Here is a 72,089-nt window from a genome sequence, read left to right as displayed (position 1 = left end):
GCAAAGTAGCAGCCTGTAAATTTCCCACTGCTGGGCTAAAGGCCTTCTCTCCCACTAAGGAGAGGGTTTGGAACATTTTTCACCACGCTGCTCCAATGCGGGTTGGTGGAATGCACATGTGGCAGAATTTCGATGAAATTAGACACATGCAGGTTTCCTCACGATGTTTTCCTTCACCGCCGAGCACGAGATGAATTATAAACACAAATTAAGCACATATATATAGTGGTGCTTGCCTGGGTTTGAACCCGAAATCATCGGTTAAGATGCACGTGTTCTAACCACTGGGCCATCTCGGCTCAACGACAAGTAAGCATTTTATATAAATACAGACTGTTTAAAAAAATAATAGTTAAAAGAAGGATTATAAATTAGGATCTTATTGCTTAAGCCTTTATTTGATTTTAATTAACAGTTATTCTATTATAAGTGAAACACAATTTGTACGTATTTAAATATCAAATCTGATACATACACACATTTATTAGCGTAACTTTATTAAAAAGTCAATTAATACAATGCAATACAATGAAAATAACTTACTTTTAAGCTGCTTATCTGAAGTCATAGGTTGTAGTTTTTTACCTGAAACAACGTTAAAAAGCTTTACCATTTATTCACTCTTTTTATGACGTAAAATACCGTTGAGATTTTGTTGAGAAATTTTTATTAGTAAGTAATTAAGTAATTCCCTTACAAATATAGAAGGCGGCACTTTAAAAGGTTTAAGAACAAAGAGGTTGCGTGCTATAATAAACCCTTCATTGGTTGAAATTACAGTTTTTAAATTTCTAATCTTACACTTTTTAAATTTTATTTAGAAACGATTTGTCTCAGCTTACGCTAACTTGTTGATAAAGTGATGTAATTTAATACCAATAATTAAATTGATATTAAATACCTTACATGGAGTGAAGTGTTTGTGCAAGTTGAAATAGAAAACAAATAAGTACCTACGTACTTACTTATTGTGTGCTTCAAAGAAATATACCTAATGTGTTATGTGAGATGTGTAGTGAAATGCTTATCTTTTAAATTAGTAGTTTTTAAATAGGTAAGTTATGACAACATTGTTTAATTATAATAATGATAGCCTTTACATAAAAAACCATTTAGTTAGATTTTTTTCAATATAATTCATTATTAAACTTGCTGTTTACCTATAAACTTATTTATTTGAAATAAAATGAAAATCTGATTGTAAAAATAAATATTAAAAAATATAAAAATAATTAGTTAAAACCTCAAACAAAATATAATGTAATATTAAATTGATGTTATTAACTGTGTTAAAGCACCATCTATTGATAATACACCAATTTACATAGTTAAATTTTAGTTCGATTCCTAACGCTTATGCTGCCATCTATGAGCATGCGCGCAAAACTATAGTGAATTTAAATGCAACGCAAGTTTCTTGTCGCAATCGTGATTTTAGTGTTTGACGCTAGATGCTGCTGTTAACTAAAACTGTATAAATTGTGCAGCTTACAAAATAAAACGATGAAGTATTTGTAATATGACGTATTTATGAAGATTATTAAAATCTACCGTTTACGAATGTTTAAACTTATTTTAAAAATTTTAAAATACTATATGTTGAGTTTTAAAATTATTTCTCATTACGAAACTTTATAAGTTTATAGTAACTCTTATTTGTCAGTATGTACTCAAACTTAGATTATTGCTCACTAAAATATATATGTATAACCTACCTACTTATTATTTATGAGTCCACTCGCTTAGCAAACATTTTTAAGGTTTTTTTAATTATTTGTTTTTCTCTTTTGATATCATTATATTTTCCTTATTCGTGATTTTATATCAATACGTTTTAAATGGTAGTACCGAAAATTTTGTTAGGAAACATGCATGTTTAATTTTAATGAAATCCTACTTAATTCATTCACCATTCATCTTTGGAATCGAATTGGAGCAGCGTGGTTGAAAAAACTCTAAATCATTTCCTCAGGAGAAAAGGAGGCCTCAGCTGAATGAATGAAAGGCTGTTACAGTGCTTTTAAAATAGATAATATGATTTATTTAGGTTATTAAAAAAACCCTGCATAGCTAAGATATATAACACGATCGATTAAGTAGTTAGGTACTTTCATTTGAATCTAACATTCTTTTAAACCCGACCAATATTTTTATTTTTCACATTACACATAGTGTAAAATATATTTACGGACATGTCATTTAGAAAAAACATTTCCATTAACAGGTACAAAAAATTAATGATTTTTTGTTTAAGTAGTACCTTTTCAGAATGTAAGTAATACAGTCGGTGCGGTCCTCCATTACAGTACTCTTAATGCCGAAAGTAACGAGTTCGAATCCCACCCGAACCGGTTCTTTTTATTGATAGTAAGTAATTGGTAACTATTATAGGTATATATATATTATATATCCTGTTATAATAGGCCGGTAAACACTTTAGTCTGAAACTGGTTTACAATGACGATCTTTAAAATTAAGCTTATAAAAATATGTGAATGTAACTTTTTAATCGGTTTACCTACTAGGGTACTTAGTACTATGTATGTAAACTGTAGTTGAAATATTTAAACAATTTTCTGTGTTATATCTAAAAATATCATAGGTACTTAAATTAGTCAATCGTTTAAATAAGAATGAAATAATAAATAAACCGGAAAAATCTATAAATAAAATTTTAAGTAGTAATCATATTACTTTTATGAGCTGTATAATATTGATTTTTTATCTCGTTTTATGTGATTACGACCGCAGTCATTGATAATAATAATGCGAACCTAATAGATGTCCCGTCCCGTTGTTTATATTTCAGCTATAAAATAGTTACGACGTGTTGAATAATCGTTTTCACTCAGAGTGACCATAAATTTGTGTATTTTTAAAGTCACGCCGTTTGGAGTCAATAAAAATTTAACGATTGTGAGGGTGCTCGAATTAAATTGTTACGTAATTTACTGTACTTTGTTTGTTCCTTTCGAAAAAAATTTTTAGATCTTTGAGGCGGATGTAGACTTGTTAATGCGTGCACTGAAACACGATATGACGATGACGGCGATTAATATTTAATTAAATATATTATGCAAAGTCAATAGTCCTATTGCATTTTATTCAAGACTCATCACTATTTCGCAAAAATGTATCTTTAACGAAAATTCGTTTTATGTGCTCAGAAAGAGAACAAAGGAATATTGAAACCTAGACTAGGTATAGGTTATACAAATTCCAAGTGCGTCTATTTTTCGTGTCTGGGCTAGCTAATTAGTTCGTAGCTCTTAACGTAATTAACTAAATTACGTATAATAAAAATGTAAAGATCCATCCAAACACTGATAAGTATAACCTTTTCAGGTTTTTTTTATTAATGATTTAAGACATATTTTTTTTGAAAATAATCTTTGTTTTTTTTCACTTAGCGCTTGACAAATCAAATGTAAGTTTGCCAGGTTCTGCGGTTAATCAAAATGGACGCATCTAGGATGCAAGATGTGTACCGAATGGTTACAGTTACCACATAAATACGCAATTCGGCTCGTGACCATAAACAGACAAATGTCGAGAAGTTATTCGTAACGCAAAGCAATCTATCTTGGGGCCTCGCAATATCGGTTTCTGAACGATTAACAGAGGGCGTGCGTGCCCTTCGGGTTTATGGCATACTTTTACGACGTCGTAAAACTCGGCTATAGGCTATAATCTTTTTCTACTGAAGCCTCCGCCCTCCGCGCATAGATGGCGCTTAGAACAAAACTAGAATCAATGTCACAACTAAATGTTAAAGTTTTATTGTGTGTTTCGCTAATGCGGTGTGAAATTAATAGGCAATAATGCTTTTATGGGCGCTTGTGACGGTTTATAGGCCCATAAAGCGTTGGCAGGTGATTGAAGGCCGTATTTGTTTAGACTCTTCCATATGTCTTTTATTATTTTATAATTGACCTCTCGTAGGACGGTAGGTAGGTTCCAAGTCGAATTCTATGCAATCGATTTTTGTAGTACCTTCTGAAGGATACATGACAATTTTAGAGGCTTTGTTTTAACGAGTTGTCATAAGATTTAGGTTATAAGTAAGTACTTATTAACAATTCCTCATCTATAAGTTTAATTTTATTTCAACAAAGAATCTGTTATTAACTTATGTCAAACAATTAACAGACCAAGAAACTATTACAACGTAAAAAAATGTAAATAACTTCAGTTTATTGTAATTCGTTAAACTCTTTCAACATTTTAGTTTATAAGTCACGACCATATAATAAGAGCGTTTAATATAAAATTTGGTTAGAAAACTGAAGGTTTCTCAGTATCTTCTCTCGAAATATGAGTGTTGAAGTATATATTGAGACACGTGGGCTGTTCGCAAGCACTTGAAGCCAGAATGTCCCGCACTATCCCGAGTCGCATAAATTTAAGTAAGCGTGAGCTAAAGTGCCATTACAATATATTTTAACCAGCGCCGTATCACGCCAGTAATTTGCAACTTACAACTTTACTCGTCTAGACTAAAACTATTCTGATATTGCCCTCAATTACATTAACTTCACGAAGCCTCTCAGTCCAACTTATGTGAATTTTCCAAGTCTGAGAGAGATAGACGCATGATGCGATAGCAGGGTGGGCCGCTGAAATTCCGCTGATTTTCCATGCAATTGAATAGAATACGTTACGGTGTGTTGGCGTCACAATAGGATTTTTATGGGGGCACTACTCATTTTTGCGGTTAAAATTATCATTACAAAAGTTAAGATTTTTGATTCCAAATCATAAAAACTTTTAATGTAAATTTTATCAATACTATTATATTCCTACACAAAGAAATTCATAATGGTATAAGAACATTTACTATTGGTTTTGATTTTGAAATGACTTTAGGAGTAGAAAAAACACAACACAGTTACAATTTATAACGTATTTGATGACACTAAAGTTATAAACATTAATATGGTTTATAATAATAGTTGAGGAAATCCAAACTACGATCTAAATATTAGATGTTTTGTTAACAACTTAACATACTACCTACCTACTTACTTATTTAGTTAAATAGCATAATCTTATATCATTGTCTATATTATAGATAATAATCTACCTGAAGAGATATCCTTCAGATAAGTAGGGATAATAAAATTAACCCTCCACAATAACTAAAGGAAAAAAGAAACGAAAGTAAACATTTATCAATATTAAAAGGGCACTTGATAACGCAGCAAAAATATATAGAAAGCTCTCGAGAGTGGAAACCTTGCCGAATTCTCGGTAATGGCGTCTAAAACGAGCTCCGGAGCCATAAACCGACGAAATTTGCATTATCGCGTTATTAATACCGGAGCTATACAAAAACTCGCGCCGTTGTTGCTCGCAAATGTAGATTTCCCTTCGAAAAGCCTCAGGAAAATTACCGTAAATGTGCTGTGTAGTTCGCGTGGTGAGCCGGAGAAATTACAGCCGTCTCTTGAACGATAAACATACATGGATCAGAAAACTGAAGTGATTACTGTGAATAAAATATCTATTATCCTTGGTTAGGTCAAAACCATTTGTTGATTGAATAAAAATAACATACTTATATTTTAGTTTCATCTTTAAAGTAGGTAATTGCTATTAATGTGAATCTCAATTGAGTTTGAAGTACATTCATAAAATTTACTGATATTTCATTTTTTTGTTCCTAATACTAGTAGGTATCTATAGTTATTTTGTTTATCTGCAAATATTTTCATCTAGAAATAAGGTAACATTAAACACATTTCCAACATCTAAAGAGAAGCCTTTGTATACATTCAATTTCATTAACGCCTCAAAATTAGTATTCAAAATGGGAGCTCACGTAGATACAAATACCTAATGCCTACGCAAATACGTTCTATAGCTAAGCAAAGAACCGTCCGAATTCACCATTATTTTAACACCCTTATCAAAAAACAAGGCACATTACAAAATGGCCGCGTTTTCACGAGTTTGCACGAGAAAACGCTCGTGAGCCCGCCTGGAAAATTATAACAAAAGGCATCTAACGCTATCTTTGTAATTATAGTAAATCACCTTGCTACAGGCGAGATAAGACCATTTCCATTCTACCTTCAAAAGTCGTATAAGTCCGTTCCACAAAGCGACTTATTACCTTCCGGTTTCGTTCGATAGAATTTTCACCTGTCTTAAAACTTAAATGTCTTATGTCACAAAGTCTGTGAAGCAAAAATGAGACTTAATAACAAAGCGTTAGATTCTCTTTTCTGTGCTTTGGTAGAAGCTTTTTGCCATTTCGATCTAAGTTTTCAAACTCGTTCGATGAGCGGACCCTCGTTTGTACAATCGTCTCAGAAAGTCATTTCTATATGAATAGTTTTTATAGTATCTACCTCTATTGATAAATAATTACGAATATAATTTTTAATAAATCAAAATTATAAAAACAACCAAACAACCATCATGGTTGATAAAATTGTCAATAATATAAGGTACTTTTTAAATTGTTGCGTATGCATCAAGGATGTACGCTTGTTTTTCGTGATATTTTTTTCATTATGAAATGTAAAAATAGCGTATTTCTATAATTACGAATATGAATCGAGATTAACTAAGAAATAATATCAAATATTGGAGTTTAGTAACGTGAGACTGCTCATAGATTTTATCAGATTAATCTATAGGTATGAATATCAAAAAGGGTACTGAAGATTAGTCCAAGTATTGGGTATAATATTTTCCTATTAACTGTCCGAACATTCTATAAGTTCAAATATATATTCTGTGGTGCACCAAAAGGGCACACATCCAACTATACCTGAATTACGCTAGAACCCTACCCACACACAGAGAGAGCAGCGACCAACGTAACAAGAGCCGCCTCTTCTCCCCTCGACATTTAAAACGCAGGTAAACAAAGAGAAAAAATACAGTCGTTCGTAGCTCAACGAATTTTGTTATTTCGGAGTTACGGATGAAGATTTTCTGCTCTGTTTACGTGATTTTTCTTTACTCGACTGTAAAGTTAGTTACGTCATGAGAAAATTTATCTTATTTTTGTTTCTTTAAATATTTATCATAGATTTCCTTAATTTGAGTTGAAATAATAATAATTATAGTTACACTTTATAGATATCAAGTTAGTTTAGTATGCTGGAATAGGATAAGACTCTTGATTTTTATTCTACTAAAAGTATTAATTATGACGTGAAGATAAGACGTAGAGAAGGTTGCGATGCGTTGTAATTACTATAATTGAAAATTGTGACGTAGGTAAAAATGAAGGTATTTATTTATCATGGTATTATATAAGAGTGTAGCAAGGTTATTCATCATTTTTTTCCGACAAGATTTGTCGTACAGTTAGACTTTGACAGCATTTATTACAGTTGTATAATATAATCAATATTATTCTAAATAAACATAATTTGAGTATAGAAGGACTCATAATTAAAAATAAAATATTCAGACTAAGTACAATGTCTCGACAGTTAGTTCGTAGCCTGCTAGTAGAGCTTTGAGAAAGCCTCATAGCTAGTATATTTATCCACCCATTTATCTCTTCAGCAGCAACAAAACTTAGTATTGTTGTGTTTTAGATTTAGGGTATCCCAAAATAGTTCCCAAAATTTAGGGCCTAAGGGCGATATAAGTTGAAATATATCGGTTTTGTTCGCTAAAGATCACCATTGTCATAAACAGCAAACATATAATTTGACTGCAAGCCTATCAATATAATAACATATTTTAAATAAAAATTAATTACACTCATTAAATTCATTAATGGTCATGTAAATGATTAAATCCTGTCTCAAAAGATTTTTTTTTTTAAACCGTAACACTTATAAAGTTTTGATTCCAAAACAGTTTTCTCCTTATAAACTATTTGCTTGTCAGTTGAATCTGTAGTTTACAAATATTAGAATCAGGAAATAGAACGCTTCTAAAGTTATAACCTAATCGAATCTCATTCTCAAGCAAATAAGTGTGAATAAATATATTATAACTAAATATACAAACGAGTGTATACTATCTATTAATAATAGTCATTATATATGTAAGACAATATCCTGAGTTTTGACTGACTAAATATGAACGCATAGCCAAATCTTTAATAATAATTAATAATAAAAAAAAATTGTCTGCCAGCATTTAAAAATAGGATAACTGATTAATTTCAAAAAAATCAAATCAACAGCGCATTGTTTCCGAATTATTATTTGTTAAGTGAAGGATGCTTAATGTTTTATAAATGTAATATTCGTATGTTTCGGTTACAAAATTAATGAATAAGTTGATTTCTATCTAAAGTCATATATGTACGTGTCCCAGAATCGGCATTTCCCTTTGCATAAGATCTTTGTTTTGCGATGCGTACCAAGAAATATTGTTAAGAAATTTAAATTTTTATGTTTAGCTATGCTATCCTGCCAATCTGTTATTTCATTCGGAACAACGTCAAAAAGTGTATTTGTTTATTATACTGCTTTCGAAGCCGCGGTTTGTTTTTGTTAAATTAAAATAATCTTTGTTCCTTAAAACTAAATTCAATGCTGAAAGGGCTTAAGCGTCAAAGAGTCAACGTAGTTTTCAGGTTCTTTGTCTGTAACGCGTTGAACGTTTGTACAAGTTTACTTGCCATCGACTCGTAAGCTGATCGCAATAAGGGTAAGCAGAACAATAGACCGGGCCGTAACTTGCGTTGGATAGTTAAGCGTACGAATAACTGCCGATATTGCAGCTCCCGCTCTACGATCTGTTACGTAACACCAGCAGATTAAATTGGGAAGAATTTATGCTGCTATTAGCGCTTTTTTTGCAGCGAACGATTTTGAAACTGAAATGGCTTTTTCCAAATTTAAACTTAACTACACAGAGGAGCACTGTTATTTTTTATGGATATAGTATAACTATACTTAATAGGTATTTACGAGGATTACACGAGCTCGTTAGGAATTGGAATCCTCTCTTCATTGATATTAGAATATTTGACTTTACAAATTTAAGGCCAATAAACCGTCATTGCTATTAAAATTAGCTAATCTAACATACGATATTTGCAGTTATTCTTGCCGTTTACATCGTGGAATTAAGTCCGTGAGAAATACTTTCTCCCGTGCCTATATAATATAAATAAGACTTAATATAATTTTCGCTTATTCTCATGTGTGATTTTTCAACGGTAAATAGATGCGGAAAGCAGCTACTCTTGGAAGCATACGTAATAATATTAATACGTATCCACAGCCAAACTTTTACTACGACTTTAAGAGAGTTCGTTACCATTTTAGCTTTGCAGTCCATTGCGTGCTTTCAAGGGAAGGATTGCAAAAACTGCATTCATTTGGATTTATGGATACAGCTAGCGTCATTAGGGTCGGTTTTTGTTATATTTGTAGTAGTAGGTAGGTTTGCTCACCGAGCCGGGTTCTATCTGCAAAATCAATGTGGCCATTAGCAACTTTTCGCGCAGTCGCAAAACGTTGAAAGACTACCAGTTTGGAGGAACTTTGCTTTTGAACGCCATTTCCTATGTAGATGTGGCGATTTACATAAAAAATTTACTAAAGTTATAACTTTACCGTATGTTTCTTTACATTATTTTATCCAGTCTAGGTGAAGGTATATCTTATGTTTATTATGAAGAAATATTATTAACATAATCATTGATTATTGTACGTTGGGTAAAGACATAGTACCGGTTTTGAGGCAAACATAATATATACAAATTATAATAAACGGTTGAACAAGATTCATAATTTTATTAATAATTTGAATAGAAAGCGATGTATAATTTTATTATACATATGTACAAAGAAAAGTTGCATCTTAAATGGCAATAATTATTGAAATCAAGTGTTGTGAGATTATTTGTTAAGCATTTTAAATTATATTGCAAATAGGTACGTTCCGTTCACTTTTGCGTCGCCCTTGGAGGTGAAGTATACGCTATACTAGTTACAATACGCCAATCGATACTGCAGTCCCGGTTCTCTGTGTCGTATATAATATAAGCTTTATATATGTTAGCTGGATTATCTTACTTTATGTTAAGCAATTATGTAGTTAATTGAATTGTTAGTTTTGTTAAATGACTTAGTACTATCGTTGTGTTTTATAACATATTTCAATATTTAAGATAAAAATAATTTGTAGTGGTGTTTCTGTTAAAATTGTTGTTAGAAATTTTAATTTTTTATCGATCTGTTTGTGCATATATATGCACTGTCATGGATTTTTTGCTGCGGATTTATTAATAAAATTGTATGATGTTTAATAATTATATTTCGCGAATCGAAAGGAAATTTACATGTTTTGTAGAATCGCCTATTATTCTGAATTTATTATAGCATCACAATTTATATTTAATAAAATTAATAGGTAATAGTTTAAAATACTTCATATACCTACTTACTTCTTGTTCTACGTATGCTGAAGGGGAATTGACTTATAAAATATATATTACATACAATCTTACAAAAACCTACCACTTCTAATTTAGAAATAGAAGGAATAATGCTAACATGATATTTAATAAATTGTTTCATAATAATAAATATATAATCTGTCTTTATATTAGATAGCGGAAGAATAGAAAGTTGACGATATAACAAGCGACTAACTTTATGATTATGTTAATGTTAAGATGACAGAAACAATAAACAGAGATATTACGTTTCCGATCATATTTTTATCCGAAAGGTCATAACTCATAACATCGTATAACTGTTTAAATACATTTCGATACTCACAGGTTTTTATAAACAGCGTGCAATCGTTCATTTATTTCATGTAATATTCATCAAATTATTACATATTATATAAATTTTTTGTACACAAGTACTATATTCCCATGATATTAAAGAGTTTTGTAAAGGTCTGATCCATAAATAATATTTTCACACAGTTATAAAATTACAAAGTGTTCGGCGTCATCTAAGCCTGTCTTTTTGTAGTTATGACCTTTTACGATAGTAAATTATAAGGAATGTACTAAGTTATTATGAAGCCAAGCTTAGGTACATCGGCTGTACAGTTTTACGATACTCTGAAACGATCGTGTAATGCTTCACTGTAGTATACGTACCTAAGTTAATTTCCTTTGAGTTATAACGAGAAATCTAAATTTAATACTATGTAACTATGAAGATGAAAGATACTCTTATGTGCTTCAATTTTATTTTGGCAAAAAGATGAGTAGATAATACCTTGAAAATATTTCAAAAGCTGATATCTTCCGCTGATGCTCACAAGTGACAATTGAGTAGTAGTAAATTTAGTATATATACTAATTGGAACACTTTTTTGACATTATTTAACAGATTATTTTTGAGTGTCGTTCGTGACATTGGCGTGAAATAATCGGTGCCTTGCGAGCACAACTGAAAGCTACAAAACTAAGAATTGAGTTGATGCTTCCTAAATATTATATTTCAATAACACAATAAAATTGGCATGTTATTTTTTATGTTGCTATCTTCATTAACCCTACATACAAGATGGGATACAATCTTTACATTATCAATTTAGTTTCCATTTTCGGTTGATGATCGCTTAGCTTAGCAATAGAAACGATATATCAATGTTCGAAATTCTAAAACAAAGTATACAATGACAAATTTACCAAAACCTAGTAAGCTATAAATTTATGTTATAGTGACCACACTCAATGAATTGAATAAAAAATATCGAACACGTAGCTATATTTTTTTTAATGTTAAACGACTAATTAAAAAACTAAAACATCTTCTATAACAATATGAAGTTGGTCAACTTTGAGAAAATTTACTTACTGCTTCTAAGATGTGAATAGTTACAGTATTATAAATAGTTTATAAAAGAGGTTCAGGACCTCTTTTATAAACTATTTATTGCATTTGTTTGGTCAATTTACTTTACACATAAAACTTACAAACTTTTAAGTTACGTTGAATCATTTTAGTACCTAACTGGACATATATTTTTATTTCTTTTTTACTAAAAATGGCACCTTCTTTTACAGACACGGCATTGCAAGACGCACAAATCACTCTTTCTTTTGTCGATGCCTGCCGATTATTATACAGCCGATATGTTACATCCCTATGCCTGTAATTTAACTAACACCTTTCAAACAGAAACATAGCTGCACAGATTATTATTAGAGAGTAGAGACGAAGATTACGTTTGATGGTAGACATTCGTCAACCAATAAGCAATTACATTGTTTCTATATTTAATAAAGATCTTGACTTTACTTTAAGCAGTAGGTATATAAAGCTGGCTGTAATATTATGTGCAATTATAATTGGAATGAATCAAATCAAATCCGAATATACTTTATTTAAGTAAGCAAGTATTTTAAGTGGAGCTACCTCCGGTTCGGAAAGTAGGTTCTACTGAGAAGAACCGGCAAGAAACTCAGTAGTTAGGTACTCTTTTTTTCTTTTTTATTTATTGATAAATTCAGGTAAGAGCAGAAATGCGTACGTTGCAATGTATTATATGTTGATAGAATCTAGGTATCTATCAATAAAGGCAAGTCAGTAGAAACTTGTTTTACTGCAGGCTGGCGCTTATATTGAGATTATTAATCTACGTAACGTCGGTTGACTTAGCCTTATGCCTCGGACGTCATCTCCGGCACGGAGCTACATAAAATATGAGAAATGATTATTATTCGTCTCAGCTTTAACGTAATAAGCCGAGTTTTGCTAATTCTAACAGAAATATGTCTTTTTTTTCTTTTTTGGGTGTTTTTTCGTGTCAATATTATTTTTTTAAGATATTGCTTCGGTATACGAACTTTTTTGAACAATCTTGTTGCTTGACAACTATTTGAAACATTTAATTACTGCTCCTGAAATGTAAATAAAAAAATTTTAAAGTAGATAATTTCATAGGGTTATCATTTCGATTATTTATTTTTTATGTTTTTAATTCATTATTCAGATCCTAATAACCCTATCGAAAGTTAAAATGGTGAAACGAAACAATTTCGCCGATTGAATAGAAACAAAACCGAAATAAAATAAAAGAATGGAGTTTCCTATCGTATCCGGTATAGTTTGCAAGCGGATCGCAGTCGCCATGTTCAATTCAGCTTGGCTCCTATTACGTACATAGATACTATAAATTATATACATTTGAAATTCGAATCGATCTAAGCGTTGCACATTAACGAACTTTACAACTGTAATAACATTTTGAAACTGCATTAAATGTAGAACTGAACATACTTATAACGGCTTTTAGGTAAAATATTTCAAATTGAATGAAAATTCGATTCGAAATTCGAAATTTTCATGGATAGAAATTTGAAAGAATACATTATTAAAGTAGATTTAACGTCGAAGATATAATATCTGTTTTTTAATTATAAATATAGATTAAATTCTCATCGGTAATGGCAATAGCAGTTTTATTGTTTTGTTCCAATACGTATTAAGAGATTTTGGTGCAGAGAGGGAGCGTCAGAGCATGAAATTGGCTCAGTCTATGCCATTTCGACGCACTGCAGCTTAATCGTGAGCGCAAATAGGATTAAAGCTATCATTCTGTTCATAAATTAACGGACTTAGCGTGGTTTCGCTCATACAATAGGTATTTTTTATAGTAATTAAATGGATTCGTATCGATATCTATTTCAGACGAATTTAATTTTAAAATTGCTAAAAACGTGCATTAAAAAATGAAATTTATATTATAAATGCGAAAGTTTGTGATGATGGATGTATTTATGTATGTTTATTACTCTTTAAATAAAAACTACAAGATGGATTTGGATGAAAATTTTCAGTAATATAGGATGCACAGCAGAATAACAATTTAAACTACAATTTTATGTACATATGAAGTACCCGTGCGAAGCCGGGGCGGGTTGCTAGTCAGAATGTAAAGTTAAAAGTTAGATTTTGCTGAGGTTTAAGCTTCTATTGACCAATGAATTGAGTCTTTACGCACGCAAGATTAGAATACCTAATATTCATTTTTTTAGTTATTTCAAATAAAAAATTATTTTGTGTTCATTATTGATAAGAATATCCTGAAAAGTAATCTTATATTTTTATTGTTATTTTGGACTCACTTCTCCCATTGCGAACCTAGCAAAAGAAGGTAAATAATTACTTAATTAATCAATCCGACACGACGACCTTAGTGTGACATATTTTAATCTTATTTGACTTTTAGTTTTGCATTTGACTAATTTATTATATTATTTATAAATAATGAATATTAATAAATATAGAATTCTAATGGCATAAATCAATCCTTTGCCTTAAATATATCTTTGTATTGAATATTAAAATATGAATGTAAATGAAGAATTTGAATAAATGCTTATTTAGCATAGAAACATATTATCAAATGTGATTTGCATCCATTCGCTATGATGGCGATACTGTTATAAATGATCATTAAAGACAAACTGACATCTACAACACGTCATTTTATTAAATATGATTAATTAAATTATTATTCTTCTAAGTATTTTTCTGTATTGAGTCTTTATAATTGAAACGTGTATTAAAATTATATATTCCTTTGTGATAAAAAGCTACTACAGTTGTTTTTAATCGCCATTAGAATTTGCTACGATCACACCACGAGATACTGGGCGCCATAAAGGTAATGTCAAGCGATAGGGGTACTCGAAAAAAGTATCAACAAAAAATTATAAGGCAAAGTATGAGACGAAAGGTCGATACAAAAAAATATTTATGTATCTAAGAGCAAAATCGCTTGTGGCTTACAGCTACTTAGCATAGCTTTTGCTCAGAGAAGGAAGTGGATTGCTAAGCAATTCTGTGTTCAACGGAGAACGATCCCACCTATTGTGAATTTTGTAGGTTTGAAATTTATTTGACAGCACCAGTGTCTGTGGAGAATGGAAAATGGCGGAATGGCAGAATACATTACATTATGGATATAACTCATGGTTTGTTTTTGGCGGGGATCCGACAAACGTTATTGGTATTTAGGGGCATTAAACTATTAGGGGCAATGCCATTTTCTTTTTTATAGTGAAATATGTGACAGAAATTGTTATAAGAATGAGTTGCCGACAGTGTGAGTGTTAGTTACGGTGGGAATTAATATTGTTTTAAATATCGTTTGACAAGGAGAAAAAAAATGAGTACCTTTATTTTATGAAAGTGGGGCCTTTGGTTATGTCCAGCTTGCCATTTTATCACATTTATGAAATTCAGACTTCATAAAAGGTCCCATGATCATAATATATTTATTTTCTTTAGTATTGTAAGATGCAATTCAAAGTAGCTTGTTATAATTAATTATTTTATAAGCATCTTTTAAGTTGGATCTTAAAATGTTATCTTTAAATGTTTCACGGGTAGCTTAAGGGGCATATTATCACTTTTTAATAATGTATAATCCAATATAATGGGTATAATATTTTCGAAAGTTATAGCATATTAAATATGTAGGTACAAACTATATTATAAATTCGCTTAATGATATACCTTTATATTATGTCAATTTATACTTTAAGAATGGATATACCTAGTACTCACTTAGACAGTGGATGCATATTTTTCAGAGAGCTATATTATAATATCAACGTCGAGCTAGTTGAGAAAATTGACGTTCCGGGAGCATTCTAAGCGGACGCTACTAAGACTACATACCTTATATACATACCTACCTATATGTATATAAGATAGAAGGGAAATTTATCACCAAATATTTAGCACTAGCTTGCACTCGTCCGCTTCGCTGAGCATTAAATAAAAAAGGAAGGTCTAAAGGAATTCAAAAAACTATTGGCTTTTAACAATACGGACGATTCCGCGTCGATTGGTCATAGTCCCATACCATAATGTTCAGTAGTTTTCACGTAACACAAAGAATAAGGTATACTTACCTATTAGTATACCTATGACAGTATTTAAACATTACTTATTTCTATCCCGTATAAAAATAATAATAATTTAAAACAAAGGAAAATTTAATATTATTTGTACCAATATCAATAACCTATATCTTGTTTGCAAGTAGATGTAAATAACAGTTTATATTGTTTACTGAATGTGCGTTAAGCTGTGTTAATACGAGCTAATAAGTCACGTGGTTTGATATGGATTTAATGATGACATTTTACCAATGACTAATAGTACTAAGGTTAATAGTTTCCATGCAAAGTCGGTAATGAAACTAGTATAATAGAAATATATTATTAGAATAGTTACAGTCCTTAGTGATTCATGTAACTGCGCATCTAGTATTACAAAGTAAGTATTAATTCATTTGCATCGACAAATAGATTTCTGTAGAAAGTAATAACAATAAAATATCACAAGCTTTACCCTTGATTTGAAAAAGGGAGCAGATATTGAAAGTTTTAAAATATATTTCTCAGCGAACATATAAGAATGTTATGCGACAATATTTAAATTAAGATTCTTTGAATTATTTTAATAATTTGTATGCATAAATATGATGGAAATTTAGTTACGTAATCAACATTTTTTGTTTTGAAATGTTGTTAATTTACTGTTCTTCCTTTGCAAGTTCAATTAAGCCACTAATTAAGTTCTTTAATTAATTTTACGGATAAGCTAACAGTTATCCGTAAAATCCGTAATAGACAGTCAGAGCTATTTACTTTCCTATATATATTTGTATGGTTTGTTAAATTATCATCATTATTGTCTCGTCAAGCCCCAAGCTCTCATTACAGATACTATCTAAATTAAAATGTCTAAATTATTCAGCGAGGTAGGTTTTTATATGTTTCTCAAATGTTCGCAAGACCAAATGAATTTTAGACTATACCTATCGATTAAGTACTATACATAATGAAGATATATCTATAGTTGCATGTAACACTCAGCCATCTTACATTTTACCCCAAGACGTGCTTTCGTTTTGTCCGAAGAGCATTGTTGTCACATTGCGCAACTCAAACGCAAAAGCTTTGAGTGGGTTGTGAAACTCTTTATGCCTCTCATCTATTTCAATGACTTTAAATTTTCTGTAATAAAATTGTTGAAAATACTAACTCATTGCGAGTACATTAGTAATAAGTAATTGTGTTAATTTATAATTAAAGAATTTTATGTAAATGTAAAATAAGTATGTGTATTGTTAACAGTGCAATTTATGAATTTGAAAAGTAATGTATGTTATACGTTGAATTATGGATGTAAAGAAAAATGTGTATCGTAATCACTTTTTATCGTTTTATTTAATAATAGGTTAGGTACATTTTTCCGGATAAGAGATTATATTCCAGACTAAAGTCTATCATCATACAAAATTCCATTCAGGTCAGTTTAGCCGTTCCGGCAATTGAATAATAACCATCTATCTTTCCAAACTTTCGCATATATATTATTAATAAAATAACATTCATTCCAAATGTTTTCTTTTTAATTGTTATGTACAAACTATAATTTACCGTAGTATATACATTTTATGGTAATCAGATTAGTTAGTTTAATCAAAAATATAATAGTCAAATATATAAAAAACACAAATGTTTTGATTTATTCATGTAGGTAACGATTCCTCAATGTATTTGAAGATAGGGGTAAGGTTTATAATATTAAAATATCAATTGTTTCATTAACTCTTTATTCTCTTGAATTTTCGAAATTAATATTACAATATTGAATGCGGGCTTCATATATAATCACCCATCTATTTCCTTAGTTTAACACGACACAGTCACGTTGAGTCGTACGTTTGATTTCACTTGACCAGAAATCTTTAAAAATATTACAATAATAATTATCAAAAAATAAAACATAATACATATCTGCTTATAAATAAAAATATTTTCAAACGTTAGTATTAATTTAAGACTTCAAAAAAAGTTACAGATAAGACATAGTGATAAAAAATAATCAAATATTATAAAATACAATTCAGCAAGAAATTTAAACAATTTCAAAGGCGTCTGTTCACTAATTTAAAAGAGTTTCAGTAAACTTTTTCATCTTAGTCAAGTGAAATCCGTTTAACACGTACGTCCATTACATAAATACGTAACATAAAACGAAATATAAAACAAAAAAGATATATATTCATATAATGCGCCACATAAAACTTTCACGACTATTTACAATTACTTAATTTTTACGACGATTTAGTTACTATTTTCGAAAATATAGATATAGGTACATACATACATAACTACAATTATATTAAGATAAAATTAACAATCATTCGACATAACCTAACAGAACAGAAGTCTTGTTAAAATATATATATTAAAAATTAAATGGCGTAATGGGTACTTCAACTTAACGATGTTTTAAAAACTATTATAATATAAAGTAATCTACAGAATTGGAAAACCTCGCTTGATTTTTATGTAAATGGAAAAATAGAAATTATAATTAAGAGTAATACGGTAGGGTATTATATTGAAATCTATATTCAGCCAGGTATTATATTAATACCTATAGTCTACGAAACACTAGCAGTATGGCAAGACAATATTACGGATGGAGGTCGTATATAATCTATTTAGCAAATTGCTCATTGTTCCTCGTGAATTATCTACAGTTCTTTACGAGGCAAAAACAATAAAGAGAACCTGACATAAATCATCGGACGAACATACACACAAACATTATTACTAATACGTTAAAAGTTTTACCTATTGTTAGAAACGAAACTTAATTAGGAATCGCGTAACAGTAAATAATCATAAAGGCGATATCGTATAGATTAAAGAGAGTTATTAATTTGCACAGACCCATACGTAACGAAACAGTTATTGTTAAAGCAAATTTTCACAACGGGATCAAATATTACTTATCGAATCCAGTAACAACAATTTAAGTTCGTATACACACATTGCGCTAAAGTTACCGACCTCGACGCGTGTGCGAGTGTGTACGCCCGTCTACTTCGAATAGTACTATCGTTACCTCCAATCATAATCATTACGAACGATACTAAATAGGTAATTAAGCGCTTTTAATCAAATACTTCGCCTGGTTTATTACGCTTATATTTTATTACCAGTGTCTAAGTTATTTATTAACTATGCATTATAACTTATAAAGCCTACATATACGAAATTTACTTAAGTACATTTTGTTCGATTATCATTCTCGATTCATATTTAAAAGTAAGATGGGATAAAGGTTCTATTTTATATACTAATGACAACCTTACAGTAATCTTACACGACGTCTATAGCTCATGAAATGTGTCCAATAGTTATTGCAAATATCTGATCACCGACATCTCGATATAAAATGAGTTAAAGAAATTCTCATGTAATTCATTAATATGAATACCATTCTTAGCTTTTTTTTTAAATAACGGATTTTAAGTCCCTAAATTTTTACTTTCTTTTTAATATTTATTCATTTAAATTAAGTAACAGTATCGAATTGACGATTATTTTTCGTAATATAGAAACAAACTATGGAAATCATTTTAATAATTAAATATTGCTTTTGTTCTTTTTGGAAATATATGTTCAGAAAGTATAATTATGATTCTTAAGATTTACTCGAAATATGAGACAAAAATTTCCTCGTGAAAATCTTAAGTCTAAAGAGGACTTGTGCTAATGATATCCAGATTTAAATTACACCTACTGATTGATATAATACGAACATTACAGTGGACAGATATATATTGAGTGATGATTATAAAAATTAAGCGATAATTTCAATTTAATACACATATTTATTTAAATTTTCTTTAATTCTACCCTGACATTAATTTACGTATAATGGTGACTATCAACACTAATTTTTTTAGCCCTTACTTAATATTTGTTCTGATTTACATATAAAGGAATACATGATATTTGTTCGAAGCGAAATAATTTTAACTTGCATTTGTTTCATAAAGACACGAAGCTAATTTTTATAATATTTTGGCACAACGTGGATTCGAAAGCAAAGTAATGTTGTACACGAAACAGATCGAATTGAAACACTTTCATTTGAATGCGTATTAAATGATAACTCGATGAATTAAATATATTTTATGATATATGAGCATTTGATCGTCGGTTCAAGGTAAAGCTGCTTCAGAAACATCATTAGGCAAATCAAAGTAGTTATTTCACGTTCTACCTCGCGGTAGGCATTCTATTCGTCTTAGCAATACTTAAAGTCGAACCTATATTATCTATGTATAGTACACTTAAGCTAGTCAACTTTAAAATTACATGTAAAATTTACTTTAGTCACATTATTGTTTAATATATGTATCATGTTACGTATATAATTTTGAACATCTGACGATTTGGGATGCATGGACACGATGCTGTATTATTTTTACATTATAAGAATTTCAAACATCTGGACAAGATTTAAGTAGAACTATCATCAAAAATACCGAATTATATATTCTTACGAAAACATTGAATACAAAACACAACGTACGTCATGATGAAAACCTACTCTCAATTGTACTTCAATACGTATTTTGTTACAATCATACGTCTAACGCGCATATGGAAACAGTAAATGTTACATTTATATAATTGCAAATGTATTCCCGCCATAAAAATTAAATGTTCAAATGAAACAACAATTTCCGAACCTAACTATCAACTGAATCACAATATGGACAAATAATAAAAGCAACTCTTTCGAAATCAACTGATAAAATACAACAAATTTTACGATCATAAAAAAATGTGACTATCAAAACATAACCAGTCCACTAAAAGTGGACAAATAATAAAATATACATCAAAATGTACATAATATAATATCTATTAATAAAAAAATATAACATAATGGATTAAAGTAAATGGTAGCAATAAATACTATGAGATTCACAGATTTTAAATCTTAACTAACAATACCGAAGTTCACTCGGAGTTGTAAATCTTAGAGCGACACTAACGCTTTTGTAAAATTTAGTAAAATATTATTGCAATACATGGTGTGGTTATGGCAACAAAATAAATGCTTAAAGCACATCACCAGCCTGTCCACCAGCGAACGACACCGAGGCAAGTCCTTCGCACTAAAGGAACATTAATACAATAAAAGTCACGAACGCCTCCACAACGAGGCGACACTCCTACTAAATCAGCCGCAAAACATAAAACTAGTGGATACGAGAGGACTAACGCTGCCCGCAGGTCCGTATGGACGTAACACTTCCATTCATGCATTCACACTATATGATACAGTATCAGTCAGGATTTACTAAGCGGTAGGCAGGCGCCTTACGTCGGCACTTTATTCACTTTGAGGATGTCGCTGGAACCTTTGTCGATGGGCATTTTCATTGGGTCGTGGTGGTGGGTCACGTGGTGGCCATGGTGTTGGCTCTCCAGCTTGGCTTGCTTCTCTTGCTGCTGTTGTTTCATTCTATCCTGTTCCTCTCTCTCTCGGCGCGCTTGCTCGTTGATTTCTTTGACGGCACGCAGTTCCTTCTTTAACTTCATACGTCGATTTTGGAACCATATCTTTATCTGTCTCTCTGTGAGACAAAGCGCGTGTGCAATCTCTATCCTGCGCCTGCGCGTCAGATAGTGATTGAAATGGAATTCCTTTTCTAGTTCTAGTGTTTGGAATCTTGTGTAGGTCTGTCGTCCTCGCCGCCGTGGGCAGCCATTTGGTCCTGAAGAGAAAAGAAAATAATAAATTAATGTCACATTCGTAAGAGATAACGGATACCTGATCGGTTTTATGATACAATAGGTAAATAATTTAATTTACATCAATTCGATTTATTGCAAACATATATCACTGGCCCGTAGCGAAGCCTACGAATCGCAAAGCAAAGGCTTCGAGCAGGCCATTAAATTTCACTTTTATAGCATCTTAGATTTTAATAGCTCATTAATATTTTATCGCTGTTGTAAAGTTAATTTTAGAGCTATCCGCTACTGGGACCAACCTCAAAGTAGATCAAATACCGATGTTATATTAACAATTAGGTTAAAAAATAGTTTTACGATGTAGTATTTAGATAACAACAAATCAATAAACGAACCGTTAAATGTACAAGTGTCAGCACAAGATCCTTTCTCACAGTAGAAAAGTAACGGAAAGGGTTAAGAGAAGTAAATGGACCAAGTATTCACAATAGGGATTTCAAAAAGAAATCGTTACAAAAAAGTCCGAGAGCGCAAGGGTTGCACAACTTTCTAATTCTTTGTGAGGTGGCGCTTTGTGTTGGGACGGTAAAGAGTTTTTCTGAGAAACTGTGAAAGTTAACCCTTTACCATCACAAAGATAAAACATCCAAATTTAATGTAACGCGTTATTGTACAAACAGCCTTTAAAATTATTCAACGTTCCAAATTTAAAATTATTATTGTGTATTTAATATGATGTCATCATTTAAATACTGTAGTATATTTATTTATATATTTAAGAGAGTTATTTCGGAATTAAAAACTTAAGTAGGAGTATATGTAACACGTTCTTTCTTAGATATATCCGTAGGTATACATCTTTGGGACTACTCTTCGGTTACATGGCGGTCGAGCCGAGCCCAGACAGGTTTTGAGTCAGCCAATAAATAAGACAAGATAAATAGTCTACCCTGCGTGTATAATTGATAGTGGACCCGCCATTGGAATGTAACTTTAAAAGCTTTTAAGTAGCTCTTACGTCGCTAAGAATAGAGACTAAAATGCAATAAATTTTATCAACATCTTAAGCTACACATGTCTGCGTAAGTGCTATATACAAAACGATATTTTGTGACTTATTTTTAATTAATAAAGATTAATTAAATTAATTACGTTGTAAGTTATCATTAAATTTTAATCGTTTAGTATATGGTAGTGTCATAAGGTAGATACAGCTATTATATACATTATCGAATTAACCTTTAGGTAAGTGGGAATTGGTCTTTGATCTATTGACAACTTTTTTGGTACATAGTTCTAAATGTTCGTATGTAAATGTTTTAAAAACAAGAAATACTTTATAATCATTAAATGAAAAAAAATCGTATATCAAGTTTCAAGCAGATTAGATTTAAATTTATTTGTAAAGGTGATGTTAACTTTACAGGTTTTAATTAAAGAACAAAGGAAGTATTTTAAAAAACAACACTTGATAAGTAATTAATGTTTGCTTACTTGCGAAGTAATGAAATTCATTTAAGAATCTCTTAAGAGCTATAAACTTTTTTGTAACCTACTTGAATATAAATATGTAACGAGCAGGTAAATCACGTGACCGAAAATGTATACCTGATACGGTATTTTTATGAACAATAAATTAATGTTATCGCATTTTTATTGTCGCAATAACATTTACGGATGATGATGTTAAAAAGTAACTAAAACAATGTTTAAAGCGTCATAAACGAAGAATTGTACGTAATTATAATACTGCGGTTGATGTAATGTGTCGACGGAGATGAGCAGAAACGAGATAGCAATAGTTATTCTAATTTTAAAAAGCAAAGATGGAACCCAAACTAACAATACACACATCCCGATTATCCTATCAAAGTGAAAGGTCATAAAGGATGGTGTTGTTCTTTGAAACAGATCCTTCTTGTTTACATCACAGAGTCTAAATCTGTGTGTAGTGGGGTGAGATGATCCGCTTTTTGTCGGTGTTTGTAATATGTTAGCGCAGGCAGGTTGGCCACCCTTCGCCCGGTCGCCATGACAACGGTCGAAGGCACCTCCCGTCAGCTGGGTCCCATTATTCTCTTTGCATTGTAGTCGCGGGGAGTAAAGTCGGCCATGTATGGCGTACCTGTTCTTTTTTTTTCTTATATCGTCGAGCGTTTCCCATGACTCGACACAGATTACCTATACAGGATGCAGACTAAGCTCATTAGCATCTATTTTCCCAGTTTCTTCATTTGAATTAGTGTAGAGCGGGTATTGTTTCCAAAGTTCGTTACAAGATAACTCGTCAGATAAAACGCAGCGATCCAATCATTTATTTCTAATCTTAGAATTTAAAAGAAATAAGTTAAAAGGAGGACGCCGAACACAATATATCTCGGGGAGGAGCGCGGCATTAATTAGAGACGTATATCGTGCGCCGACACCGGACGACTATAAACATACGGCGACAAGACCTGGCTCTTACGTCCATTTTTTCTTTGAAATAAATCTCAAGTCTTGCTTATTTATTATTTTATTTAACTTTGTATAAACCTGCTCACCTTTTATACCGAACCCGTTCTACATAGCATTTGATAAATGTCCCGTCGGAGTGGAATATTAAGGGTCCGTTTGTGAATTATGTCGCTGGCCTGCTAAGAGGGTTATTTATAGAGCGAGCTCGGGTCAGCTTCTGGAGAACCGTATCTAGATAGTTGAAAACAAGAAATTATGTGACTGCTATGAGGCGATGAATTATTATTAACTATTATGGCTAGCGATACATTCAATCGGATAAGGCTGCCCTTAATAGTTCTACCGAACGAATTATGATTTTGAATGCTTTGAATTAATGTTTTAGTATAATTTGGTGTCGTTTTAATCGTATTTTTACCCGGACCAGCAAATTCATTACATTCGCTAAGGCCATAAGAGCTCACGAGTGGAGTCTCACTCTTCCTAAATTATAGTACGTCAGTGTAGGTGTGTCAAAACATAGGTGTGGTAAATTCAATTAATTCACTCAATAATGTGTTAAGTATCGATTGTATTCAAATGATCAAATTACGTACTAAGTAAATATTCGTTAAAGGTTAATTGTGCGACAGTTCACATAAAATTAATTATAATTATCCGCATAAATAACAAGGCAATGTTTATTTATTGGATTAATTGAGAGCTGGTAGAGTTTTACGTTCATGAAATTGTTTTATTGAATGCATTATAAGACGTTTCGTAACTTTGAAACACGCTACGTTTAAATAATGACTAATTGTATAAAAGTAATGCGTATTTATTTTAAAATATGAATAAAAGTCAGAACTTATAAAAACTATTTACCAAAAAATATATATAAATTTGTATAGTATCTAGATTAAATTAAATATAGAGAAGATTGCAATAGGCAAGTTATAATTTTAAATGGGGTGATACTTAAACGGTAATTATATATAACGTTTATTGATTATTTAGTATTCATTTAAATGACATTTAAGGCTCTTCATTATTAAGGGCTTTGTAGCTGCGTGTTAGCGACATTTTATAGCATCGTAACTCGACAATCGCCTTTATATATTGCACCCAGTGCCGTCTTAAAATAGTTTGTATTCGAATTTTGAAATATACATCAATGAAACTGAGTCTAAGTTTTGATATACGCTTTGAAATTTTTGAATAAAATGAATGCGAACTTTTTTTTTACAAATGAGGACAACAAATGTTAGGTGCAAAATATAAGATCTTTTTTTTTAATTTTAGTAATAAAATTCAAATTATCTCGTAATTATTAATACTTTTAATGTGTGTATCTAGATATAATGAGCCATAAATTCATTAAACTGAACTAAAATTACCGTTTGGTAAAAAATAATGAATTAATTTCACATGAATTGAGAGGTTAAAAAAGAAATCGCGTATTACCCACGAGTTTTGAATTGTTTCGGTCGGTAAGCTTAGTATTAACGCCGTAGAACACGTTTAAGTTAATAGTTTGGTATTCGAAATAACTGATTTTGCTGTTTAATTGACTATTATTTCAACGTTAATGTGTATACCACGTCGTAAAAGAACGTACAAATATTTCATGTGCTTATGTTGCAAAAGAGAAGGAAAATGTTGACGTGAAAAAATATATTGTAAAAAAGTATTATTATGTAAAGTATAAAATAAAGCAAACGATTTTCTCAAGTTGTGCAGGAAAAGCGGCATTTGCTGATGTAGTACCTAATTTATTTGCCTTCAGAATAAATGTTTCGAGCTTGCACAAGTCGGAAAGACCTATTTTTGCTCGTTGTGTGAGCCAGTTAAATCATCACAATGTTGTTCTGTACTTCACTGGTTAAAGGACATTGCCTTGAATATAGGGCTGTCACAAGATCTTGACATTTGCATTTCAGGAACACTCTCGAATAGAATCCATTGCGAAATTGTATTTCTATTTAGCGATTTTACAAAACATAGACATTCAACTTTCTAATATGAAAATAATAAATCTTTATTTATCTTATCGTTGCACTTAAAAAAGTAAGTATAGCATTTAGTATCGAGTATGTATGTATAAGTACATCGATCTTCCGTATTAGTATTAAAAATAAAATATAAAATCAATATTTAAATATCGAATTCGAATTTTTCAACGATATAATAGTGTAATCAGTGATAAAAAGTCAATTATTTTTAATGACTGAAAAGTATTTAATATATTTTTATTATGTGTGCTTGCAAACGTTGCATAAAGCTTTTCGCACTCAGAATTGTAGGCACGAAGTTGAGCGAGCTCAGGACGGACGCACAAACGAACTAACAACTGCAGACAACCTGATTTAGTGCACGACGGGTCAACGCCTCAAGCATTTAAATGTCTATGCATGGGACTTTACAATATTGCGTTAAGTTCGAACCATTTTTCTTTCGGAATGCTTTTAATATAATGCGTTTAAAAGTAAATCGGAAATAGCTTAACTACGAACATAGTAGAACAGATTAATTAAATTGATCCGAAAGTAATGTTTTATTCATATATTAGTTAAACTAACTGCACATCTTTCACCTACTATGTATGTAAAGTGGCAATCTAAAGAAATTATCTTTTAATTAATGTTATAATTATGGATAATCGAAACCAAATATTCTATTTACAATAATTCAATGCGATGTGATTTTAAAGACATAAATATATTAAAAGATTATATTTATTAAAGTTAATGTGAAATTTGAATTTCATTATATATATTTGTCATGGTATTTTTAATACCGATGAATGAAATATTCGTGCAGTATGAGTCGACGCGAGAAACTGAAAATGTCAAAGTATTTAGGTCACAATTTAAAATAAGAGCTCCGTGACAACAATTAAGTTCTTTTCGAATATTCGGTGTGAACAATCTCTCGGATTTTCTTAATATGCATTAGTTGCCAGCAGACGATTTATAGATGCGAGTCGAGCAATCAAGTAAGCTTTATCTTCTAATACATTCCTATTTAGCGAGATAAAATAAGAATTATTGCTTCTTATAATATAGTTAGCTCTTCAAAATAGAGATATTTACCCGACTTAACTGTTAAAATAAAACAATTTATAACAGTAACAGAATGTGTTTATTTTTAAATGCGAGGAGATTTGCGTATTTCAGTTGGTATTACATTTTTGTATAAAGAATACTAAATCTTACAGTAAATATTGTTGTATTATTTAGAATAATGAACAAAGCAATTTGGAACTCAGTAATTTTTCGATTTTAAATTTATTAGATGTTCAAGTTTGGATTTCTTTTTATTAACTTTGTATACTTGATATATTATTTATTTTATTTTTTGTTTCATAAAGATAAAAGGACTAGTCTGTTGATGTATAAAAAAAAACGCAACAAGAATAAATGGTCATCCATTACCAACATAATAATATATTTCAAGATGTTGTTTTAACCTTTTTGAGATTCAATAGTTAAATAAAAATAGTAAATATATGTTGTTTTATTAAATAATAATAATACTCTCAATTAATGTCATTTATGCACTCTGACGACACCGCTTTTTTAAATTTATTGGAGGATGAAAATCATTGTTTGATACTCATAATATAACATAAATCAAATTTGTAATTAAATATAGTATGCCTGGCATTTAAAGATTTTTATACATATTTTTGATTTTTATTGACGATGACGACATAAATATAAATTGAAAATCAAAGAGCTTTATAATTCCGATATAGAGGAAAGAATTACTCGTTAATAAGAGATAAGTATTAACTAACATTATTATGTAAGAAACATTATCCATTACTGATAAGAGAAGTTATTACAATAATCAACGACTCAATTATAAATACATAACACACATCTATCCTAAGACAGTGGTCACTGAATCGCAGATTGCACATATATTGTAGTTATAAAATGCTTTTTATTATAGCTAACAGTATAATTATTATACACAAAGAGCGTTATGAGAACTATTATTGAAATTGATGACTCTACCCGAGATAAAAAGGTCGTAAGATATCGCAAATGACACATAATATTCGATTTAATTAGTCTGAATGTTTCCATTATACAGCATTACTTATTCGTAACTATTTATAATCGACTTTAATTTGATAAGACTAGGTTAAACTGTCACACATTTATTGGTATCGAATTTAATGAAAAAATTCTACATATATCCTGATGAAGCTCGTTTATTTCAGTATTAATCGAATTATTTTTTTATAATGCGATTAAATTAATTTGTTCATTTCTATAAATTAGTCGTTTTATATACTTAGGTCTTTATATAAATAAGATATTCACAAGCGAGTTACTATTTACATAGAGACATTTTATGTATTTGGCGTTTTATAATTAAATGATCGTTGTTAGTTTTTAATTAACAATATTTTACATATTTTATATGTGTTTTCGTAAGCAGTCCGCGCGCATGCAAGGTGCATTTCTACGTATGCTAAATTATGCACTCCTGTCATTGTGTTTGCCTATTAATGAAAATTTCTGCGTTTTATATGTCTTTATAGTCGGTAATTAAGTGCTTATAGCTTTACATGCAAAAAGTACTAATATTCATATTTAAATCCCTAGACTAACTGTAATAAAGTGTATTAGGAATTAGCGATTATTTTCAATATACTAGATATTGAAAATAAAGTATTTAATTGATGGTATATCTACATAATAAGTTATAAAAAATGGTTTAAACGGTCTATAAGGTTAATACAATATATAACACTAATATTTGAAACTGCAAGTAAATGAAAATCATAGGAAGTGTCTCTTAAGTTGCCGTGAAATAGAAAATAAGATGAGCTCTATATTTCAAGATTAATCTTCATATACCTACTCATACAAAATAACAATTGGTACATTTGTTTGACATTATTTTAACGGTATATATTTATAGGTATATCAATAAACTTTTACCCATGAAAGTTAGCAAAAATATGTATTTGTTTCACGGAGAAAGAAAATCCATACACTGTTGGAATTTTTGTAACATTCCAATAAATCGCTAGCTTTCCATTTTCCATGATATTTTATATAAACAAGGCAGAATGACGACTGTCATGTAAAATAATGACTTATACCTATATGTTAAATAATAAAATAAATATACCACGTAAGAAAATACGATGAAATTATACATGAGTTACGAGTAACGCAAGAGCGACCCTGCACAAGTTTCACATGAGTACATTCGAGAAGGAAAATGCATATATTTCGCGGGCACGTATGCAGATATCTTTCAAAAGGCGTTGTAGATCATTGTCGTGCACCGTAAAAGCTCTCAGTAGCCGACCGAACCGGTTTCGCATCTCGGATCGCATCATAACCCACACGGAATGGCCAATGTAAACGCACATACACAAATATTAATGTGAATGAAACGGGGACCCGCTTTTTTAAGTTATGGACATTTTTCTAAAGTCATCCAAGAAACGACACAATTAATACGGCTATGGTTTTGTTATGGATACGAGTTACGAAGACATTTATAATATTTGGAATGTTTTTATTTTCTAGAGGATTTTAGGTATGTTACCCTAACGAAAATGTCGTGAAATAGATTGATAATCATAAATATTATAATATAATAAAGATTAATGTCGTTATTTCAATTTGAATTTATTTGTAGCAAATTCGAAACCAACAAAGAACTAGTCGCATAGAGGTATGCATTAAGCAAAAAGCTTAGTAAATATTTAGTACTTATTACAGGGCTCTTAAATTTTCCGTACATAATTAACTAAAATTTGCACGGGAAATTTTGCATAGACAGAATAACGTCTGAATTTCAACGTTAGTGCAAGAAGAATGCACTTTATTTTTGGGTTTATAGAGACGAAATTCGCGTGCCTACGATATAGAGATATTCGTGTGCATTAATAGCACACTAGGTAAAAAAACTCTTTCAAGCTTAGTCCTGAAACACACGTTACTTGCAAAAATAAAACAAGTGCAGCGACTGTTGGCGAATGCCGAGAGAATAATTAACATTTTCGGTCTGATGTTTTAATGGAGACAAAGCTTCGAGCAATAGCAATTAATTTTAATTTTTTTCTTGATAAACCTTTTTTGTAAGCATATTTCGCCGTATGTTTACACGTTTTATCATGAGCTTAGTTATTTATATTTCGAGCGACTCCTACGAAGAATGTATGAGACTCGAGATTCGTTGAAATAACAAGCCGAATTTGTTCTATGAATCTGTGTATATCTCGGACGTCCGGAAACAATTGGCTTATTCTGCTTAAATTTTTCGTCGTCAATATTTACACTAGCCCACCACGTGTTAATACTATAACAGGATGTTTAAAACTTCAAATTACCTCGCTAAGTACGTACTTCATTTCCTATTAGATATTATTTGTGAGTATTTGTTTGGAGATAAGCCTACTCGCTCGGGCATCTACTAACATACGTTCGGCTTAGAGAGAACATTATTTTGATAATATATTAATGTGAAGCGGTCGTACGTTCTCTTGACAAGGAGAGAGGGACGTTTTATTTTTGAAAATTACTCCATCACTCACCGATAACGTGCTCTGGGCATCACAAAAAAATACTGTTACGCTCAGTATTATGTGTCACATACCATTTTAAAATAACTAAATATTGTTCAGACGACATTGATGGATATTTTACAGGTTTTACTGTATGTTAGGGGCACTCCTGTGATAACTGTCACCTTACTTAAATTAATTTAAAGATCATCTTACAAAATAATCGATAACACACATTGTCCTATAAAAATGTTTTTACGGATATGAGTAAAAATACAGCTAAGATATTTTTTGATTTTGAATAAGAAGAAAATGATTCACTAGTGAATTTTTAAGTGATTTTTTTTACAATAAATTAAATTTTAAGTTTCACTATAAAATCACAGTATAAAATATTTAAAAAAAACAAAGTGTACGTATACTTTCTAGAACACCTATAAAGTCGGATATTATGGCTAATTTCAATTACAAATTTTTACATATTGTGTGACTTGACATCGAATATTTTATTGCTAACACTAACATGACCTATCCTAATATTACCAATTAACCTAAAAACATGAATGTAACAATAGTGCGCTAATCTAAATGACAGTCTAACGTGACTCGTAAATGTGTTAAGGTAACCTGATGTTACGGTAATATTAAACTTTAGATTGAAATCTGTCATAGATCCCCATCTATTCTGGATATCATTTTTATTGAAATTCTAATCATTAATTTAATGACACGGTTATAGAGTGTTATGGGAAAGAGTTAATATAGCGACAATTATAGCAAGCACACAAAAATAATATAGTCGATTTAATGACACACGAAAGGCTAATATTATCGTTAAACGCTAGCTCGAGAGTCAAAGAAACCCGACAATGTATATTTGTTGGCACATATCAGTCGTACATAAGAGAGCTTTTGAAAACATTGCGCTATCTTAACCGCCATTGAGACGGTCGAGTTACGCGCGATGTTTTGAAAGCGCACACAGCGGTTACGATTACGTTTCCAACGAAGTGTCGACTTCGGGTTACGTTTTATACCGTCATATGAATATCGCGCTCGGATGTTTGGTCCGAAACGCTCGTTCATTAGCATTTTATGACTGATACAACCGATAAAAGTGGAGTAAGACGCATTCAACGGGTCATATGATTTGATAGACGCACCGGCCCGCTGGCACAGACTACAGGAAGTCGGCGTTTCGTTATTGGGCGATATTCATTCAAATCAACGCATTCTGATTCACTGAATGGCTATTATTGTTCGTTTCAGATGTTCCGATGTCGATTTTGTTTGTTTTACGTGTTTGAGAGCCAATAAATGCCTACGGAATTGAGTATAATTCAGGCTATATGACTCATAAGTCGTTTTCGGAGTCTCCTCGCACTTTGCACCTGAGATATTTAGTGCTTTTGGTGGGGTTTTGTAATTACATTGTTTGGTATGCCCTTAAAAACGATTTACGATCCCTGATGCTGTGATTCAAGCTTAACGAACCAAGAGTATGATGAAATAAATTATATAAAATTGTTTGCGATTTTATAAGAATATTCAGCTATGTTATTAGTTCCTTTATAAAAATATAGCTTAATTTAAGCATTCTCATAATTGTATCGTATATTATATAAAGCTCAAGGAATCGATGATCATAAATAAAAAAAATCGAATCAAATTCCAAAAATATATAACTTTCAATAATATACTCAACAAGGGAAGCCGTAGTACTTATAAATACGACGACTGATTAGGCTGACTTTGACATCGGCACGCGCGTCCTTTACACGTTATCGTATTGAAAGAAACATACGCTTGTTAACAGTATTCTATTAAGCATGCGAAACAAAACGAATCAAATGCCTTTCAGTACCGAAGTATAAACAGGTGACTCCGACTCGAGATACATCTGCCCGAGACGTCGATTGTCCAAGCGTGTACCAGCGTTTCCCCCACGAGGTATATAAAGTCAAGCAGTTGGGGGGCGCGAATGATCGTAAACTTTTTTTTAGAGCAACTCTCAACAAAACGCGAATCATAAAAGTAATTGGAGCCCATTCATATTAATAGACATTTACGATGTCTCCTTCATAAAACTGAGATTGTCATCGCTTACGCAATGTCAGTTTGTAAGCAATCGAACATGAACTAATTCGCTTGCGCTTGGCAAATGGTTTTAGTGTATATAAATCATAAAGTAAGCCGGATATATTTATTATTAATAAAACGAATTTACAGTGCCCTAGCACGCTCGACATCTTTCTAACAATTTCATAACTATTTCATGTTAATCAAATGTTAAAATGATATAAATCTGTCATAAAATTGGCACATCTGTGCTGAACGGGATTTGTGAGACGATGTGTTGGGGATAACTCGTAATATATATTATATTATGACATATCTATATCTACATACCCGCGTTTCCCCGATCGCAGATAAATAGAAAGGACATTAGGCTACAGCTGTCGTTTGCCCCGCACCTCCTCAGGGACTGTCGCAATTTTCCTACCCTTAGTTTGATTCGAATCCCGAAAGGTTTTCCCCGAGATATTTATTATTATATCTTTATTAACGTTCTCGTTTCGTCTCGACTCGTTTATCGTGAATAAGATTTAACTCCGAACTCGTTTGGAGTTATCGCTTTTATAAGACATGTACCAGTGAACTGTACACCTGCTTTACTTATTAAATTCACCCTGCCTGTACTTTAAGCGTCTCCGTCTAGCAATTATCCATGAAAAAATAATGTTTAGGTATTTAGGGATCTACGGATGGAATATTAAAGTCTTAATCATTTCCTATTAAATAATGTACACTTTGTTGTACGCTAGTTTAATCATTATTATATATATTAACACTGTAAGTAAAATTTATTGGTAATACATTTATACATATAAATGTTTCTTAGGTGCAGTGCTTATTAATTATTTATCTTGAATAATGACAACTCATTTATAATTCTAGGCGTCTAGAATAAATTATATGAATGTGGGCGTCCGTATAATAAGATAATGTAATTAAGCATTCGAACAGGTTCATATTTTATGCCAACCCTATCCCGTTATAGGTGCGAGTGTATCAGCAATATTTTAACTCCGAATGTAATATCGTAACGTAATTTAAAACAAATTGGCCTCCCCTACAGACTGGCAAATTTGAATACCGCAATGCTCGCGCCCCATTCTAGAGGTACCTGATACGTTTTTAAAAACAAAGGGAGGAACGCTGTTATATTTTATAATATACCGGGTTCTTTATCCTGGAGTCCCAAATGTTTCGTGTAATAGTCTCCCTAATGTAATATAGTATCGATGTTGGAGAGTTTCGTATGAAAATTGTTGCTTTTATTCGTGAAAAATTTTACTAGATAATATTGTTATTTACTGCAAGGTTTTAGAACTCAAAATTAAATATAAAGTGTGGATATTTTAGCTATTCGTAACATCATAAAAGGATTTTATTTTTAATCTCACAAATCGATTGTATGCCGTTATATGTCCGTATGTTGTCATATACAAAATACGTGTTATTATTTTAATATATATAAATAATAATATCAGGATATATAAATTTAAATATCGTAAATGCTGCGACTAAAGACAGCTGCATATAATTGCATTTACCCTTGCATTGACCAAAAATGGCGGCCGAAGCATTTGGCTATGGACAAGGCGGGGCAAGGGTATAATAGGGTTGCTAACATGCAAATTTAATACACCACTGGCAACACTGGACCCCAACTGCGCTCGTTAGCTGTCCTATTGTGCGCTTATTAATTCAACGACGTTATTTATAGATTATGTGTCGGTCGGAATAAATTCTCTTGATTGGAAGTTAATGCGGGCTCAGACGGCTCAATGTGGATGCAGTTAATGCTTTGATTGGTTCGACGCAATTAAAAATATTAGTTTCGATGGAAGGCACGCTGACCGATGGGTCATTAATATCAATTTTGTTTTAATATTGTCAAAATTATCCGTGCCAAAAATACATTAACAAAAATAACTCTCGACTCTATATCTTTATGATGTTTATTAAATTCATGCGATAAGAAATTAATTATACGGTGCTGGTACGAGTCTGGCGTTAAGTATAGTAAGTTTAGTTGGTAAATATTAAATTTACTCCTGCGCTTGTAGCGTGAACAGTTGAATCTTCCTCAAGAGACGCTGCTATGTTCATACTACAAATTGTCCGTTTAGAGGGTTTTAATTACAAGAGCTCTATTCCAAGGGTGTTATGTGCCCTTAAGTGTGAAACGACGAAGGCATGTGCTGTAATGTGCTTGTAAACTACGTAACGGCTAAATTATGTGTCATAGAACTAAACGTAAATTATTAGAGGCTATTTTAAACACTCGACTTTATAGACGATATGAGCGAATAGTAATTCGTTTAGTATAAACGTAAGTACGTTTAAAAGTAAATAGAATTTTTAATAAAGGATATATAGATGCGCAATTATGCGGCCCTTATAATTCAGGAATGCGTTTTACGCTCCCTCGCCCTCGTTATAAGTCCACCGATTAAATCGCGCATCTCACGCATTCGAGTCTCGTCTTCGTTGAGCGGGCGCCATTTGCTACGGCGCAATTATAATTAAAATTTAATCCAGCTTCCAGCAGATATGTTCCATTACTACATTCCATTGTTAACCGTTGAGTAGCTGTGACGATAGATGTTAATATAAGAATATTAACTTATTCATTTATTTATATGAATTGTGTTCTATTCCACCAACCTGCATTGGAAGAGCGTGATGGAATATGTTCCAAACCTTCTCCTCAAAGAGAAATTAGGCCTTAGCCCAGCAGTGGGAAATTTACAGACTGTTGTTGTTGTTGTTGTGTTCTATGTTCAAATAATCACGTTAGAAGATTGAAATAAAACTAGTTATAACGGATTTGAATAGCTTATATTATATAAGTAGATTTGAGTCTACCCGTGACCACGAACGATGTTAAGTGCTCGAAACGTCGGGATGTTAAAAATAATTAAAATTCGCGATTCAAATCCTTTATAACTAGTTTTATTTCAATGTATAATAATCGCGAAAATTTAAGACGACATCACGTTAGAAGATAATTTTCAAGTATCGCCTCATGCTATAGCCAATATATAATCCAATTATATAGAGTTGGACCTATTTCGTTTAAATTAACTATAGTATTTGGTGAATACCCATTAAACAGGTATAACCATAAAGTTACAAGGTAAATTGCTATAGTAGCAGTTATGTTAATGCTGAGCCCCCTACAACGCGGCAAAAAGATACGATTGCAAATTTGCGGCCAAAAATTTATGATAGCCGTGTACCTATAGAGAATCCCGAGGGGCGTGGGGTGGAATAGGCCTATCGGCATTTGGAAGAGCTGGTTCGCCCGTTCTCGGCCAAAATGACCCTAAACATTTTATTTGGTAGCAACGCTATTCCCGTAACGCGGCGCCGACTAATCTTAAGCTTCAATTTAAAGGGTGTTCACGACTGTTTTCTAATATAAATATTGTAAATGGCAACACGCTTGAATGTTTTCCTAAAAGTTCAATGAATTAAGTAATATTTATTGTAAGTAAGAAGATATTTGTCTAAACAAAAGTATAAATAATAAGAAGTGAAGTTAAAACTACTAACGATATGGTTTCCGGCAGAAAACTCTTTTAAAAGATAAGTAATATTGTTTTTCTTGTTATAAATTTTGGTGTATGTCTTTTATTGGTATATAAAATTACGATAAATGTTGCTATTTTGTGTGAAAATTTACATAATAGATAATTTTAGTTAATTTCAAAGTATCCTATCTTATTTAAAACTGGTTCTTTAATTAAAATAACCATCTCCTTAGACACGAATTCCATTCTATGAATCATTTATACAAGAGATCGTCTCTTTTCTTCGTGAATAACCATTATAAGGTACGAAAGAGTAAGAAACATGATTGAAAGCAACGTTTTATAAAATGAAGAGTGCCTCCTCTACGTAACTTACATTTACGTAATCAATGTGAACAGCTAAATTTACGCCGATGTTTACTTTCAGTAATTCAGTCTAAGTGCTCTTTTAATCTCATATACTATTTATTTATACGAAAGTATAATTTATGATTTTAATCAATTACATTTTATTTATCAAGAATATACATATATTTTTTTATATCATGTAAATTTAAATAATACTACTATCGTTATAATGCAAAGAAGGGTCTTTAATCTATACATGTATAGACGTTGCCAAAAATTTAACAATACACGAACTTCATGTATTGTTATTATTATTACTGAAATATTTTTCAGTAACAAAATAACAGCAATTGTTTGTAAGCTTTTGTATAAACAGTCGCAACATATTATTGTTCTTTTATCGTTGTAATAGATAAATACTTATCAGTATTCCCACCGATATCACCCGAATGTAAATATGACACCCCATAAACTGAATGTTTTATAGGCCGCCACTACCATTCCAATTTATCCTGGTCATTTTTTACTTCGAGGGTGTTCGATTCTTGGGGGGAAAATTTATCGTTTTTATTACATCTCAGTGTTAATACCACCTTTGTACAATTCGGTTACGTCTAAATATTTACACTAAGACCATTTTGTTGGTATATCGGGTCAATGAGAATGATTGACTACAAATTCACATTTTAGGAAAGTTGAACGATATACATAACTTTTAGGTAAGATTTTGAGTCAGAAGCGGACAACGGTGAGTCATAATTTACTTACGGTGTATTAACCTACATCGTTTAATTTATCTCCTTCAGAAGTCATTTTAATGGTCAAGGAAATATTTTTGTCAGGCTATATTTATTCGAGTCATTCTTTCATATATCAATTCGATTCGTAAGCAGATATCGAACGGGAGTTTCAAAATCGATTCGTTATAACTAATTAATGAAAATTCGATGCTCCAAAACGAGGCTCGTTTCGATTTACGATCCAATAATTGTACAATATTGTACAGGTGCTCAGTTAAAGTAAGCATCGATTCGCGCGAGGAGGATATAAATTGTATCGAGTTCGCAATTGATCAAGCACTCGGATCGGTATCGACGAGCCTTCCCGCATTGTAATCCGTTGTTTAGGATGCGATATCAGGCGAACTAACAAAATATTCTGATCTCGTAGCGATGTAACGCCCTTCGCACCGCCGGCCCCTTCTATTTATACCACTGTTATTGGCACTACTTCAATGTCAGGCGCACCCTGTCCTTGTCCCCCGATGCCAACCCTAAGACCCGGGGATCCCCTCGGATCCTTCTAACATACATTACGCTACACCGCTCGAATGTTAAGGGCTGAACCTGTCTAAATAAAATTATATCAATTGCATAGATTTTATTATAAGATTACAATTTAAAATTTGACGCATCCTTTGTTATCTAATTTTCTCGAGTAATTCGATTTGAATTCGTTTTTATTGCAAGACGGCCGGCAAAAGTAGCCGACTTAAGATATTTACGATTGCTGAAAGCTTGCACATGCGATTGCGAATAATCAAGTGTGTACAGTTTGTAAATATTATTATGACATTTATCTTTTCTGTCCGGTCGGTTACTAAGAAGTATGTTAATATGTTGCAAATAAAAATATGCTAGCTTTACCTGTATCGTGTTTTACCCGTTTTAATTAATCGAAAGTATTCCATTTAAATAAGTTTCGCGAAATCAACCACGTAAAATACCTACCTATACCTATAAACTAAATTAATAGTCAACTCGTTCGAGTCTCCTGTATTTTAATCAATCGATTTCGCGAAATAAAGTATGACTCAGATAGTTCCCAAGCTACAATATTGATAAGTGGAAATCTCTTTCAAAAATATTAACTCAAAATAAATTCAGTACTATTTTCTAAATATAGATTTTTGTGTAAGTGTACAATAGACGTTATATTTTGTATATACTTGTCAAGTCTTATGACTCAATCCGTTGTATTTTAACATACAAAGAGTTTCTGTATAGATAAAGTCATTAAAAACGTTATATATCGAATCGTTTGTTCATATTTTTATGCAAGGCACGTCGCAATGAGTTCCGTCGGTTTCCACAAAAGGAGAACGCGTCAAATGCTCGCAATTAAGCTTCTCTACAATAAAGTAGCGTTTTAATTACATATTTACAGCAATGAAATACTTTAACGTTGTTTTAATTGGTTAAAATGTTGTTAATAGGAAATATGTTATATATTTATTTGTTAAAATATTATTAAATTTAGAACGTAAACGAGAAAAACGAATGTTGCGCAATTTTAATTTTACATATTATAATATGCTTATCATTAATCTCATTTTATATATTTAATTTATGCGAGTATTGCTCGTGGTCGAAATGTCTTTTAGTTTTTTCTCCATTGAGTACAACCTCTTTTGTGAACATCTATTGTATAAGTTTCATTCCTATTTACGTTTTAGAAACACTAAATAAATCAAACAGCAATTTTAAATGCTCGCGTATTAATATAAATAATCTACTAAATAAAGCTCATTAAAACAAAAAAGACCTCGGCAAATAAGACGTAATACCAAGAAACAAAGGAACGGTCTTTATGTATTTTCATTCCGCAAACGTGTCCTACGAAGGTGAAAATGTCCCCTACCGACCTGTTGTATCTCAAGATCCTATCACAGATTTACTCGCCGGCTCACGATTGTATCTACAAGATTAATGCGTCGCTACGGCCCAGCCTACGAACCTGTAACATTATTCCGTGCCTTTATCTCAAAATTTATTTACATATTTACCTCGACTTATTTATAGCATTACATTTGATTCGGCTCTCACATCTAAATTATAAAGGATGTCTGTATTAAATTGTTAATCGTTGTATGAAATAATATTTAAAACGAATATTAACAGCAGTGATTTAATATGCAACGAATTGCATCTTCTATTTGACCGTTTAATTATCCGTTTGTAATTAACAGTTTCCTCAAGTAGTTCTTCTAAATTGAATATTGGCATACTAAGTAAGAAGTTAAAGTTATGAGTATAAATATCAAAGTGTGTTCAACAATTTCTTTATAGGCAACAATGCGAGCGCCGAGAAACGGCTGTAAATCATCTTCGGACGTGTCGCTCCGCTTCCTTGTACGTGTGTAAGTGCTCAACTCCGACCAGCGGGCAGCCAATTTGTTTTTATTGAGACTACCCTCCACTTATGCAAACTGGTAGGAAACGCTGAACACCGAGGTGCCGTAAACAAACTCGCAAGACCAGTCATCGTTGACCTTCGAAAGGGAAAACGCTTTCATCGTTCGTGATGTAAGACATGAGAACTGAGCCGTGCCAGGTGGATCCGACTTAAGTGGCGTACATTACCAGGTCTACCTTTAATCTTGAAGCGTATGTTTTCACAAGCGTCTGCGCTCGGCGCCCGAGGCCGCGGTCAGACGTGTGTAAACAATACTCAACGTTAATAGAGATATAAATTGTAGGCAATGCATTTAATTCCTTTGAGAGCAATCGACACCTAGCATTATGAAATCGCTATCGTGCGAGCCAGGCGTCTGAAGTTCATTATGTGTGGATTTTCTGGCTTCGCTATATTTACGCAACGAGAAACAAACGTCACATCACCCTAAGCTTACTCGCTAGGATCCTAAGCTAACAGCTACTGCTATAATACATTTTATAAACACATAAATTCACTTGTTTATATGTCCATAGTTAATATGTTTTAACAAATGTACCGTTAAATTTCATATAATAAACAGTCTCGAACGTGACATTAGCATCAGCAGAGGCATTTGCTTCATGGCAGACAAATAAAATAAATTTGAATTGGCGTAGTCGGAGACGACATAGTAGTATCAAAATTAGCATAACGTATTTGGCATGGAACGAGAGAACTACAGAGGACTAACTTGATCATGCAATGTCAGTATTATTAAACAAAGCCGCTAGAAATCTCTGCAGATGTAAGCTAGTGCCACGAAAACAAGAAAATTCTTATTATATCACCTATTACCTTACCATTATTATTATTAATGACTTAAATTATTATTGTTATAATAGACACGACGAATTTATCGTAACGATTGTTACTGAAATTATATGTAGAGTTATTATTTTTACGTTCTTGTAGGTATATTTATAAGAAAATCCATTTACAATTCAAATCACACAACGTGTTCATGGAAAAAGTTGAGATCGAATCTTTATATAAATCTTACACCTAGTAGCTGTTATTGTTTCCAAGAGGCGAGTGATTTAAATCACAAACAAAAGAATCATGTAAATTCTGTACACGGGGTGAGACAACGTGAAACATATTAATATAATATCCAATTACCTACCGTTTGTTAGAAAATATGGATGAGAAAACAAATGACATGATTTTCTAAACAATATGCAAATGAAACGTCGAGTCGATTAAATTATTGCTGTATTCATAGTACGAGACGAGTGACCATCGTTAAGAATAAAGCTGACTCGAATCGCTGCGATACCTATACCATAGCCACCGCTTATATGACTCGTATTATTACTTTTAAACAAATTAATATTAGGCATCTGTCCTTCAAAATCTTAAATGAGTTAATTTCCTTATATACATATTTATTTTAAAGTCAAATACACATTTAACACGTGACGTTTTCAACCGACTTCAAAAAAGAGGAGGTTATCAATTCGTCTGTATTTTTTTTTGGAGTAGAAAATAGACTGTTATAGTCTGTGCTTAATTTTTTTTATGTACTCGTGCTAGATGAGCCACCAGATTATAAGCAGTGACCATCAAACGATGATAAGTATTAACCATTTCTTACATAGCCAATGCACCACCAACTTTGCTAGATAAGATGTAATATCGTAGTTACACTGGCACACCCTACAGACCGTAATATAACAATACAAGTGTTTGGCGGTAGAATATTTGATATAGGTGGTATATAGAATAGCTTGCGCAAAGCCCTAAAGTAAATTATTAGCTACATTTGAATTTGCCAATAGAGCTAAATTTGCTACATACGTCCATGCTTATTATTTAACACAGCAAGAAATAAATGAAACCCAATAGATAATGTCATCTTATGAATAGAAGATTTTGAAGGATATATTCCTTGCAGTTGAACGCAATATGATCGTTCGATAAAATAACCACGGTACGCAATAACACTGTGAAACCGATCACTTCATATTAATTTATTCAAAAAGATCAAATTACTACACTTCCTATATGTTATTATAAATGCAGAGAATGTGCTCCATGATTAATATACTTTAAGCAATCCTACATTATAAGATATAATCTTACAGAATTTGTACAGAAATGTGTTGAATTAATTATTAAATTAATTAAAATATTAAAGTTACAATTTGAATATCATATTCTTTTTTTGCACATAAATCACTAAGGCAATTAAAATGCAGTTTATTAAAATACATATACGTTTCAATTTACTTAAAACCTTATCAAATACCGTTACTGAAATACTAAAAAAAAATTGTTTTTTTTTTCTAGGTTTATGAAACGATTTATTATGCCAGTAAAAGAAAGAAGTATCTATAGATTTAATTGGTTTTAGACACGTTTGCATCTAAATAAAGTCTACTAAATGCATAACGTCTATTAGGATGTATGTATAATTTGTTTTCATCGTTTAAAAGTCATACATACAAACAATTACATTTTACATGCTACTGTTGTTCATTACATCCGCTGCACCGTGTTCTCGGTGAAAATATATATCTTTGATATATGTAAACGCCATCACGTCTGAGCTATGCTTATAAAATTATACATTTATGTCAACAGGATATGAATTAAAATTGCAAAATTTCATATGTTTTCTATTACAACACGCTAAGCCAAGCTTGCCAAGTCATATCTAAAACGTAGAGGCATCGGGCAATGTAGAGAATTGAGAGTTACCCATTTGAAGTGATTATAAACTAAATAAATTGTTAAATTATTTAGCTATTAGTTAGTCTTTGTTTTCAATGTGAAACTTCTATTGGCATGCCTTGATAATTTGACAGATTCGTTAGCCGTAAAGACATATGGCATGACGTTTTACTTTGCCGGCATGAAAGAACGTCATCGTCTTCTCCTTTCCGTGTTTGTATGTGTGTGTGTGTGTGTAGTGTATATTATTATATATATTGTTGTAAGATATAAGATATTATAGATGAAATTCTGTTTAACTTTTTTTTCGATATTTTTTTTTATTTCATTAAACATCAAGTAGTATATTTTACATCAATTAAATTATCAATTATCAAGCGACATAGTTTTTGAACTAAATAATATTTTATAAACATTATAGAATCTCTAGAAAAACAATTTAAATTATATATAGATATGATTTATAACAGTTATTTATTAAAAAAAAACTTACATATTGATATCTTTGAAAAGGAATAAAACCTATATAAGATGTTCTGTCATCTATATTCGCATGTATGTCTATGTAGTTCGTATGTGGCCTCTCCCTCTGATTTATGCGAGGAAGTCAACGCGTATGTGAGCGGCAATCGAATTAATTTTGGCTCTGACGATTGAACACTTCCAATGTCCAATATGCCCGTATTGTTCACGATCTAATAATCATCGCAGCTTGTGATATTATTTAACATAAATTATACGTTCAGACAACAACAACAACAGCCTGTGAATTCCCACTGCTGGGCTAAAGGCCTCCTCTCCCTTAGAGGAGAAGGTTTGGAACATAATCCACCACGCTGTTCCAATGCGGATTGGTGGAATACACATGTGGCAGAATTTCTATGAAATTTGTCACATGCAGGTTTCCTCACGATGTTTTCCTTCACCGCCGAGTACGAGATGAATTATAAAGACAAATTAAGCACATGAATCAGTGGTGCTTGCCTGGGTTTGAACCCGCAATCATCGGTTAAGATGTACGCGTTCTAACCACTGGGCCATCTCGACTCGTACGTACGTACGTTGTATACGTTCAGAACTAGTCATATTTATCTGTAACCTTACATTATCGTACCGTCGATTCGCTTAGTATTTAATTAATACGTCCATTGAAATTATTATTACAATTGCTAAAACAATATAAAAGAGAAATCCTGCGATGTCGGCGTGCGTGTTTGTACGTAGAGCAGCGTATTTTGTTAATCGCCTAGTAATTAATTTGTATAATTTTCGTAAGTTGATAACACATTTTAATTAATGTATTGTTTGTAAACTTTTTTGACACTTCTGGTGTAATTTGATTTTATTAATTAGGTAAGTAAAGGTGCTCGGTGACTCTAGATATTTTGTGTAGCAAACAAGTTTTTGATACTTGCACCAGTGTTATAAGGGTATCATATTCTGTGTCAGTAAAAACTAATTATCAAATATACAACGAAGCGTTTGAAAAATCTTGACTTAGTACGTACTGCAAAAGCTATTAATATGCATAACAATTGCATCGAAAACTGCGTGAAACGTACTAAGACTTCGTGCGACGTGCCCGTTTGGTTGCTTACTAGGGAGTAAGAGGTACTCAACCAAAAATTTATTGTACCATAAAACACTAAAAAAAATATTATATGTGTATTAGTTTAAAGTGAGCTGATGTAATATGATCTACAGCGATTTGATGGTGTAAAAAATGGTTTTCCCTTCGTGTGTGTCTTTGATGATTTTAAAATCAATTACAATGATAAATTTTCAACAAGAAGACAAATAGGTATATATACACGTAGATTAATAACTTTCACTAAAAAATATGTGTTTTTACAGCGATTGCACTGAAGCAAATAGACATTAATTATGTGCATATTAGCGCCTTAGTTGTATCATAATAATTCTTAAATATATCTGCTTATTTTGTAATTAATTAGCACATAAAATTAAACTAAAATATTTTTTCTAACAACTCCGCTTTTCAAACAAACGCCGCTTGACTTAGGTGTTTAGGTTACTTTAGTTAGGTTATTTAATATGAAGTAAAAAATCGACATATTAAAACTAACATTAGTGGTAGATATTCTGATGTATTTATACACAACGACAATTAAATATAATAAAAAAGGTACAGCTCTTGATCTTTAACAAACCACAAATTAATAAGTTCATTTCACGCAAAAAGAAACAAGTGTGACATTCGAACGCCTTGAAAGATAACGGACACATACTAATAAATTAATTTAAATTGAGGACAAAACTTCGTAATTAAATATAACATTTTAAATTACGAATGAAATAGACTTTGATACATATGTTGAGAAGAAATCTATTAAGGTTTTAATAAAATTGAATATATTATTCAGCAAGGGTTCGGGTCGAGTAATACCTATTTCAAATTTACTGACCAAAACTCATATTTGATAGAGACCTTTTGACCCTTGCGAAACAGCAATCGTCTGAGTAAATTGCACAGCGGAAATGGTGAGCTGATACTGTATAACATTACTTTCTATTTACGATCACTTGAGCTGAGCTTGAGAAATTCTATTGATATTAGAACTATCGAAGGTAAGACGACGGATAAAGTAAGACGGAATTGGAGCGAAAGTTGATTTAACATGCTTCGTAGATATTTTATCGATTCAATTAAAGAACGATTTTACGATAAATCGATTGCTAAGTCACTAGTTTCCGCGCAAAATAGTAACATTTAAAAATTCTACACAAAATATATTCATTAATTCATCTAGATAGATAAGTTAATAGGTTTATTATAATATATTTCATGTTTCTAACAAATAAAAAAAACAAAATATACAATTATCTATGTTATAGTCTTTCACTGAAGTATTCGTCTGCCGTGCAGGCTATCTATTATTCCCAAACAATACTTAAAACCTCCGATTTCATTCAACATAAAACCGAATATCTTCTGTCAAATATCTTCAAATCGTAAAGCTTCTACACGCAACTATAATCGTTAAACAAAGGTAGCATTGCTTATATTTCCGAAGTTAAACTATTAGACATAGGCTATCAAATGCGCTGCGGTATGTACATACTCGAGCACACATATGCGCGGGATTCATGGACTGCATAACATATTAATTCGCAGAGGTCGACAACCCTAGTGCATTTTTTAACGTAACTAAAATAGTCTATTGCGTAACATGTGTAATGGCAACAACTATAGCCTTGAACGACATATGTAGACAAGATACACGGTACATTATGGAGCGGCATGCGCCTAATGGAAAGTTATGCTATGTGTATAAACGTACAGGCGTGCGCGATATAATACCACGTCGCGAAACTGACATTGACATTTTAAATATTCGCAGACAATTCTCACTCGTGAACTCTAAATAAGATATTAAACATTTTCACGGCATCGGAAATATCGTCCTGTTTATCTCGCTATTAAATTTACCCGCGCATAGTATGGATTACAAAAATAGAATGTTGCGATAAGATATGATGCTATAATAATTTGAGTATTTGCAGCGATATGCCTTTATATTGATTTATGATTATTGTCATGAGAAATAAAACATTATTTATAATTTCGGTTGTACTCAGTTGTACGGTCGAAAGATTTTAAAACAAGAACATAATATTAATAGGTTTTTTTGATTGAGGTTGCATAAAAACAAATTTATTAGGTAGACAGGTAAGATTTTTTAATACGTGACGTATAATATAAAAACAGAAAACAAATTTGTATGCGATCATATAATGAATCATTTGAGGCTTTGTGTTACTTGTTTTAACTCTTTTATTTTTATAATCCAAACGACGAAAAGCTGGTCGCTGTCGTTAAGGCGATACACAGATGTTGAGCCAGCTGTTTCTATGACAGTCACGTTCACAAATCTGGCCGTATGTTTATACTACACTACTCTACGGGCTTGCCTCGTTAAATTTTTATAGCCACAAGGTCGTCACTTTATGGTCAATCCTCAGACGTTATTGTTCGCGGACTGACTTTTTTCACAATACTAGCGTCAATCGCTTTATACCAGTAGATTTACGATTGACAGTGATTAGTTATTAATTGTTATAGCGCTATAAAGCAACTTTTATAAACCCTAAACGTGTAATATGTTTTGTTTGCTCGATTAGTGTAATATATTGATTATAAAACCACGTTTACGCAGCGAAATAATCAAAATACATGCAATAATAAATAAACGTTCGAAGCGACAGTTTTATCGAGAAATTGTATATATCAAATTATACTGATTTAATTTAGTATTAGGGATTAACAAAATGTGAGATGTACTACTTCATATTGTCATATGATAATGTATGTTGTTTTGACTGCGATTTCGGCGATATCGACTTTCGCAGAACGGCCGCGGTACGTCGAGTAATAAAGCAATTTGTGAGCGTGCCAACAAAACAATGGCCCCTGTTCTAAGCTTGTTTTAAAAGCTTTCGACACTGTGATTTAAAACCCTTTGACTTATACCTTATTTGTAAACATCTCGTGGGCACAAAGGATTGCTATTTTTAACAAAAAGAGAAATTGCACAACCCTATTGCCGTGAATCTTTTGTTAGTTATTTTTTATGAAATTGTGAGAGCTGTGAACGAATCATTGTCAATATTAAGGTTCCGTTGATTTTCAAAATGCGATCGAGTCAAATTCAGTTCCTATAAAACTTACTAAACAGTCAATAAATTTAAACCTAATATAAACCTTACAGTTATAAAGATAATATTGAATAATGTAAGACATACGTATTAAATTATTAACAGTGGTTATAACTTATTTATTAAAGCATCTAATACCTATAGGCAATTAAAATATTCGTGAATTAAAAAAAAGTTATCAGCAAGTAAAAAGTATTTATATCTTTTGTTTAAATAATACGGAATCCTTTAAAAATAAAATAATTCCCGTCGTCGATGTTTGTACCTTAATTTCTTTGGTTAGCGCAATCCTGTTGAACTATTGATTCATTGTCTTTGGAGAAAGTTGCTATTCATTGCGAATCCTTAAACCCTTTCCGTCACATTTTTTGCAAACTCAAAGTGCCGTTTATTAGTCACGGTTGTAAAGATACCATTCAATTTGAAATAAACAGAAAACATAGAGACGTAAAAGACTTGACACGATACAGTTGCAGCAATGAATTCATATCAGACGTTTAAGACTTTATCGAAATGTGAATTATTTTAGTGAAATATTTGTACAGTGATTCATCATGTTTACGTGTTGATTTCAAATGAACCGGACACATATGATTGAGCAATCGACGATTTTATTTTAATACGAAATCGTCGAAACAAATTGCAGTTAATTCATTGTTTACAACAAATATTTCCGCGCTGATATAAAAAACGCAGTAGAAATATCAATTGCAATGATTCAACGAAGCCATGTCAAATGAATAATTGCAACAAAATTTTACGGAAGGCATGTTTTAAGGCATTTACACACGAGCGTAACAATGCGTTGTTAATCGGTTAAAATAATTATAACAATTAAATCATTGAACGCACGTGTATGAATGCCTTAATAGTCGTCTAAATTGTAATTAAGCTAAGGACTTAGAACTAAAAAAAAATAAAAATTGAAACGATAAATACCATTGAACTCACCGCAGACCACGCGGTCGAAGGGGCTCATCCAATCTGGAAACGGAAAATCTATTATCAATCGTAATGAATATTCTTAATCAGATATAAACACATGCACTAATATATAGACAACAATTATAGCTAACAACAGATTAAATATAAATTAACAACTATACAAAAAAAAAAAAAACAAAAAAAAAAATTAAAACAATCAGTGTTCAATTAACTTAATTAATTACATGCTAAATTATAAGAAATCTTATAAAATATTTAAAAACATTGAAAGTGAAATTGACAGTTGCTGAAATTGTCTGGTATATTTTGTTATCAAATATATGTCGATCATTATCAATTATTAATAATTGTATTTAGGTAGGTACTCAGAATATATAATAAATTAGGAAAAATAACATTTTATATTTAATATGTCATAGCTAAATTAATATGGTTTATGTAAAGCTGAAATTAATAAGACTTGTGTCCAAACTTATTACAAAATGTTTTGTATTTTAATTTTATTATTAAATGAATTTCTATGGCACACGAATCGTTGGAGTACGCGATTCGATTGAGAGCTTCAGATATTAACGAAAATAGCAAAGAAAATGTTTTATTTGAACATTCAATATTTTTTGTAGACGCAAACACAATAAAGACTATTAAGAAGCAACGCATGCAACTTTATAGAAGATTTCACATAAATATTAAACGAATAAAAGAATTACACCGGTAACGATGTGAATTGATCGAGTTTTTATTAACAGCTTACTATGCAATCGCATTATTGCTGTACGTAGATTTTCTTTTGCCTCTCTAATTAAATTTTATAGTTTTATAATTAATTCGCGCTATGTTAGATGATAAGAAACACCTTTTTAATGTTCTTAGATTATTTATATTTTATTATCAATTAGCAGTTCGTTTTTAAATTTTTCTTTGCATGTTATGATGAGGCTAATGGCGTTTACGGCCCTTGTTTTGTGGCGTGATTTTATAACATTAACTTAATATACCTATATACCTAATATACAATAACAATTTTGTAGTCGACTATTTTAAATTTATTTGAATATTACCCGAAACAATTTAGTTTTGGAATATATTTTAAATGCAATATTTAATCATTTAGGTACTTGAATATTTATAAGACCAATGCGTATCTAGGTATAGTACGACACAAATTAGATGAAGCATCGGCAAAATTCGTAAAACCGATTAGGTACTGCCGATCAACTAAGGTGTGTCGTACTATATGTAGGTAGGTAAATTGCTAAATGATTATAAGTTAAAAACGCAGTACAAATGCAAAAAAGTGCATAACATTGATAAATATATAGGCAGGCTATAAAGCAGGCAGCCTTATCAATAAATGTCAAGAGTACAATACCGAATGACTGATATCGATGAAAATTTATTACAGAATCTAATTTAGGTACCTTCGTATTACCGATTAAAAACCACACTCCGGTTTTTTAGTGGTCTTAAATTAAGCAAGTCGCGTCAATCGGAAACATTAAATTCATTGATTGGATAATCTTTAATGGTTAAAAGTGTTCCGAAATTTCGATTATTCGATACATCGAATTGGCAGTACGTCGTAATACCGAAATACACGATATTATCTGTGACAAAAACTGACATCAACTTTCTTAAAAAAAAACTTTAGCTTGGAGAGAAAGTTGCTCAGTTGATATGATAAATCAATGACATGTGTGAAATAAATTAACTTAAAGATTCTCGACAAAATAAATCATGCAGTTATAACACTTTTTTCCACAGAGGTAACCAACCAACTTAAATATTATTATTTTTTATTTTTGAACTGTAATAATCAGACAGCAATTTGAAAAGTAAAATTTTATCTTAAAAATAATTCTTTCGTAAATAACTTGGGTTTATTTTTAAATACATATCTACTGTTTCATATAGGTATAGATAGATATATATTTTCAATATAGGTACTTAATTGTATACCTATATAAATTTAAAATGAAATAACAGGGATAGGTAAATCTCATTATATGCATGTTTTTATTGAAGATAAGAAATTCTATCTTATAATTAAATATATTCAATAATTAGGTACCTATATAATAAGCTCATGCATAAATAAGTAAAAAGAATCTTTTTAAAAATATAAATGAGTAGATTAGGTGTAAAAAAATCAAGTAACGTTAATCTGAATTACTTTTCACGTACGATATTTAATTTTATGGTATTATATCAACCAACTATTTAACACTTATGAACTACTAATACAAAATTATACTTATTAAAATTAAATTATTTAGTATAATTAAAAAAGTTCATGGATTATAACTCTAGTTTTATCTGTGAATAATTATAATTTTCTCATATTAGGTGCGACTTTAAATAAATTAAGTAGCATTTTAAAAAATTAATCGAAATAAGTATAAATGTTTAATAATTTACTCGCTTTTATTTTTTGCAGACTTTTAAAGTATGTACTTACTTAGTATGTACTAGTTACCTATATTTAAATTATAAATTGCATAACTACCTGGCCATCGCGTACAAAACAAATTCTTAGAAAATACTTTAAATTATTTGCAGTGTCGTACATTAAAATAACTAGTAATTAAATATACTATGTGCTACAAATAGTAATCAATATCATTAAGAACCGTCGCTATCATGTGAGTAGCCCGACGAGGCCCTGTGATTGGTCAGTGACGTCGGCCATATTTGTTGCGCATGCGCTGTACCCGCGCGCACACATGTGACTGGCTCATCTCTAGCGATATATCATGTCAAGAGAAACAAGCGGGATGTGTCGTGCACCATCTAACTCGCTTTTCCTTTTTTATGTTTTTAATTAATTCAATTCCTCTGATATATTTTTTATTTATAAATTGGTTGTTTATTATTATTTACGGCGATTTGACAAGGGGTTTTAAACGATGATTTTCATGATAAAACTAATTTAAAATAAAATATTATGATTTATCTTAATTACAATTTTAAAGAAACATTTTTGTTTAAAATTCTAGGTAACCAAATAATTAGGAAGATAAACGGCTGCGTAATAATGTTATGACGTAACTAGATCTCACGGTACAATTATTATAACTGTCAAATAGATGGCGAATGTTAAGCATTATTGAAAATAAATGTCAACGTGTGACATGTATGCCATTTTAATTTTTGAAGCACGTGTTGCCAGCACCTGCTGATGTATTTTTATATCTTGTGAGAGTATTCGACGCCTCTGTCACACGGTAATTCTTATAATCTAGCATTGCCAATAATTCACGAAAATGATCGCATTTGAAACAAAAACAAGTAGATTATAGGCCATTTTGTATAATTTTAGTGAGATACGAGCCCGTTATTCTGGCATATCGGCTTTGATTATGGGTTCTTTTACATTTCTACTTTATTGATGACCGTCATGTGCCAGGAAGGCCGTTACGCTTCAGATGTAAAAATCTTTATGATTCACACATTTCTTGAATTCGACTTCAAAGTTATTCATGTAAACAGTAAATTAGTCTATTTCTTTATATTCTAAATTTAAATAAATAAATTTAACTAAATGAGTTTCGGTTACGAAAATAAATATAAAAGTAGATAAATTATATGAAACGAGATTAAAAATGAAAATGATTTTTCAAATGAATAAATATCTTCAAGTTATAAAAATAATATTGCTTTCGTAAATTACATTATAATATTATATATAATTGCAACGATCAATTAAAAATTATCCGATTGTTAATTTATTCGTATTGTAATTTAGAATAATTGAGAGAGAATTATATGTTAATAAAATTATTCTTTACACTGAAAACTTCATGTATGATGTGCTTTTGAATAATGTTTTTACTATAATTTAAGAACCATACTGACTTATCAAAATATCTGCAATTAATTTAATTAATACTGGCGTATTATAGCGCACCTATATTTGAAAAATATAATTATTGCAGCATTCACCCGAGTTATTATAATGATAAAAATGTTATAATCTTTGGCCTTATATAACCTATCTATATTAAATTATATTATATTAAATGACTAAGTGACTTTATCTTTATAATTATTTTGCATCTAATAGTCATATATTTCTTTGTAGACTATTATTTATAAAACTATATTCATATTCATAATATGTTGCAAATATAATTATTATTAAGTCTCCAAATGTATGGTCAGAATAGCGTAGAGAGACATAAAACCGCGTATAAATATAATTGTACCATTGTATTCAAAGCGTACAGGTAGTTTAGCTGTAATGGATCGACGTTTTTGAGTACAGAGTGGACCTCACATGTAAAAGTGAAACGCGTACGTAGCAACGACGTATGCCCAAAATCTGTTCAATGACCTAGGTTAGTTCTGTTTTGGTTCTAGTCTAGATTTTTTTTGACGTTTTCTATTTATCTTTTTCAGCTATATAAATATGTGTATAAATGTTTATTATATAACCGTATACCCATGTAAATGTCCTAAATTTGATCATATTATTATAAGATCTCAATATGATTAGATATATAGGTACATGGTGATTATATATTTCCTTGTAATGACGCATTTTGTAATTATTTATCAACTTCTTCGATCAAATAATTTATCAACAAATAGAAAAAAAACTAAAGTTCGTTTGGCAACACAACATAAAGTAGGTATGCGCATATATTTATAACGTTTCTTAACTAATTATCTATGTAAGTAGCTAACTATAGTAATGACGGTATGCCAAAAATGAGAGTACTTATTGAGTAATATAAAAAAAATGTTGAGTAGTAATTTAATTGTTAAACATACATAAAAGTGAACCGCGGTTTATAGATTGAAATTTGGATTGTTCTAACTGCTATGTTCTAAATCTATACATATAATAAAATTGGAGTGTCTGTTTGTTATATTAAAATAGCCCTTTTTTAATCAATGCATATGTATGTAAGTATATCAAAATAACATTTTTTTAAATTTCAATTTTTGTCTGTCTATTTGACTGGACTGGCTGGGCCGATTTTAACGGGACTTTCACTGACAGATAACTGATATAATAAGGAGTAACCTAGCCTAAGTACAATATTTTTTTTTTATAAAGGCAAACGCGTACAAAATCGCTGGCACAGCTTGTATTAATATAACTGTCATTTATTCGATCAACCGATTAAGTAAGAAGGTATCTTTAAAACGGTGATATTATTTTCTACAACGTTCATACGATTGATATTAATATGAAATGTCTAAGGTTATTAGGTACAAGTCTGAGTGCGGATCGATTTTTATATTAGTAACAACCGTATCAAAATCGCTTGAGCAGTGTAAAGGAATATAAGATCCAGACGCACCCAAAAAGCGACATAGTTTTGTATTATTAATAGATAAATAAACCGAATAATAATTAGAGAAATATGATCCCGTAAATACTTATAAAAGATGTACCTACAAATACATAGATAATAATAATTTATATAAAGGAATAATTTTATACGAAAGTTCGAATTTATATTTTATGGTCTGTGTTCAATCTCATAACGTCATAAAGTATTAATTTGCCGATAATTATGGATAAGAACTAGCCCACCTAAATCCTGACAATGTATCACTCGGCTTGGTACATAATAATTATTATTGTTATAATTATTTTTTTAATTATAAATCATTACAATATAAATGTTCATTTAAAAATGAAATTAGTATCTTAATACCCAATCAATTTAATAATACCTAATAATATTTATTTAGTATAATTATTAGTTATTTAGGTTTATAATTAATATGTTGTTTGAAGTGTGAATCTGTATATATTATGGACGCTATCACGTGCCGTCGGGATTATTAATAATATAATATTGTGATTTTATATATAATTATTACCGACAATTAATTTAAAGTAAATTAAATTTTATTTAAATAATGTTGATACAATATAATTATAATTTGATTTTTATAATACGAATTATTTTAGTACCTTTATATAAGATTAATAAATATATGTATATGGGTATTTAATTATTGAATTGTGTAAATATTAGTGTACGCATTTTAATTGTTTATTAATTAAAATCATTCGTCAATTAAAAGTTAATTAAAATAAATTTGTAGCTATTCTTATTAGACTAATTGATAATCCATCTAAATTTATTGTGGGTTATGGAGATAATGTGATACGCGATACTAAACTGATACTATCCGATAAATATGCACAATTATATTTTGAAAATCATTTCCTCATTACAACAAATAAAATAGTGAAAAAGTTAAATTAAAATCAATAACAAAGCAAAACATAAATTTCACAGAATGCCAATAAAAGCTTTTTTATAAGAAATAAATAAATGAATAAGTACCTACTTGAACATAATATTACATAAAATTTCAGAACTAGGCGACAAACATCAAAAGGTCAACAGTTAAGAGTCATGCAGTGAAGGAGTAAAACATTTACCGGTGATTGACATCCATGGATAACGAGGTATGTCTGGCAGAGGCTGGGCGGAGGGCTGCGAGCACGCCGCGCCCATCGCATCCACTGAGGCTGCAGAAGCGGCCGAGGCTGCAGATGCTGCTGCTTGGTGGTAAAACTGCGCCGCTGCTGCCATACTAGCCGACGCAGCCGAGACCGCGGCTCCGCCGTTGTGTTGGCCCAATGCATAATTCACCATCGGATCTCCTCCCACAGCTGTCGGGTAGCGGCAACTTTTGTCGTCAGCCGAGAGACCACCGCCAGTTGGAAACGGCACAGAGCCTCCGAACTGCTGGTGGTGAGAAACGTACGGGTACATCCTCGCCGGCGCGCCTGGTGACGCCGACGATGACGAAGAGGAGCGCTGCGGGCTCCCGGCCCCTGGCGAGCCGGCCCCCAGCGCAGCCGCCCCTAGTCCACCAGACAACGACGAGGAGAGCGACGTCGACAACGATGATGACAGCGATGAGGACAGTGATGCCTCAATAGGCGATGCTCCAGCACCCGCGAACAAGTTCTGATGATGGAACTGCTGGTGGTACTTGGGGAGCATGCTATCGATGATGAACTTGGAACTCATCGCTCGGCGGCGACGCGGCGCGCGACGATCGCCTCGCGGGAGATGCGTTTATCGCCGGCGATTCGGATCGATTCTCGCGCGTGCACCTCTACTATGGCCGCGGATCGTTTATGACCCGCGTATGAGGCTCTACGACTCTGAATTCCCGTCGTGGCGAGCGTTACCGCTGCCGCGCGCCGCACGTGAGACGGCGAAACGTAGCACGTGCGTGCGAGCGAGACGCCTTTATCGTGAGGGACGACGCGCCAGAAACCTCTCCGTCTCATTAATTCCTACCTGCGTGGCTTATATTAGAAAGAGATAAAAGCTTTTTGCTAACGACCATTCAGCCGGCCATTGTTCGTAATGGCGCCAGGCCCCGCGCAACCCCGCGTTCTCCTCTTCTACGCCAATAGTATTCCGGTGCAGAACATTCACCGCCAATCACAAACCATTCCGGCACTTCTAGCTGTCAAAATGAATGGCCTTAAGCGGTACAGCACCAAGAATTTTGTATTATTTTGAGTTCAGGATTGTTTTGTCATATTTATAAGTGAAATTCATTTTGTATTTTTTTTTGTTTATAAATGAAAAAAAAAATGAAAATAATTTTGACACCTAATTTGTCGATTGTATAATTAAAAATATTCTCAAAAAATATAATTAAAGGGTATAGTTTCAGATCAATTCTAGTTTTATAGTGGTATTGGAAGTTAACAAACAATCATATTACAATTTTATGTCATTTCTACTTGATTGAAAATGTTTGTATCGTAATTTAAATAGGATGAAAAAAAAACTTACGACCTAAAAAAAAATAATTCTTAACAACTGTTTTAATTTGGTTCAAACATGTTATTTGCTGTGCTTTTTGTCCATTAATAAAAAAATCAAAATTTTGTCAAGTGTAAAAAAACTTATTAGAAACCCACAATATCAATAATAATTTTATAATAAAATCCAACAAGAATTGCACTAAGCGGTGTTACGCCGGCCACGTGGTCGAACTGCTAACGTGCATCCTTCTCCAACAGACGTTCCATCTCTCTTACGCATTTCATTCATACTCACAAGTCGTAACAACATCGAGCACGTGAGCAATAACAATCTTTACGACTATTTAAATAAAACCGTTTATTGCGTGAGATGTTTATTTATTTATTACAGTTTTGATTGTTGGTTAGTGTTTAGTGCATGGTTTTTATAGGCTTAACTTGCCTTTTCAGCTTTATCAGGTCGGCGGTACGACGGTGTGGCAGTAGAACATTGCATAAGTATAGGTTTTATGTTGTTATTGTGATGTTTATGCCGTAAATGTATATAGAGCTCGATATGGACAGTTTAGGTCATTCGTTTTATGATTTGATCATATTTTTTTATTGTTCGCCAATTGATTTTTTTTTATTCAAAACAAAAAGTATTATGCTTAAGTTTATTAATCAATGAACGATAATAGAGCACTTTAATGCCTTACATTACTTCGTTTTATAAATAAATAATTACTCTATGAATAAAAATTATTAATTTTATTAATGACTTGATAAATAATTAAAAGTTAGAATAAGAAAAAAGTTAAGTAATTGGTAGGACATCTAAGTAGGTACTTTTAAGTTAAATTATGATAATAATATAAAATATTGGTACATTTAGATACATTTTAAATTTACTATTAAATGAAGGTAAAAATTATAAATAGTTAATCAAATAAAAGATTATATGATTTATAAAATATCCAAAATATATATTAAAACAAAAATGTATACTTTAACTAAATTCAAGCAATAACACTCATATACACTCCATACATAATATACCTAGGTATAATTGTATATTTTTTACTTACCTTTTTTATAATACTTAGATTAAATGAATATCTTTCTTCCCAGACATATATTTTTACGTGTAAATTTTGCTAGATTTATTATTACGTATTTATTGGAAATAATTATTGGAAACTGATTGTTAAAATATTAAGTCATTACATTTTAAAAATAGAACAACTCTATATAATGAGATCAATAATTTGTTATTTTTATATGCTTATAGATTAGTCCCATGCTAATTTATTATTAGTTCTTTATACGACTTGTTTATAATTTTCATATAAGAATTTATTTTCTAATTTGTTTTAAGCTTGTCACCTATTTTAATAATATAAAGTTTCAACAAGTATATTTTTAGGGTTTATAAGTAAAGGTAAGTAGGTTAAATTGTAATGCTATACCTTTGTGTAGAACTTTATTTTTGCACCGATACTTACCCATCCGAAAGTAATCTAATAAGCTATATTCTCTGTGTGTTTGTCTGTCTGTTACTCGTACGTCCAAACCACTGGCAAAACTCAAACTCGTTATACTTAATAAGTATAGGTAATTCTTTGTAGAACTTGATTATTATTTTATTAAAAAAATTGAATTATTTACCGATATTATAAGTACAGATAATAACTTAGGACATACTTATAGGTTTATTTTAATAAAACAGTTCATTGTTTTTATATATTGTTTTATTTCATTATTAAATTTTCAGATACAATGAGGTAAGTTATAGAAAGGTACACTACAGTATAGGAACTTACCGGTATGTAGAATAACAATTTTCACTGAACACACACTTGATTTTATAACAGTTTTTTTGTTTACAATCCGGACCACTTGATTAAAATCTAATTAGTATGAAGACTTTAGTAACATTTTTAATCATATAAGTTATTCTTACAAGGTAATTTGAAGAAACTTACCTTACCATTCATTAATAAAAAACACAAAGGTAGGTACGTTACCTTAGTGTTTCCAATTTTATTTGTCAAAAATAAAAAATAATTGTAGGTTATATTTTTATGATTGTATTATAACATTAATATCTACGTTTTGAAAGAATTAAGAAAAACCCAAGTTAGTTAGTTAACATATTTGACAGAAAAATAAGTTTTAATACAATTTTATTTAATCGATTATAATTTCTCAAGTCGAGATATACATAAGACGTTATAATTAGGTATATAAATATATACCTATATGATATTACTTATAAAAAAACAAATTCATAAAATTCTTTATTGACGTAGTCTCATATAAGATTTTGAATCGTCATGCTACAGTGTTGAAGTTGGATTATTTATAAAGCTACTACCGGTTCGGAAAGTAGATTCTACACAGAAGAACCGACAAGAAACTCTTTTCCACCATTTTAATGACAGATTGTGCCAGTAAAATACAATTACTTCAATTTTTTATATGTAACGTCTTCAAATCAATAAATACTTAGCTTTGATGTAAAAGATAGATTACTTATTGACATTAAAATAGATAAATAAATAGATATATATATTATTTATTGGATATAAACCAAAAACTTTATTACTTACTTTAATGTATACATTATTATAAATTTAAATGTAGCGCTATTAAACTTGTATTTTTATCTACCCGCTAGACAAATAATCTCATTTACAAATAGTAATGTGATAATACATAAGTTATTTTTAATATCACAACTTAGTTAAGATATGACTCATGGAATAAAAAAGTCCATTAAGTGATGAATAAAATCCTAGTCGAACTTGGTTCAGGACGCATCTGTGTAAGAACGCAGAATATTGACCAATACGAAATACTTTACGTTTTACAATTTTTGACATTATCATTAAATTAATTGAAGTATTGGTTTTGATGCATTTGCTTGAAATATGACCATACTTACTAATATTATAAAGGCGACAGTTTGTATGTATTGATGTTTGTTACTCTACCACTCCAAAACTATTAAGTAAAATTTAATAAAATTTTACAATAATATAGTTCAAAAGTCAGAATAACCCATATAGTATGAATAATACCTGACAACCAAATCTTTAAACGCGAGCAAAGCCACGGGCAAAACCTACTCAGCAATATAAGTCTTAACTGTATGAAAAATAAACAATATTTATTAACGATTTTATGAATGTAAGACTATATGCACTGCTATTAAATTTCTTGCTCTAACATGGCTATATAAATCCGCCTAACAGATGGCTACCCAGTAAATAGTTACAAGGATATTAATGTAAGTATTATTCATATACACACACATACATCTATGTATATATAAATTTACTTTGTTCTCAGTGTTGCAAATTTATGATCGTTTTATGTAACAACTTTCGAAAACCTATAAAATCTGAATTGTATTTGATTATACACTCAAGTGGTAAAACATTACATGAACAAATAAATAATTGTCTAAAGATCGTGTAAAATTTTATAGTGTGTAAAATTTCGCTCGGAGCAAAGAATCGCCGACAGGCCATGATGGTAGGTTTTATAGGGGATCGATGTGTAGCGATCACATGGGCTCGAGGTCCCAGGTGGGAGGAGCGAATGTCAATCGTAAAAACGTTCAACTCCTCGAGATATTTACAACTATCGTTGCGAGATTTAACGATCAGTTTATAGAACGAACACTTTTAAATTCGATTTGGACTTGTTTTGTCACTCGAAATCGTTCATCAAAGCGAGAAATGGCTCTAAGTATCCACGGATTACATCTTAATGATATTTTTAAATTTATTTCTATTTAATAGTATCAGATTACTTTTGATTTAGTACCCTACTAAAGTGTATTTGTTATTAGTTACTAGTATATGAAATGTACTTATCAAAAATAGACACAATTTTCTAATTAGAACTTTTTTATAATATACGTACGTATAGGTAAGTATATGCATCTATTAAAACTACGTTTTGAAAATGGAAAATATTCTGCTTACCTTTTTGATCACTGTATTGTTAATGTCACCTGAAACAAAATAAATGTGATTAAAACTCAGAGCAAATCAGAATTAACGCAAGTACTTAAAATATTTTAATATGCTTATTAAGAGTATTGGAATTAATGTCAATGAAGGAATGGGAAAATAGGAGTCGAGATGGCCCAGTGGTTAGAACGCGTGCATCTTAACCGATGATTTCGGGCTTAAACCCAGGCAAGCACCGCTGTTTCTGTGTGTGTGTGCTTAATTTGTCTTTATAATTCATCTCGTGCTCTGCGGTGAAGGAAAACATCGTGAGGAAACCTGCATGTGACAAATTTCATAGAAATTCTACCACATGTGTATTCCATCAAACCGCATTGGGACAGCGTGGTGGAATATGTTCCAAACCTTCTCCTCAAAGGGAGAGGAGGCCTTTAGCCCAGCAGTGGGAATTTACAGGCTGTTGTTGTTGTTATTGAAGGAATGGACCATTATTAAACTTGTAGTGAAAATATTAAATCATTTAAGAATTATTACTAAGACTATATGATATGTACTTGTTTAATAAGATAATAAATTGTACTTTTAATCAAAAGCATTAGCCTAATCAGCACAAAAAGTAAATGCAAATTATATTTAATGTAATTAAATATCATAATACCTAAATGGAATTGGTTTATATCAGGTATAAAACAACACAGTAGCTTAATGACATATATGCCAACAACTCAGATATTTGATGTTACGTTATAACAATTAAAACCAAATTTTTTTTCATTATTATTAAGATTAAGATATCGTTCTGTTCATCCAAATATTACGAAGTATCAGATATCACGCATATATAAGTGTATCTTAGTTTTTAAATTTGTACTTAGGTAGGAAACAATATTTATTAAGCTATTACCGTCGTACACAAGCGGGGGTAAGTGGGAAATTTTAATTTCACGTCTAGAGGCGGCCGGGGGCGCGGATATTTGTGTGGCATAATAAGTGAGATTGTTGCGAAATTTGCTACAAGAAAAAGAAGGAGGGCTCGCGCCGTACCAGCCGGTTGGGACTAGCGTGGATCGTTCGGTTCATTATTAATAAGAATTCTATTTTAGTACTATTTTTTTTGTAGAATATTTTTAAACTTTAGGTACATAAATCAGCTATTTTATTATCTAAAGGCATTTCTTGATCTAGTCACATTCTTGTACAAATTTCCTGTCTTACAAGTTACGCATTAGTGCTTATAAACGGACCATCATGATGCTGTTTGTTATCAAATTACTATCACCTACATACTGTGTAATGTTAAATATAATAATAGTTATTTTTATTAGTAGGTGTCAAAATAATACACTTGCACAAATGCTTTCATCCCTTTCATCATATGCATACTAATGCATAGTATGCCATCAACACCAATACATATTATTGTTTTGGTTTAAATAATGAATGAGCTGAGCTAGTATAACTACAGTATAGAGAATATAAGTAAATTATAGTGGTGATGAAAGAAATTAAAGAAGGCAATGACCACATAATATCAGCACGCAATAGCCTGTCTACCAATTATAAACATATTGTACTATCTTCTATTACAATATAAGCTTCTGAACTAATAATTATGTTTCTAAGCAATAATTATTGACCTCAAAATTTAATTATTTCTAGTGCGTTAATTTTTATTAAGCAAATAATTATTCAATTAAGAGAAGTTAATTCAACAGTAAAATTTATTAATAGGTACATCTAGTTTTAATAATAATGATATAAAAAAATCATTGCAAATATACTGAGTTTAAAACGAAATTTAATAATTAACTCTTACATTCTTCACTTAAAACGGCAAACATTTTAAAGTTTATATATTAACAGTAAGAAATAGTAAGGGTATATCCACATTTAGCTATAGTAAAGCAGCGGGCGCACGTGTAAGTGGCAGCTTCAATATTTATGTGCAATTTTTCCAACGCCCCTCTCCCCTTGATAAAGGATGCAGCGATGTTCTCCTACAGGAATTACGTATAAATGATGTTAGTTAGTATAAATATATAACAACAATAATTAATAGTATATTAATCAGCCTATTTTACGGTCAATGACCTTAATAATATAATTTGGTAAGCCGAATGTTGCAAATGATTGAAATTTTAGCCTCATGTTTGACTAATTCTTATGGTAAATGACTAGCTAGTTTTACTACAATTGGACAAAATAATTACAATTTTTGAACAGCTCTTTTACTATAATAAATAATAAATGCACATATAAAACTGGTAGTGTAGTTTATTTATATAAAACTCAATACGCTGTGACCACTTTTAACTAAACACTAATGAACACTTTATTGAAAAAAAATCTTATCTTAGTACCTTTATTTGCAAATTTAATAGTACTTACATATTAAAACACCAACGAATTACAGCTTCAGCCTTCTGATGACAAATGAATAATGAAATCTGTTACGTTGTAAGTAATATGTTGTTATAAAAAATACCCTCAGCTTAGTTGTAAAAGAAAAAATATCTACCAAAAGGCAAACAGTAAAATATTAATAAATTAATATTAAGCTGGTATTGAACTAAAATGCCTTTTCGAGCGAAAGTCTAAACTAAGGTGGTATGAGATTCGACGATCTAGTGAATGTGCCATACAAGATAGAAGCAAAGCTTTTGACTTTACGCTGTTAAAGGAGTAACAACTAACTGCCATTGATGATATTTAATCTATCTTACTCATAGTATAAATGTTCTACAGAACGAATGAAGGGATTTGAATGAAATTTGGCAAAGAGATTACAGTCTGGAATAGCACGTAGGTTATTCTTATCCTAAGAAAATAATAATCTAACAGATGTAATTTACACGAGTTTTAGGAGACTAGTATTGTGTGTAAGTAATATTATATAAAATGTGACTTTATTAGAATGCTGGATTATACTTCATAATTAACATATACATATACGTATGTATATAAAACATCACACGCAGAAACATCCAACGTTAAGGCCAAAATACATTTATAAAATATATATAGCTACAAGAGGATTAAGGCTATCGTACTGTAATTATCTGTATTTAATTTATTTAAAATGTTTATGTAATTAATGGTAAGTCAGCTGTCTACAAATATTTGGGCTATTAGAGGTGTGAATACAGTTAAAAGTAAGATAATTCCAATGCTCGATAAAAAGTTATGATCGTTAAATATGTAATTAAGATTTTTAATACTTTTTATAAAAAATGATTTGTAATATGTGATATCCGATAAAAGTAATCTAAGTAAATTTTTATAAAGATGTATTTTCTTGTATGAAACTTTATGAAAGATACTGATTGCGATTAAATGAGGTGGAGTTGGTCCATGTCTGTTGTCAAAGTATCAGATAGTGTGCTAAAATATAAACATAAATTAAGGTCATGAAAGTAACAGCCTGTAAATTTACCACTGCTGAGATAAGGCCTCCTCTTCCATTAAGGAGAGGGTTTGGAACATATTCCACCACGCTGTTCCAATGTGGGTTGGTGGAATCCAATGCGGGTTGGTGGAAGGTCATGAAAAACTAGCCATACTTTTTTGGGGGTAACTTTGTATTCATCGATTACAATTTACTAAGTCTCTTTAACTCTTAAGCTATATGGTTAAGAGACTTGGTTTTTTTACTTTTTTTTAATAACAGTTTGATTATTAATAGTTCAATGTTACAAATATATTTACAAATAGGACTTATAAAATAAAATAAAATAAAATGTATGTAATAAACATGATGTAAAAATGTGTTACATTAATGTTATTCAACGGCTTCTAGCCGTTACACGCATTCAACACAATAACTCTATACGAAATCAAAGACTATTTCCTACATTAAAAGAATAAAATTAAACAATAGCAAGTACGTAAGTACGTAAAAACGCGGCCGGCCGTGACGACGGACCGACAACAATAATATAATTCCGAGACAGTAAGCAATACAATAACTATCATTTCTCAATCCACATAGAGTCTGCTATAGTAATATTATTCAAATAAAAACAATTTCAATTTGTTCCCAAATTGAAACAGAGAGCAGGCGGCGTGTTATTACATTTGGGCGGAGGTTAGCTCCGGTAGAGCGTGTAAAGTGCCGATAGAGCCTTCCCTCCCGGCCCTCTCATTGCCTATAACACCAGCTTCGGGCTTTCCTCAAAAGCCTCCAAGAACGCCTCAAATTTAGCGACTTTTCGCTCCCAATACTTTTACGTACCATTTAGGAGGTACATATACGCTACACTAGTCAAATGTACCTGACTTTGTTTTTATTTTATTATTGTCATAAAACATTTATTAGAAAAAATATTTTGATAAAGATCTCAAGATTTTCTATTTAATAGGAAAAACACAAAAGAACAAGTTGTAAGGAAATAACTTATTTCTTTTTTACGTACAAACATTATTTAATCAATTCCCTGTATATATCTGCGGGTTCATCATTTTTCTATTCGATTCGATGAGAAAGAATGTATGTATGTATACACAATGCATGCGTGAACATAACGACATGACAAGCCATTTTTGTACAATGGAGTAAGAGTTTGAGACATGACAATCAAGGTATTTCTTATTTAGCGATACATCGATATTGTTTACGATGAATTTTAGCTCGCAAGAATCGATTTTATATTTCGAAGCATAAGAGAACTTTTTCTTATAGGAACTTTTTGTTGATCTTACTACAACTTTAACGAGAATTCATTACTATAGTAAAATAATTATATATTAACTCATTATGTAAGTTATTGTCGATTGATTATTGTGTCTCCACAGACGTGCTACCAAAAAAATATTTAAAATTGGTAATAATCATTACGAGTTAGCATTCGCAATTCATATAATTTGATTTCGTAATCTTGAACTTAGTAGACTTGGAGCTTTTTACGATTCTCGTTCAGTTTTTGTGATAAGAACGGTGACATTGGAATTTTAAGGACGTTTCATCTGAAGAAAGTCGACTTCACATTAAATACATTTTTATACGCTATATTATTTTTATACGAAAAAAAAATAGACATTATCTTACTTTCAAAATCATTAAAATATATGATTAAGGTACTTAAATAAGTTTCAATGTTACATTTTCCCTTAAAGTTTTCATATAAGATATACCCAAATACCGTAAGTTGGCGAGTCAAAATATTGTCGATTAGTTCATAAAGTTATGTGCACAAAGTATGTATGTGTATATAACTTTAAGAGCCAGTGTTTCAATTTAAAGTGTTTCATCAAATGTTAGAAATTTACTTACGATTTTATTGGTATACGTGTGCATTTTTAAATAATTATTGAAGTATAATTATTATTCAAGAGTAGGGCGTACTACTTTCTTAATTTTGCAGGTATTTATGTACATAAATATTATATTAATCTATAGTAATAAATGAGGCGACTTTTACTATAATAATATTGATACTGAAAATATTAATAAAACTAAATTTAGAAAAAGTATTTTAAGAAACTGCAGCGCATTTTGCGCTTTTTTTTTCATTTACACCCAAACGTCTGGTCTTAGAGTAACCTCGTAAACCTCTGATAAATCTTGCCACAATCAATACAGCGAGGAACTTGTTGGTACGTTCAGTAGAGAGATTAAAGGATTGCCCACATATAAAAGACAAATTAACTTTATACGACTAAGGCTACCTCTAAAAGCAAGACCTATTCAATCCCAGGTAATGCATCTGAGTGGACTATTTTAATGGATACGGATGAAAACCAGACGATTTGAAGATTTTGCTATCCAGACTGGACCTACTCTACTTGTAAAGCTTAGTGCATCGTATTGTATGTTGCAAGTGCATATATATTACGATGATAAATACTCCGGTAATTACTATACGTTTATATTTATGAGCGATACTATGCGAACAATACTACACCAGAAAAGTCTTTATAACCTACTACAAGACTTTGGTCTGTCAAAAATTGCACTCAGTTTTTCGCTAGAACAAATATGTAATTTATGGGGAAAAAAGAAAAAAATATATATCTAATACGTCTATTCTAATAGGTTCCTATATAATAGCTAAGCAAGAAGGGCAGCGCGAGTGTAAGCGATGATGGACATTGTAAACGGGCCCTTTAAACTACACTTGGATTGCTCGTCCTAGAGTTTCTCTCTTTGCCACACAATGGACCAGGAATCCGAACGATAAATCTATGGAAAGCTAAGAAGTTCGTGTTATGCCAATTTATTCCTTGTATTAATTTACGGTATTATATGGTAGTGTATACAATTAACATTTGCACTCATAGTATCATTATAAAGTGAGACTTTCGCCCTAAATAGATGACTGGACGAAATTAGATGATGCGAAAAAGTTGTTTTAAAAACTTAGACCTTTTTCTATCTAAATTAGTTTTTAAATTTTTTGTCAATAATTATTTTCACAATAAAGACACGGTGGAGATTGAGTTTAATTGAATTTAATTATTCAATCTACTATCATTAAACGAATGCATTGAGTTTCTGGATTCGAAACCTGGTTCGAACAATTAAAAAGTTATTAGGATTATTTTATATTTTAATGCTAAAGTAGTCATATATATGGCTGAGATGGAAGGAGCTGAGATGGCCTAGTGGTTAGAACGCGTGCATCTTAACCGATGAGTGCGGGTTCAATCCCAGGCAAGTACCACTAAATATATGTGTTTAATTTGTGTTTAAAATTCATCTCGTGCTCGACGGTGAAGGAGAACATAATGAGGAAACCTGCGTGTGTCTAATTTCATCGAAATTCTGCCACTTGTGCATTCCACCAACTCGCATTGGAACAGCGTGGTGGAATATGTTCCAAACCCTCTCCTTAATGAAGAGGAGGCCGTATCCCAGCAGTGGGAAATTTAAAGGCTGCTACATATGGCTGAACTCTTTTAGGTCTTGTAGGACCTGTCGTTCTTCACGGTAGCATGCGTAAGCGATCCCGTGGCGTCCGCCGAAAGACGGAGAGGGTACCGCTGGTTTTTTAGTGGGTAAACCCGGTGTGCTTGGGCGCACTCGGCGTTCAGGGCTCCGGGGAGTCCCACACACCCCCCCCACTTTCCATCACGTGGGGGAAGCGCGCAAAGCGTTTTTCCAGCGTAATAAAAAAAAAAAAAAAAAAAAGGACCTGTCGTTCTGAGGGGTTATTATTAGAACAAAGGAATAGATAATGCACTTTTTTTTTGCGAAAATAATTGTAAAATATCCCGCACAGTCATAATAGAAATTTATCAGGAGTACCAAGTATTTGACGATTTTTTTTATAGATAAAACAATTTAAAAAAAGATTTTGATCACAAAGGCCTCCAGTCATATAACTGTTAAAATCAGATTCGCTTAGTTAAATAGTGATAATTAAAAAGTACAATTGTTGCTAAGATTCGTCGGTGAGTATTTTTGAAGTCTGAGGTACTAGTACGTATTCATGTATTCCTTGCATTAAGCACGTATTATTTATACTTTCACATTAAAAAAGTTTCTATATCTATACATTTTTTTCAATATACTTTTTTTGTGTAAAACAAGATTAGTACTCTGAATATCTTATTGTAGAGCTACAGTTCTACTTTAAAAAATATTCTTTAATGAATAACATCACAATAAAAGTCCGTAGCATACTTCAATCAAATCATTTAACCTACTACGTTCAGCTAGAATGTTTAAAAGTAAACACGCGAGTAAAAATAGATAGGTATACGAAATATCGCATGGACGTTTGTTTAAGAGGCACGTGAGTGATGACTGTCTAATACTGGATTATTCCTTTAAACCTATTTGTATTCATATTAGAATTCAGTTAACTTCAATTCATCATTTTTTATTGTTTTCAAACAAAGATCTAAGACCTAATCTTTTAACATTTCGTGTGTAAACTTTGTACAAAGATCGAATACATAAACATTGAATTTTTTTTTTTAAATAGTAAACCCTTACTAAAATTAGTATTAGTTCGATAAAATATTACAAATATAATGCTATAACAAAATAGAGATTTCAATTCCTAACCTAGGTGACAGTTTTTCACTGGCACACTAGCGCCATCTATGATTTTATACAAAAACTATTACACGTCACGATTGGTTTGGGTTTAAGTTCCGCTTAATTATTAAGCGCTTAGTTTTGTCATCATGAATGTCCAATAATCAAATAAGTGATTATTGAATGTATTAATGTGCATAATTTTAATAAATTAAAAATAATAAATTATATTTAAAAAAAATGCTATATCAACTAACGCCATCTCACGCAGGGTTGTAATACTACGTACAATATTTACAAGTGCATTTTGCAAGTGCATAATGCGCCACCGCTCTGCTGAAGTATTGATTGCATTTGCAAGACTGACTTTGATAACTAAAATAAGAAAATGAAAACAGAACAGACTGCTTTCAATTGTTAACAATTTTTTTTTGATATACTCGTAATTATTGTCCAAATAGCTAATTCAATGCTAGCCATATTTTGCATTTCCTAGCTTAATTTAGCCTATATTTAATAGTAAAACATATTAATCTATTTTATTCTCTATATTACAACAAAAAGTCGGTTCCCGCTGTCTGTACGCTTAGACTCTTAAACTACGTAACGATTTTAAATGCGGTTTTCATTAATAAAAAGAGTTATTCAAGAGGAATATATAATTTAATACATGTATATTAGAAAAAAAAATACGTGAATTCAATCTTGTCCAACCGGAAATAAAAGGCATTTATATATAAGAAAAGTGTTCAGGAGCCACAAGCATGGTGGTCACGACTCTCAGTAATGAGGAAACGACTGGGAAGAAGAATATAAGTACTTATACTAAATATATATATATTTTTTTTAATAAATGCGTTGTAAGTAGGTGTATCCTATTGTACCCATATACCAATCGCATTGGAATAGCCTGTTAAATATGTTCCAAACCTTCTCCTTAATGGGAGAGAAGGCCTTAGCCCAGCAGTGGGAAATTTACAGGCTGTTACTATACTACTTTTACCCTACATACATATATTTATTTGTTATTATCTATATAACAAAGTAAAGCTATTGTTGCTATATACGCTTGTTAATTTAACGTGTTTAACGGCAAACGTTAAACATGATGCTGATAAGACAATTCACGCTTACTTTTTGAACTCCCTTTGTGTAAGCAACAAACATTGCCTAAAACGTGCCTATCATGTATTATCCAGCGTGCAATAAAAAGAAAACAAACAAACCGCTAAACGGCGTATCTGATTCATACTTATTCCTATATCTATGTATATAATATGTAAATAATTTCTAGCTAACGTAATAACTTTCTATGTGTGTGTAAATTTTCTTTTATATGTAGTTTTTATTTTAGTATGATTTATTTTAATATTATTCGGCTATAATTTTGAATATTCCTTGCAAGAAAGTGACAAATATTCAGTGATAGGTATAACTACAGCCCAGTTACTGCCCCATCTTAAACATTAAAAGCGCCCGATTGAAAGTAGAGTTCAGACGATACGAGAAAAGATTTCATAGGAACAATTTTGACGATTCGAGACTTACCAGTCTTGATCATCATCAGTGAAGTGAGGCCTTAATGTGGTGGCGCAACTTGCATCTTTGTGGATACAGCTCCTTTTATGATGGAAGGAAGATGTTGACGATAGTGCACAAGTGCGTTTCGAAAAACAGACAACTGGCATGGTAGTAATAAGATTGGATACAGCCCCTTTCACGATGGAAGGAAGATGTTGACGATAGTGCACAAGTGCGTTTAGAAAAACAGACAACTGGCATGGTAGTAATAAGATTGGATACAGCCCCTTCACGATGGAAGTAAGATGTTGACGACAGTGCACAAGTGCGTTTAGAAAAACAGACAACTGGCATGGTAGTAATAAGATTGGATACAGCCCCTTCACGATGGAAGTAAGATGTTGACGATAGTGCACAAGTGCGTTTAGAAAAACAGACAACTGACATGACAACAATAAGATTTGGCGTAGTATCTACGATTTTTCGAGTTTTCATGCTACATGTGCGCTACTAATTCCGTAACACCAGGCTGGTTTTTTTTCATAACCTACCGAAAAAATATCAAGTATATCGGCCTTAAAAATGATTATCGATATATATAAGGCTGACGAAATTATATTATATATATAAGTTAAATAACGATTAAAATTAAAATAACACGTATATTTTAAAACAAATGATACCCGAAAGATAAAATAAATGCACTAAAATTACGTATGTATGCGTTTTGGTCCGCATTACTATAAATTAAATTTATACTCATGTGTAGCATATATTACTGTTTTTATTGGTGTGTAAATCATAACTATCTACGTCAAAGATTGCAGTAATATTCGCAAGAAATATTTACATATTTAAAAAAGTACACATTTACTATAAAAATTAAAACAATTTTGTTTCAATGTTTTTGCATCCTTAATTAATTGTACCATCTCGTTTTGTATTTACAAGTATATAAAAAAACAAAAGCACATTTTCGTTAAAATCGTCAATTACAAAGCGTTTTGTAAAATGAACTATCAAGATTTCAATTACACGGTAAGTTCACAAGGCTTCGCGCGTGTTAGGCAGGCATTACGGAACCTAGGTGTCGTATCGCGTTCGGCACACATCGCGCATTGTCTAAATAATGAATCCATTCTCACGTTCTTCGCTGATTTACAACCCCACACAAAACCGCTATAAGACTCCGTAATGATGCCTACCGCAGCCACTTTATTTTTGGACCTTTACATTTTTTTTCACACGCGACGATTTAGAATTTTTATCACGTAAATTTTCCGCTCGAAAGGGAAACCCCTATTGTCATTCGGTACGTACCGCCCGTTTCCTCACAAACACGTGTTCGATGATGTCTATATACTTACGTACATATACAGCGTAGTTATTTCAGTCACGCGATTATGTTTCGTCGAGTTTTGAATTTTCTTTTGCTGTTGTTTTGACGCTTTTCGGAGTGTATGTTGGGTCAATTAAGAAAAATTTATAGGTGATTGACACGAAAATGACGGTGTAACAAATATAAGTTGAAATACATTGAACTGTTTCTCACGTTATACCAGCGGAAACTTTACCAGTTATCATGTGAAATATTACAATTCGACGTAAATTACGACTAGGAAGCGTCAATTTTGGATAAAAAAATTTTAGAGTAAATATCCGACAAAATGAATTTATTATTACTAAAAGCCTTTCTATCTATTTTTATACATTTTATTCATGTACTAAATTATCGTAGTAAAGTTCGTGATGACGTCAGAACCAACTCCGTTAAACCTTAGAGAAGATTCACGACTGAAACTTGAATAAATCAATTGTATTAATAGAGTATATAGTTCATTCATTTAATCATTGTTAGGAATTATTTCAATTGAAGGAAATGATATAAATTATTATTTATATATAAATGAAAACAAACCCCTATATACGTATAAATGTTATACGTATTGTAATTATCTATAAATAAAAAAATAACAAAAAAGATTTTTAATGATATTTAAAATAAATTACAGTTTAAAACATATTGAGTCAAACTCCGCAAGATGTAATGCTAATTTGAGTATGTATGCAGTTTCAGCTTTCTAGGTCGACTGAAAAGGCACGGAACAAAAAGAAATACTAGACATAGTAATGAAAATTTTAATGTGTATTCTAATTAAATTATATTATTACATTATATAATACTTACAATGCCAATATATAGTGAGTTATTTAGGTACTTGGTTAAGATAAGTTGATTTCCATGATGAGATAAATCTTCATCTCTCGTTGGAAATACCAATCCGTCCTGCGCCGAGTGGTACAGCATCCGAACCCACTCTCAAATGATTTGCAGCCATGACTTATTCGCCTTTGATCCTGGCCATTATTGTGAGTTAAATTACGCGATAAAATATCACAATAAACAATAGCGGTAGAACATAAGAAAGCAAGCATTTATGCCACTTTGGAATCATAAAATCAATTAAAATTTAAACAAAAAGTTTGTAAGCATAAAATTAAGATTAAAATATATTATAGATTTTTAATTATTTTTTTAAAAAATATATTGCATGAATTTAAACTTAGTTTTATTTATTGTACATTTTTATTACTGTTAATATTTCAATTTAAATTTTATTATCTTGTCAACGAGTTTCTACCGAGTATCTTAAGCAAATATCGGGTATTAAAGTTATAAATTGGGTCATAATATTGTATCTATAAATTTCATAAGTGTCGTAGTTTTATAATTTTAAATAATTTATGTTTATTTTAATGCTTTCAATATATACGTGATACAATATAAAGTACTGAAATTCACGGTTTTTACGTCAAAATATACATCGAGTCAAACGCGCAGCTCCTTGTATAATGATATTATATCCTAAAACCTTCTCCGAAGCGAGTCGCTCCTTCCTGTATAATTTATATAAAAATTGGTAATCTTTGTTA

The 72,089-nt window shown here is 31.3% G+C and overlaps 1 protein-coding gene across 4 annotated transcripts; it reads right to left on the bottom strand.

The window, feature by feature from the left end:
• Positions 1 to 17,524: 17,524 nt before the first annotated feature.
• LOC124535264 (homeobox protein abdominal-A homolog) lies at positions 17,525 to 55,076 on the bottom strand. 4 transcript variants are annotated; one of them, XM_047111403.1, is made up of 3 exons: positions 54,339 to 55,076; positions 47,924 to 47,983; positions 17,525 to 21,513 (listed from the first exon to the last, which is right to left on the bottom strand). In XM_047111403.1, the coding sequence occupies exons 1-3, from the start codon at positions 54,934 to 54,936 to the stop codon at positions 21,116 to 21,118; spliced, it is 1,056 nt and encodes a 351-aa protein (XP_046967359.1). In that variant the 5' UTR covers positions 54,937 to 55,076; the 3' UTR covers positions 17,525 to 21,115. The 4 variants fall into 4 exon arrangements, with proteins under 4 accessions (XP_046967359.1, XP_046967360.1, XP_046967361.1 ...); XM_047111404.1 differs by having other exon boundaries at positions 47,936 to 47,983; XM_047111405.1 differs by having other exon boundaries at positions 47,924 to 47,968.
• Between the last annotated feature and the right edge of the window lie 17,013 nt (positions 55,077 to 72,089).

Source organism: Vanessa cardui, chromosome 14 (genome assembly GCF_905220365.1).
Source record: "Vanessa cardui chromosome 14, ilVanCard2.1, whole genome shotgun sequence".
Classification (NCBI taxonomy): Eukaryota; Metazoa; Arthropoda; class Insecta; order Lepidoptera; family Nymphalidae; genus Vanessa; species Vanessa cardui.
Note: the sequence above shows the minus strand (reverse complement) of the source record. Positions and strands in the feature narration are given on the sequence as shown.

What these genes read in the sequence shown, in the direction of transcription:
- LOC124535264 (XM_047111403.1), bottom strand. Translation starts at nt 54,936, where the DNA reads ATGAGTTCCAAGTTCATCATCGATAGCATGCTCCCCAAGTACCACCAG. An exon ending in TCCATGGATGTCAATCACCG is followed by an intron (nt 47,984 to 54,338) that starts GTAAATGTTTTA and finishes GATTGATAATAG; the next exon opens with ATTTTCCGTTTCCAGATTGG. An exon ending in GGTCTGCGGTGAGTTCAATG is followed by an intron (nt 21,514 to 47,923) that starts GTATTTATCGTT and finishes TTTTCTCTTCAG; the next exon opens with GACCAAATGGCTGCCCACGG.